Genomic DNA, 72,089 nt, shown 5'->3' on the forward strand with positions numbered 1-72,089 from the left:
TGGACCCTAGACCAATTGACTGAATATTTAAAGACTCCTTTTTGTTCACATCACGCTGTCTCCTGAAACATTTCTCCGTAGTATGACCAAGCTTACTACAATAAGTACATTTACTTTTCTGAAATCTAGAGGTGAAGCTGGTATTTACTTCCTGAGAAACATCAGCTTTATTCTCTTTCCTGTTACCTGTACTCTGAGTAGAGGCAACGTACTTACTCTCAGCTTTCCTTTTTTCTTTAGAATGTCTCTTGTGAGTGAGAACATATTCATTAGCTAAAACTGCAGCATCAGACAAATTATCTATTCTTCTCTCATCAAGATATAGGCTTACATCATTATTAATACACCTTTTGAAGTCCTCCAGCAAAATCAACTGCTTAAATTTATCAAAATCAGAATTTACATTCTTAGAATTTAACCACTGCTCTAACAGATCTTCTTTGATTTTTGCATACTCAACATGGGATTGCTTATCTTGCTTATAAGTTGTCCTAAATTTTACTCTATAGGCATCAGGAACAAGCTCATAGGCCTTAAGAATCAAGCTCTTAACTACATCATAATTATCAGATTGATCCTGAGGCAAACATGCATAAGTTACTTGAGCTTTACCGGTGAGAACAGTTTGAAGGAGTACTGGCCAATACTTTTTGGGCCAATTAAAACCTGTAGCTACCCTCTCAAACAACTGAAAATACTTTGTTAAATCAGATTTATTAAAAGGAGGGACAAGTTTAACACATTTAGCCACATCAAAATCATTAGAGCTAGATGATCCAGTTCCTCCTTGTTTCATGCGATACTCATGGTCTGCCTGAATCCTAGCAAGTTCAACTTGTGCCTGAAACTCAGCCTTCTTAGCACGAGCCTGAAATTCAACCTCCTTAGCATTTGCCTGAAACTCAGCCTCATTAGCACGAGCCTCCTGCAGGGCTAGCTGTAACTTAGCTATTTCAATCTCTGTTTGCTCATCTGGAGGAGTTACATTAAACAAGCTTTCATTAATCATGTCAACAATTTGATCTTTAGAATGATGAGATCGAACAGCAATTCCCAATTGTTAAGCAACAAGCTTAAGTTAATTCTTTGTTCTGTTTTCTACATCATACACTGTTTGCACATTTGACAAAAAATCTTTGGCTTCATCAAGCGTAGTAATAGTAGACATCATGAATAAACCACAGTCATAAAATATCAAGCAATATCCTTATGAAAATATCCTGAATATCCTGATAAGAGGTCGCCAAATTTATGTTACGGAACAGAGAGAGATAATGAACACTTCAAGTGAGAATACTAAAATCACTACTGTCCCGCAAAGTTCCAGGTTCAAAACAAAAGAGTTAGGTAAAATTACAAGTTAAAGTTTAATCTCAAACTAACAACTAAACATTCAGGACTCATAAGGATAATGTAATGGCAAAAAACAGGTTAAATATATGGTTAACTGCAATAGCCTCTATTAACACGAAATTAGCAAGAGTAAATTTATCTAAATCAGCCCTGATAAAATGAGATAACCGGATAATGCTCAGTTAATGCAAGATATATTATTACAGATACAAAATATTATTAACAATGGCTGACATCAAAAACTCCACACGAATCACAAAAACCTTACCAGGCCTACGAATCAACACCTTATGCTATACAGTACAAGAAAAAATGTAATAACACTTATACTCAAATTATACAGCAGCTGGATGGTTGGAGACTTCCTGAGCACTCACAAAAATAATAATAACTGTACAGGGGAGGACAGAGATGTGAACAAAATGAGGAGTAGATCTAAGTGGCAATTAATGCAGAGACTGAGCTCATTATATAGGGGCCGGCAGAGCTTGATACAACTTGTAAGAAGGACGCGCAAATGAAGCCATAGGGGACAAAGAGTTGACACTCCTGCTCTGACCAACAGAAGGAACGACTTACTCTACTATAAGGGGGAGAAGGGGGAAGTGAGGTAGAACACGCACTATGGAAGCCACGAGGCGAATCGTGATCAAAGATGCAGCACACTGTACGTTAGAATTATACAAAGGATGATGAAATCATAGGCTATATAACAATAGATAGATAGATAGATATCGATATATACATATAGATAGATAGATAGATAGATAGATATAGATATATACATATAGATAGATAGATAGATAGATAGATAGATAGAGATATATATATAGATATATAGATACATAGATATATATATATATATATATATATATATATATATATATATATATATATATATATATATATAGATATATAGATATACTGTCACGAATCAAATTAGCGACATTTTCGTTTTGTGAGAAATCACGAACTTTAGTGGAAAACTCACTGTGTATCGTTCAGTTAACCGTTTCTCTCTCCATTTCGATGGTATACTTTTTTCAAAACATTCGTCACTGTTTCAAAAGTGACCATTCTAATGCACGTCATTAAGTGCTCTACTGAGCGATATTATTGTTTCTTTATTGTTCGCCCCTGCTTGCCTCAACCGTTGGCCACGCCCTTCTTCCAGCTGGCCTGGGCATCCTACCCCACACATCGAATTTGAATGAGTCCTTTATATGTCGCGACGGAGTGTGGTTCTGTGTTCCAGTAGTAAGAGTGAGAGAGGTGTTCTAGCACCCAGACTCCACTAGATCTACAGTTCTCCAGGCTCCCACCCTTCCTTGGTGATACGCTACATTGGCCAGTATTTCTTTAGTTTTCTTTTCTTAGTTTTAAAATAATTATTTTAGCTAGCTTTGTGAAAGAGTGAGTTAGTGCATTCCGTTTAATATTTGAATTCATTTTGCTCTATGTAACGTAAATTTATTTATTGTAATCATTAAATTTACAGTTCTTTTCTTTGAGCTTAATTGTTATTCGTGTTTTATTTCACCACGAGCTTCTTTAGTCTGGTTATCTTAGCTTGCACAACTTACTTATTTTTCATAACTGTACTTAAAGCAGTTCTTTCATATTAATTCCGAAATCCGTTGTGCTAGCTAGGGGTTAAGCTTCAGCAAGAACCTGTCTGTTATTAATATGAAATATTGATTGTCAGGGGATAAAAACTCTCAGGGGCCTGCAGTACCGACTGTACAGCATTTGTGAGTAATTAATCTCCGCTGTGTACTGTAGAGAGAGACAGTGTTAATTCTCATCTTTTGAGAATCAGCAGTCAGCCGGAATAAAATGGCGATCTATTTGCCATAAATTTATTAATCATTAAACTTCCATTAAATTTTGGATTATACACATTCGTAAATTACAAAACCTCGTTGACAACTGGCGACCTCATTGCAGGATTTAACTCCTAGTACTATTATTAACGAAATAAAACTCTCACACTGAGCTAATTAGTTATTAGTTATAATAACTAAAGGTTATAGGCACACGCTTACTGGTGTTTATCGTTAGTTTAGCAAGTGAATTTCTGCTTTATTAATCCATAGAGTACTTAACTCTATTTAGTACTTTATTCTTGGTAACGCCAGACGATTTTATTCGCTCCTGGGAAGTCGCCGTACCCATTGCGTTAATTATTGAGTCTTCCCAGTCATTTGCATTTTTGCTTTATTCTTTGCCAGTTAACTGGATAAGACTGGTCACCACTAGCTTGTGTCTGTATTCTTTACTTGTGTTTATTAGCATTCCTTTGCGAAGCAGCAATCAGTACTCAGTTTTGGCTTGCTTACTAAATTAGCGTCATGGCTACCACCGTAATTTTACAGAAAGCCAAAGACATGGGGCTTACCGATCCACAGGAAATTAAAGAGTACATACTCTCACGGCATAATCAGGATTAGCAGCGCGAGAATGATGCCCGTGAAGCGCGTAAGATTCAGCGCGAATACGAGCGAGAACAGCGCGAACAACGTGAAAGAGAGTGTGCATATGAGCAAGAGCAGCGTGAGAAAGAGCGCGAATACGAGCGGGAACAACGTGAACATGAACGTGCCGAACTTGAGGCACGAGAAAAACATGAGCTTGAGGTTTTGAAGCTCAAGCGAGATTCCTTGGCTTCAGACACATCTGCTGCAGCCAACCCAAGCTCCACTAGCGCTCTTCCTATACATGTCCTGGCGACCCCACGCATCAAGCTTCCTTCATACAAGGAAGGCGAGCGAATCGAGCCATACATAGCTCGTTTTGAGGACATGGCAGACATGTATCAACTGGATGAGGCAGCTAAGCAGCTCCAATTTCTTAGTTTATTTGAGGGCCCTGCCCTCGATATTCTCCACAGAATTCGTGGAGACAATCTCACGTATGAGATGATGAAAGCTGCACTCATTAAGGCGTATGGTCTCACAGTAGACGACACCAAAGTTCAGTTCATGCGAGCTCGTCTCCAAGACAAGGAGACAGCTGTTCAGTTCCTCGACCGTCTCACTGCTTACTTAGGTGAGTGGATGGAAAAAGATGAGACCCCTCACACGCTAGAGGGGATAATTGACCTCATGCTGCGTACACAGCTAGAGAGGTTGTGGCCTGCTGAGCTCATAGCACAGCTTAGGATCTGCCAGGTGAAAGATGCCAGCCAAATGATGGAAAAGGCTGATGCATTCTTCACTGCTTACGGGTACCAAACTCGTAAGCAAAACACCTGGAACAGCAGAAAAGATACTGCCAAGTCTGGGAAGCTGTCTCAGACTGAATCCCAGCACCAAGGCCGTTCTCAGTGTAATGGCCAAGGTCCAAGCAAACCGCAGAAGGACCAGGGGCAAAATACACAGCAGCCTGCTTGGAAGTGGTACAACAGGTACCCTAACCAGCAGCAGTATCAGCCACGCAACCGACCGTCGGGACTGTCCTTTTCACCACCAGCTCAAGTGAATAGGAGGCAGGAGGCGAATGCAGCCTTCATTCCTCAGCAGCAGCAAGGTGGTCACGTCCCTACCAGTACGGGTACTCCTCCACAGTTCACTAGTCCCACAGTGACAGTGAACACCCCTCCACAGATGGCCAATGTTCCATCTTCACAGGCAGTGAGTACGACCCCTCAAGTATCTAGTTCACAGGGCACAATGTTTGCCGCATCATTTATTCAGCAGCCTCATGAATGGCTGGCTGCTTCCTCCAAAGGCCCTCCCACAGGTGACAGTACCTTCCTTGTTCAGCCAGGGTTTGTGGGAGGCATTCCTGTGAAGGTCCTGAGAGACAATTGGTCCTCAGGTTGCTCTGTCAAGCAGAGTCTAGTTCGGCCTGAGCAGTACACAGGTCGACAGATCCAAGCTAACCTTATAGATGGATCAGTGAGATTGTTCCCTGAGGCACGTATCCAGGTGGCATCTCCTTTCTGTACTGGTACAACAGTCGCAGTTGTCATGCCAGAACCTTTGTTTGACCTTATCATAGGCAATATTCCCGGTGCCAAGGATAGTTGCACCGAAGATGACGCTACTCAGACTTCAGCTGCAGTAACACGAGCCATGGCTGAGGCTCCAGACTGTGTCACCCCAGTGACCATTGAATTGCCGCAAGATCTGATGTGTAGCCAAATTGTTGTTTAAGAACAACATTCTGACCCAACACTTGCTGCCGTGAGAAAGAAACAAAAGGGTCGAGTGATAAAGTATTCACAGGGAGGTCGAGCCAAGTTCCTTTGTAAACAAGGACGGCTCTACCGTGAGTCATGAACACCCGAGGGCGAAGTTCGACTTCAGTTTGTCGTTCCCGCCAAGTACCGCCTATCAGTGTTAGAATGGGGTCATTGTTCAGCCTCAGGAGGTCATATGGGGAAAAGGAAGACCCAGGGCTGTATCCGAGCTGACACTTTCTGGCCAGGGATGGGACGAGACATAGATAGTTTTGTGCGTTCTTTCAGTGTGTGTCAAAGTACCACTAATCAGGGACATGTCCTTCCTGTGCCATTTGAAACCACACTCGTAATCTCTGAGTCAGTTGAGAGACATGGCAGTGGTAATGTGGGTGTAGACCTGATGTCTCACCTACTAATTGCTTACTAACTAGCAACTTTTGTATGCTGGGTTCCGTAAGATAGGCGTTCTCAGAGATTTGAGTAATCCAAGAACCAGCCTGGTTCCCACTTAAAAGTGTAAACCTGACGTCTCACCTGTTGGCCCCACAGGACACAGCATGTCCAGGGCCTGTACATACATATGTACCGTAAGTTAAGGGGAAGTTCGAGAGAGAACCCCCAGAGGCGACCCGAGGCTGTGTCTGAGGACACGCAAGCCCGAGTTTGCGTAAGGATTCTCAGCTGCCCCGATATTGTATATACATGTGTACTCTAGGCTAAAGGGGGGAAGTTTGAGGACCCGTGTGCAGTCCGAGGCTGTGTCTGCGGACACACAAGCCCGAGTTTGCAAAAGGATTCTCAGCTCCCCGATATTAATATAAGTACTGTAGGTTAAGGGGGAAGTTCGAGAGGAACCCCGCAGAGGCGACCTAAGGCTGTGTCTGAGGACACACGAGCCTGAGTTTGCATAAGGATTCTCAACTTGCCGACACTAATCATAAGTGTAGAGTTAAGTTTAACCAGTAAATTACACGAGTCCTCGAGACCAACCGCGTCCAGGGACTACATTTCCTGGTTAATAATTTACCTAATAAATTAATGGCGACCTCAAATGTATGAAGCTTAGGCTGTCACTCGTATTTTTCAGCTAGAGCGTACCTTTCGTAGCATCTACTGATTGTTAGGCAGAGAGAGTAATTGTAATGTAATAAGAATTTTTGTCTCATTGACACTTTTGATGCTCCACCTTAATTGATTTTGCAGGTACAGCGATGGGTGTAGCAGTTTTGGTGTGCGGGCCAGCTGATTGTCTGCCGCACGCTGCCGCCTCATCTCCTCCTTCGTCGTCGCCATGTTATTAATATTTTCTGTATCATTTTACATGTAGGTACAATTACACTACAACTGTCACACCTACACCGTGTATCACATACACCACGCTACACAACAATTAGTTGTAAGTGTAAATGTAGCGAACTTTCGCTCAGTTTGACCTGAGTACAGGATTTTCACCGTCGTCACAGAGTTTTTTCACTCAAGCTTGCCTCTATTAACTTGAATACAAGGTTTTTACGCTCATTGGCGATAGTGATTTTCTCCTGTAGCAGGATAGCACACACACCACACTGTGAATCTTGTGTGACTGAGTTAGGATGTGTACATATATATATATATCCACAAATTTTTTCCCATAAGGAAAAAATTTCATTTTGAAGGGGCGGAATGTCACGAATCAAATTTGCGACATTTTCCTTTTGTGAGAAACCACGAACTTTAGTGGAAAACTCACTGTGCATCGTTCAGTTAACCGTTTCTCTCTCCATTTCAATGGTATACTTTTTTCAAAACAATCGTCACTGTTTCAAAAGTGACTGTTCTAATGCACGTCATTAAGTGCTCTACTGAGCGATATTATTGTTTCTATATTGTTCGCCCCTGCTTGCCTCAACTGTTGGCCACGCCCTTCTTCCGGCTGGCCTGGGCATCCTACCCTACACATCGAATTTGAATGAGTCCTTTATATGTCGCGACGGAGTGTGGTTCTGTGTTCCAGTAGTGAGAGCGAGAGAGGTCTTCTAGCACCCAGACTCCACTAGATCTACAGTTCTCCAGGCTCTCACCCTTCCTTGGTGATACGCTACATTGACCAGTATTTCTTTAGCTTTCTTTTCTTAGTTTTAAAATAATTATTTTAGCTAACTTTGTGAAAGAGTGAGTGAGTGCATTCCGTTTAATATTTGAATTCATTTTGCTCTATGTAACGTAAATTTTTTTATTGTAATCATTAAATTTACAGTTCTTTTCTTTGAGCTTAATTGTTATTCGTGTTTTATTTCACCACGAGCTTCTTTAGTCTGCTTATCTTAGCTCGCACAACTTATTTATTTTTCATAACTGCACTTAAAGCAGTTCTTTCATATTAATTCCGAAATCCGTTGTGCTAGCTAGGGGTTAAGCTTCAGCAAGAACCTGTCTGTTATTAATATGAAATATTGATTGTCAGGGGGTAAAAACTCTCAGGGGCCTGCAGTACCGACTGTACAGCATTTGTGAGTAATTAATCTCTGCTGTGTACTGTAGAGGGAGACAGTGTTAATTCTCATCTTTTGAGAATCGGCAGTCAGCCGGAATAAAATGGCGATCTATTTGCTATAAATTTATTAATCATTAAACTTCCATTAAATTTTGGATTACACACATTCGTAAATTACAAAACCCCGTTGCCATATATATATACTCCCAAGGTGGATGGAAAGCTGATGTCAGGGAGAGCTGGAGCTCACGTTTCATCAGCCCTCAGGACTAGTTCCTGACCATCCTCCTTTGCTGAACTTTTTCAGTGTTTCAGTTACACAAAGAGCAGGCCAGCATGCTCTCCAATACCAGTTTCTTTAACTGCCTACACCAAATTACATGCACAGTACACACTACACTACCTATTCAAAATTACAGAAAAATGGCAAATAGTAACTATGCCTCGGAGTCCCGGGGGGGGGGGAACATAAATGCCCTCACCATCCGTCCCTCTCCCGATGACGACTCTACATGACTGAAACCACTGTCTGACTCACTTCTTCATTTCTGCAACATTCGCGGCCTTTTCTCTAATTTTCTCGCTGTTGAACACCACCTCTCCTCCTCTAAACCTCACCTTCTCTTCTTAACAGAGACTCAGCTGCCTGAGGCAACTGACAGCAAACCCTTTTCTGTATCCTCATACTACCTCTATACTCATTTCAAAGCCAAAGGTGGCTATTGTGTGTGTATGTATGCAACGACCTCTCTTGTTCTCTTGTTCCTGAACTTGATTCTTCTGAATTCTCTACTCTCTGGCTTTGGCTCTCCTGTCATTCTCTGACTAAATATATCTGCGTTGTTTACTTATCTCCTAATTCTACTAACTATAAAAAATTCTTTGACTATCTTACTTCTACGCTGGAACACATTCTATCCAGTTTCTCCTTTCTCTGAGATCTCCATTCTAGGAGATGTCAATATTCACCACCACCTTTGGCTCTCCTCTCCTTTCACTGATCCACCTGGTGAACAAACCTACATCTTTTCTGTCCTTAACGACCTAGAGCAGATTGTACAGCACCCTACCCATATCCCTGACCGCCTTGGAGAGAGCTCCAACATACATGACCTCTTCCTCACAACTAATCTTTCTGCATACACTGTTAATCTTTTCTCTCCGTTGGGCTCCTCCAATCATAACCTTATTACCGTAGTCTGTCCTATTGCTCCGGTATGGCCTGTGGACCCTTCAAAGAAACGTCATCTGTGACACTTTGGCGCTGCAGATTGGGAGGCCCTCAGGCAGTACTTCTTTGATTTTCCCAGGAATGATTATTGCTTCCATGGCTGGGGCCCATCTGGGTGTGCCTTGTGCATAACGGAGGTTATTCTCTCAGGCATGGAGGCATATATTCCTTTCTCATATCCTCTAACTAATGCAAGAAACCCTTGGTTTAATCACGCTTGTTCTAATGCTGTCCGCAACAAGGAGAAGGCCTATAAAAGGTACTGGAACCCACCCACCCCTGAATCACATCTTTCTCATGTTTCTGCTCGGAATCGTGCTAAGTCTGTTATTCGTTCTGCTAAAAATAATTTCATTCGTGCTACATGCTCTCAACTCTCCAACTCGAATTCTTCCTGCTCCTTCTGGCACCTTGCCAAGAACCTTTCTAACAACTTTACCTCATCATCCTTCCCTCCTCTTTTCTAGTCTGATGGCTCTGTAGCTATTTCTTCTACTCATAAAGCAGATCTCTTCACTCAGACTTTCTCCTCCAATTCCACCTTATATGATTTCGGTGCTGTTCCTCCATCACTTCCCCCCTCTGACTTCCTTATGGCTGACATTAAAATTTCTTCAGCTGATGTATTTTCTGCCATCACTGGCCTTAATACTATCAAGGCATATGGCCCTGACGGAATCCCTCCTGTTGTCCTCAAGAACCCTGCTTCTGCACTTACATCCTGCCTAGGTAAACTCTTTCGCCTTTGTCATTCAACTTATACCTTTCCTTCTTGCTGGAAGTTTGCTCTCATTCAGCCGATCCCGAAGAAGGGTGACCATTCCCAACCCTGTAACTATCGTCCAATTGCTTTAACATCCTGTGTTTCAAATGTTTTTGACAGAAAAATTTTAAAGCATCTTTCCTATCACAACCTTCTTTCTGATCGTCAGTATGGGTTCCATCTGGGACGCTCCTCTGGCAATCTTCTCACTACCTTTCAGACTCCTGGTCATCCTCCTTAAGGGACTTTGGCGAAAGCTTTGCCATTGCACTTGACATCTCAAAGGCTTTCGATCGAGTCTGGCATAAATCTTTCATTTCCAAACTGCCCTCTTAAGATTTCTATCCATCTATCTGTGCCTTCATCTATAGCTTCCTTTCTGGTCGTTTTATAGCTGCTGTTGTAGACGGCCATCGTTCTTCTCCTAGATCTATCAACAGTGGTGTTCCTCAGGGCTCTGTCCTATTACCAACTCTCTTTCTTTTGTTCATCAATGATCTTCTAAACTGTACATCTAACCCTATCCACTTGTACGCTGATGATTCCACTCTTCACCTTTCCATTCGGTTTCAGCAACGACCATCTCAGCAGTTACTTCAGCAAACAAGGGATGAGGCTATGGCACACCTAATGTCTGACTTGGTTCGTATCTCTGACTGGGGTAAATATAATCTTGTTGTTTTTAATGCATCAAAAACTCAATATTTACACCTATCAACCCATCAAAATGTTCCACAGGAGTACCCACTAATTTTTAATAATATTCAGCTTAATCCTGCATCATCTTTGAACATGCTTGGGGTTTCATTCACTCAGGACTTATCTTGGAAAGATCATATTGCATCTCTTGTAAAATCTGCTTCCAAGAGATTAAGTGTGCTAAGCCGACTCTGTGCCTTCTTTACCCCTGCACAGTTGTTGACTCTATACACGGGTATTATTCGCCCGTGTTTAGAGCACAACTCCCATGTGTGGGGAGGCTCCCAACATACAGCTCGCCTCGATAGGGTGGAGTCAAAGGCTTTTCGTCTCGTCAACTTTCCTCCTCTTACTGGCTCCCTTCAACCTCCGTCTCTTCACCACATTGTTGCCTCTTTATCTCTTTTCCATCACTACTTCAATGGTCACTGCCCCTCTGAACTGTCTGTTTTCATCCATCCACCTGTGCGACGAGTGCGGTGCACCCATCTAGCAACAAACTTTCATCCCTTCTCTCTTCAACTCTCTAGTGCAAGAGTTAACCATTACTCCCAGCTCTTCATTTATACAGCGGCTAAAAACTGGAACTGTCTCCCTTTGTCTGTATTTCCTGTTTCTTATGATCTCCAGTGTGTCAACCGCAGTGTCTCAAGGCATCTCGAAATGAACGGATCTTGAATTTGGCTCACTTTTGTATTGTTTTTGTTTTTCTTGGAAGGAACTGTTATCCGGGCTCAGCCTTTGGTTCCTTCTTCCTCACGTAAAATATTGTTCTGGTGCCAATACTGTTTCCCATGACTAGTTGTAGTTTCACACTATTGTTGCATATTACATATAAAGTTGTTTATTCATAATTAACAATGTGCAACGTAGTATGAAAGATAAACAAACAAATGCCATTTCACTGTAAAGTGTGGCTTGGGATAAGATGCGCACTCAGACACCTTCTTTTAATTAAAAGCTAGAGTAAACGGAAGGCGATAGAGAAATATGAATTGTATATATGTTTAAGTCTTGGGGGAAATATTTACCTTGTTGGTATACCTTAATGTAATCAATACTATTTTATTGAGGTGTATAATGTACATGCCATAGATATGATTCTTCTATTCATGTATAAATCCCAGTTGTCTGTGGAGATTTAGCACCTCTGATTTTGCTGACCTCGGCGCCACACCCAGTGCGTGGAAGGCGGCTAACAGCAGAACGCATTTATCATTCAAACGAGAGGGATGTACAACTCTGAGCTCTCTCTGTGTCGCAGTTGTATTTTTCCGTGACAATAAATAGAGAGCTAATCTGCTCAGTTTCTTTTCTCCTGCATACGATACCTCTACATTCCTTCAACAGGATTCTAGACCTATTCCCACCATCTCCAGTGTGTGAGAAGACGTTTTGGTGGAGTGTGTAAGCCGGAGGTGACTTAACCAGGAGCAACGTTATAATCTTGCTTGGAACTGTGAGATCACGACTCAGCTGATATATAAACTGGTGATCAGCTGTGGGGTTCCAAGCTGATATATATTAGTGACTAGTTGAGGAATTCCATAGCCGAAACGATTACAGTGGCGAGATTCCTTTGTTGCTGATACAATATATATATATATATATATATATATATATATATATATATATATATATATATATATATATATATATATATATATATATATATATATATATATATATATATTTTGTTACATAGCCTATGATTTCATCATCCTTTGTATAATTCTAATGTACAGTATGCTGCATGTTTGATCACGATTCGCCACGTGGCTTCCAGAGTGACCAGGCTTGCGTGTTCTACCTCACTCCCTCCTTCTCCCCCTTATAGTAGAGTAAGTCGTTCTTTCTATTGTTCAGAGCAGGAGTGTCAACTCTTCATCCTCTATGTCTTCATTTGCGCGTCCTTCTTACAAGTTGAATCAAGCTCTGCCGGCCCCTATATAATGAGCTCAGTCTCCGAATTAATTGCCACTTAGATCTACTCCTCATTCTGTTCACGTCTCTGTCCTCCCCTTTACAGTATATTATTATTTTTGTGAGTGCTCAGGAAGTCTCCAACCATCCAGCTGCTGTATAATTTGAGTATAAGTGTTATTACCATTTGTCTTGTACTGTATAGCATAAGGCGTTAATTCGTAAGCCTGGTAAAGTTTTTACTGTCAGCCAGTATTAGTAATATTTTGTATCTGTAATAATAATATATCTTGCGTTAACTGAGCATTATCCGGTTTTCTCATTTTATCAGGGCTGACTTAGATAAATTTGCTCTTGCTTAAATCGTTTTAATAGAGACTATTGCAGTTAACCATATAGGTAACCTGTTTTGCCATTACATTATCCTTATGAGTCCTGAATGTTTAGTTGTTAGTTTGAGCATTAAACTTTAACTTGTAATTTTACGTAAGTCTTTTGTTTTGAACGTGGAACTTTGCGGGACAGCAGTGATTTTAGTATTCTCACTTAAAGTGTTCATTATCTCTCTCTGTTCCGAACATAAATTTGGCGACCTCTTATCAGGATATTCAGGATATTATCATAAGGATATTGCTTGATATTTTGTGACTGATTTATTCATGATGTCTAATATTACTACTCTTGATGAAGCCAAAGATTTTTTGTCAAATGTGGAAACAGTGTGTGAAGTAGAAAACAGAACAAAGAATGAACTTAAGCTTGTTGCTCAACAATTAGGAATTGTTGTTCGCTCTCATCATTCTAAAGATCAAATTGTTGACATGATTAAGAAAAGCTTATTTAATGTAACTCCTCCAGATGAGCAAACGCAGATATAAATAGCTAAGTTACAGCTAGCCCAGCAGGAGGCTCGTGCTAAGGAGGCTGAGTTTCAGGCTCGTGCTAAGGAGGCTTAGTTTCAGGCACGTGCTAAGGAGGCTGAGTCTCAGGCTTGTATTCAGGAGGCACAGGCACAGGCTCAGACACAAATTGAACTTGCTAGGATTCAGGCAGACCATGAATATCGCATGAAACAAGGTGGAACTGGATCATCTAGCTCTGATGATTTTGATGTGGCTAAAAGTGTTAAACTTGTCCCTCCTTTTAATGAATCTGATTTAACAAAGTATTTTCAGTTGTTTGAGAGGGTAGCTACAAGTTTTAATTGGCCCAAAAAGTATTGGGCAGTACTCCTTCAAACTGTTCTCACCGATAAAGCTCAAGTAACTTATGGATCTTTGCCTCAAGATCAATCTGATAATTATGATGTAGTTAAGAGCTTGATTCTTCAGGCCTATGAGCTTGTTCCTGAAGCCTATAGAGTAAAATTTAGGACAACTTATAAGCAAGATAAGCAATCCCATGTTGAGTATGCAAAAATCAAAGAAGATCTGTTAGAGCAGTGGTTAAATTCTATGAATGTAAATTCTGATTTTGATAAATTTAAGCAGATGATTTTGCTGGAGGACTTCAAAAGGTGTATTAATAAAGATGTAAGCCTATATCTTGATGAGAAAAGAATAGATAATTTGTCTGATGCTGCAGTTTTAGCTAATGAATATGTTCTCACTCACAAGAGATATTCTAAAGAAAAAGGGAAAACTGAAATTAAGTACGTTGCCTCTACTCAGAGCACAGGTAACAGGAAAGAGAATAAAGATGATGTTTCTCAGGAAGTAAATACCAGCTTCACCTCTAGATTTCACAAAAGTAAAAGTACTTAGTGTAGTAAGCTTGGTCATACTACGGAGAAATGTTTCAGGAGACAGCGTGATGTGAACAAAAAGGAGTCTTTAAATATTCAGTCAATGGTCTAGTGTCCACCCTTGAGAGTTCCCAGAATTCTTTAACCGAGTTAACTGATCCTGCTTTGAGGGGTAAATTAAATTCTCATGATGAAGCTCCTCTTTTGAGCAGTAACATGGGTGACACTCTCAAGAGTTCATGTGCTAATTTCCTGTCTGATGGTTTTGTCAGTCCTCTGGACAGTAATGACAGGAAATCAGTTAAAATACATCGAGACACAGGTGCTTGCCAATCCCTTATGCTGACCAGTGTTCTAGGCTCTAATGTAAATTCCTCTGATGAAACTGTAATCTTACAAGGTGTAGGGAAAAAATATTTCTCTGTCCCTCTGTGCAGAGTGAATTTAGAGTCTGGTTTTGTTAATGGTTCCGTTATGGTTGGGTTGGTTGAGACACTCCCAATGTCAGGTGTAACTTTCTTACTTGGAAATGATATTGGTGGAAGTCAAGTGTGTCCAGCTCCTCAGTCGTCTAGTGAAACAGTGACTGCGACCCAGGATTGTGATATCCCTGATGTGTTCTCTGCATGTGCCGTCACTAGGGCTAAGTCTAAAGTTACTGGTGACTTAGAGGATAATGATGATGATGATGTTATCCTAGCTGACACTTCTCTTGCTAATTTGGACCACTCACCAGATGAGGCAGTACCCCGTAGTGTTGATAATTTGTCTCGTCAAGAGTTGGTTGAGTTGCAGGTTGCTGACCCTGAGTTGAAAGGTCTAGCTAACTCTGCTTGCAATGACGAAGAGTCAGCTGGTGCTTCTACTTGTTATTATATAAAGTCAGGAGTACTTATGAGGAAGTGGAGCCCCCAACAGCATCAGCCGACAGTGAATGGGAGGTTGTACATCAAGTTGTCATCCCTCGTGTTTGTAGGCAAGATATCATTAGAGTGGCCCATGATTCCAGTTTGGCAGGACACCTTGGAGGGAGGAAGACTGTGGCACGCATTTTGAAACACTTCTACCGGCCAGGTATCTTCAGAGATGTTTCCTGGTATTGTAAGTCTTGTCACACCTGTCAAGTTGTGGGGAAGTGTAATCAGACCGAAAAGGTTGCACCTCTAGTTCCCATTCCTCCTTTTGAGGCGCCATTCACCCGTGTGTTGGTGGATATTGTGGGCCCTCTTCCTAAGACTTCTTCAGGATTTTCTTATGTGTTGACCCTGATTAATATGGCTACTCGTTATCCTGAAGCCATTCCACTTAGAAATATCTCAGCAAAGAACGTGGTTAAGGAAATGCTAGGGTTCTTCACAAAGTTTGGTCTGCCCAAGGAGGTACAGTCAGACCGGGGAAGTAATTTTATGTCAAATGTTTTCAAGCAGTCTCTGAAAGAGTTGGGCATCACCCAGATCACGTCTTCAGCTTACCATCCCCAGACCCAAGGAGCGTTGGAGAGATATCATCAAACACTCAAATCGATGCTCAGAAAATATTGTTTGGAACATCAGAAAGACCGGGATAAAGATCTTCCGTTCGTTGTATTTGCCGCAAGAGAATCTCCAAATGAATCACTGGGCTTCTCACCCTTTGAACTACTGTTTGGCCATGAAGTAAGAGGACCCCTTAAGCTACTCAAGGAATGCTGGCTGTCGGAGGAAGATGACGTCAACCTGCTGGAGTATGTGATGAAGTTCAAAGAACGGCTGTCCACTGCTTTACAGCTAGCAAGAGAGAATTTAGGAGGTTGCTCAGGAGATGAAGACTTGGTATGATAAGAAGTCCAGGTTATGCCACTTTCAGCCAGGAGATCAGGTTTTGATTCTGCTACCGGTGCATGGGCAACCTCTTCAAGCCAAGTTTAGTGGTCCTTATTTCGTGGAGAAGAAACTCAGTGATGTCAACTATGTCATCGCCACACCAGATCGTAGAAAGAAGAAACAACTTTGTCACATCAACATGCTAAATTTATATCACAGGCAGGATGAAAATAACCCAGTCTGCACTGTAGCTGTTCCACCCGAGTCTGCAAGTGAAGCTCTCCCATGCAGCATGAGCCTGAGTGATAGTTTGGGGAAGAATTCTGATATCATGAATGATCTCCAGATTAAGCTTTCTCATTTAGCTCCCGAGGAAAGGCAGGAGTTTTCGGCATTACTGCAGGAGTACCCGCAAGTGTTCCGTGCCACTCCAGGAAGAACCACTGTGTTGATGCATGATGTCGATGTTGGAGACGCAAAGCCAATTAAACTGCCTCCTTACCGTGTGAACCCAATGAAAGTTCCTCTCATTCAGAAGAAGCTTGGCTACCTGTTGGACCACAAGATGATTGAGCCCTGTCAGAGCGAATGGAGTTCTCCTGTCACTCTAGTCCCTAAGCCAGGTGGGTCACAGCGGCGTTGCATCGACTACAGATGTGTTAATCAGATAACGAAAACAGACACTTACCCTCTCCCTCGCGTGGAAGATTGCATAGAGAAGATCGGAAAGGCTAGGTACATAAGTAAGTTTGATTTGTTAAAAGGATACTGGCAAGTACCTATGACTGAATGTGCTAGGGAGATCTCATGTTTTGTAACACTAGGAAAGACTTTCGCATGTTGTGTAATGCCATTTGGTATGAAGAATGCACCAGACACTTTTCAGAAGCTCTTGAATGTTGTAACAGAGGGTTTGGCAAGGTGTGTTGTTTATATTGATGATGTATTAATCTTCAGTGACAGCTGGAAAGATCACCATGTCAGTAAATTTCTTGAGCATTTGGTTCAGGCTAATCTTGTAGCTAATTTATCAAAGTGTGAGTTTGGTTAAGCTAAAGTTCAGTACCATGGGTACGTAATTGGTGATGGACACGTTGCACCACCAGCAGCTAAGGTTCAGGTTATAAGTGATCTTCCCAGACCTAAAAGTAGGAAAGAGCTACAAAGATTTTTGGGAATGGTAGGTTATTAAAGGAGATTTGTTCTTAACTTTTCAATTCTTCTATCACCACTTGCAGACCTACTGAAAAAGGGAGTTAAATTTGTCTGGACCGATAACTGTGAATCCTCTTTCAGCAAACTTAAAGCTATCCTATTAAGTCAGCCAGTGCTCGCTACTCCAAATTTTGCTAAGCCTTTTAAGATGGCTGTTGATGCAAGTGATACAGGAGCTGGGGCTGATTTGCTGCAAGAGGATGATCAGGGTATTGAACACCCTGTATCTTATTACAGTAAGAAGTTCACTCCACCTCAAAAGAACTACTCAGCTATTGAGAAAGAGCTTTCAGCCTTGATTTTGGGTTTACAGCATTTTTCATTTTATTTGTGTTCTGGTTTTGACCCCATAGTCATTTATACCGATCATAACCCACTGAAATTCCTTAGTAAGTTTAAAGATAAAATTTGGAGATTGACAAGATGGAGTCTACTTCTTCAGGAGTATTCATTAGACATACAACATGTTAAGGGGAAAGAAAATGTTATTGGAGATTGCTTATCTAGACTTTAGACAGATTGTTTTAGAGTAATAAGAAATTTCCTTTGTAAATTTCTTTTTCTTTGTGGGGAGGTGTTACATAGCCTATGATTTCATCATCCTTTGTATAATTCTAATGTACAGTATGCTGCATGTTTGATCACGATTCGCCACGTGGCTTCCATAGTGACCAGGCTTGCGTGTTCTACCTCACTTCCCCCTTCTCCCCCTTATAGTAGAGTAAGTCGTTCTTTCTGTTGTTAAGAGCAGGAGTGTCAACTCTTCGTCCTCTATGTCTTCATTTTCGTGTCCTTCTTACAAGTTGAATCAAGCTCTGCTGGCCCCTATATAATGAGCTCAGTCTCTGCATTAGTTGCCACTTAGTTCTACTCCTCATTCTGTTCACATCTCTGTCCTCCCCTTTACAGTATATTATTATTTTTGTGAGTGCTCAGGAAGTCTCCAACCATCTAGCTGCTGCTTAATTTGAGTATAAGTGTTATTACCATTTTTCTTGTAGTGTATAGCATAAGGCGTTAATTTGTAAGCCTGGTAAAGTTTTTTCTGTCAGCCAGTATTAGTAATATTTCGTTTGTTGTTGTTGTTGTTGATTCTCTCCTCATTCGAGGAGACCGGGCCTTGTTGTAGCCCGGTTGGTGGTGGTTGTCTTGAGTATGGTAAGGGGGAAGACAGGGCCTGGGGAATGCCCAGCACACACGCCCTGGCTCCTGGCTAAGTTGCGGTGTGTGTGAATATTTTGTATCTGTAATAATATTATATCTTGCTTTAACTGAGCATTATCCGGTTTTCTCATTTTATCAGGGCTGACTTAGATAAATTTGCTCTTGCTAAATTCGTGTTAATAGAAACTATTGCGTTAACCATATAGGTAACCCGTTTTACCATTACATTATCCTTATGAGTCCTGAATGTTTAGTTGTTAGTTTGAGCATTAAACTTTAAATTGTAATTTTACGTAAGTCTTTTGTTTTGAACCTGGAACTTTGCGGGATAGTAGTGATTTTAGTATTCTCATTTGAAGTGTTCATTATCTCTCTCTGTTCCTTAACAATATATATATATATATATATATATATATATATATATATATATATATATATATATATATATATATATATATATATGGAGTCTCAGTGTGAGAGTGTGCGTTTTCGTACACTGAAGAACGAGTGTTCGCTCCCCGCCAGGGTAATAAACTTTCTGAGCATTCTTCTGGCCACGTACTGCATTGGCGGACACAATGGATGCTGTGGCTGAATCAGTGTCTCATACTATAAAGTATGCTTGCACCCAGTCGGCATGCGTGGGCCGATTACACTTGATTCACAGACTACATACACATCTTAAGCCACTCCAACACAATAATTATACTTAGAAGCACTTCTCAACATACATACAATCTCTACTAGACAGCCTAAGCCACATGGTAGAGATACACTGGCTGTATCGTTCCCACTTCGGTAGGGATAGGCCGGTCCTGCAGTGGACACTCAAACTGCTGATGATATATATATATATATATATATATATATATATATATATATATATATATATATATATATATATATATATATATATATATATATATATATATAATCACTACTGCCAGGAATTGATCCAGTTTATGGCTGCCGTTTCAGGCCAATGTCGAGAAAAAAGATTTATTTATATTTCGTCCCAGCACAAGTTTTACATCAATTGGCCCGATATAAACAGAATATTATGGCCAGAAATCGGTCCAGTGCATGGTTGCCGTTTATAGTTCCTTTATATGCCAGTGCTGGCCCGTCATTTCAATGTTTGCTGCGGGACTATAACAGAGAAGTGAAAAAAAAATAAAAACAACGGACTAACAATAATAATAATAAAAATACGCATGAAATAATCAGCAATGTGGGAAAATAAGAAAAAACAAAAATGACAAAAAAATTTATAATAATAATAATAATAATAATAACAGCGTCTTTATTCTTTATGACAAAATAAATGAAGGAATTGGAAAAATAAAGGTAAACATAAAGATAATGAAGGAGAGAGGAGGAGGCTTGGTAGTAAAGAACGAGGGAAGTTAGAGGAAGTTTCGGAGAGAGAGAGAGAGAGAGAGAGAGAGAGAGAGAATTCCTGGCTCAATTCCCCACCTGCGCTAACTTCCGCCGTGATTAAGTTGAAGGTATTCTGAAGAGGGATGGCACTGAATAATCATATCTTCTTATAATACCCTTCCCCCTCCCCTTCCCTTCCCTATCCTCTCCCCTCCATTTCCCTCCATTCTTTACACCTCCACCCTGGTTCTCTCCCCACTCTTTCACCTCCCTCCCCCCACTCCCCAGCCACCCCCCATTACCTTCCCCCCGACTCTCTCTCTCTCTCTCTCTCTCTCTCTCTCTCTCTCTCTCTCTCTCTCCATCACTTCTTTTCCACATTAATTCCATTCCCATTCATATTCCACCTCTCTATGTCTGTCTTCTTTCTGTACTCTTTAATTTCTCTCTCTCTCTCTCTCTCTCTCTCTCTCTCTCTCTCTCTCTCTCTCTCTCTCTCTCTCTCTCTCTCTCTCTCTCTCTTCATCACTTCCTTTCCACATTAATTCCATTCCCATTCATATTCCACCTCTCTATGTCTGTCTTCTTTCTGTACTCTTTAATTTCTCTCTCTCTCTCTCTCTCTCTCTCTCTCTCTCTCTCTCTCTCTCTATCTATCTATCTATCTATCTATCTATCTATCTATCTCTCTCTCTCTGTATCAGTTCTGTCCAGAGCAAGGACTAAAGAAAAACCGATGGATTTCCTCCTCACCTAAATCTGATAACCGGCGCCAGCAGGAAAAAGTTAGAAGTCTTACTGTGCAATATGGAACAACTCGTGGGTATTGCAGAGAAGAGAGAGAAAGTTGCAATAATCTTTCCCCTCTGTCATTCTGTGCAATAAAGACAATGCTGGTTTGATTAGATAAGGACCCTGTACAAAATCAGCAAGAATGTGAGGTTAAAGAATACATGGGGTCGGTTTTGCACACATACTCTTTGCGGACCCGATTTTCCCCCGAAGATATATCATGAGAAGAGACACCGTGGATACTGAGACTACAGAAGACTGCGATGATGGTGTTGGCGGTGGTGATTGTGGAGGTGGTGGTAGTGGTGATGGGGGTGGTGGTTGTGGTGATGGGGTTGGAGGTTGTGGTGGTGGTGGTGATGATGATGAAAGATGTACTGTGCATACCACTGTAGCTCATTTCACTAAACGAGAGAGAGAAAAAAAAAACAACAACATACATACATACACCCAAACACACTGCACGAGAATAAACATACACAAACCCGGACAGTCCGTCATAGAAAACGAAGGAGAGGCTGGGTGGGAGGGGGTACTACTCTATACATATCCACAGGGCTTCATTAACACAACTGACTGGCAAAAATGAGTCATGTTATTTCCAGAGAAGATATGTTAGAGTATATTTTCTCCTTCTGGCTCACTGACACCCTCCCCTCTTTTGCCCTCTCTTCTCGTTTCTCCTTTCATCTCTCTCTGTTTTCTTTTATTTCGTCCCCTCTTCTCTGTCCTTCCTTGCCTCTTTGCTTGTTTTTTCAATCTCCTCTGTCTGTCTGTCTGTCTGTCTCTCGATAGAAGGATGAGGGAAGTGAGCGATAGGAAGAAAAGGAGAGAGAGAGAGAGAGAGAGAGAGAGAGAGAGAGAAAGGTAGAAGCAAAGAAAGAGGGAGAGGGGGAGGAGGAAAGGGGTGATGGATAATGAAGGTTTGAGGGGGGGGGAGGAAGGGGAGAAAGATTAAGGAAGGATGGAAGGAGAAACTGAGAGGGGAAGAGAGAGAGGGAGATGGAGAAGGGAGAAGAGAATGTTAGATGGAGAGGGGGAGAAGAAAGACGGAGGAAGAAGGGAAAGAGAGAGGAGAAGAGGAAGGAGGGGGAGGAAGGGGGGGAGAAGGAAAAGGGAGACTAAGATGAGGCGACGGGAAGGAGAGAGAGAGAGAGAGAGAGAGAGAGAGAGAGGAGGGGAGAGGGAGAGAGGGAGGTGAGAAGTTGAGACGGACAGGAGGAGGAGGAGGAGAAGATGGAGAGGAAGAAGGGAAGGAATTAGAGGGAGGGACGGGGGACAGGGAGAGGAAGTAAAGGGAGAGGAGAGAGAGGAAGGTGAAGAGTGGGAGGCGTAGGTGACGCGGAACTGTTATTAAAAACCAGGTTGATGAGCGTACCTGATCTTTACAGTTTACCTGACAGGTGTTAAAAATGCATGTACCGTCAATATTACACACACACACACACACACACACACACACACACACACACACACACACACACACACACACACACACACCGCTCGCTGGCGCAGTGGTAACGTTCTCGCTTGCCAACTGGTGGAAGGGAGTTCGCGCCTCGCTCAGGTTGCGAAAAGTTTCACTGACGAAGTGGGTGGTTACTGTCCCCCTTGAGCAAGGGGACGGGTGTGTACGTGTGTGAAGGTCACAGCCTTGCCCTTAGATCGGACTATATGAGCTCTCAGCTCCCTTCCGGGAGGGTAAAAGCTGACGATCACGACCATCAAGTGATCCTGACCGACCCGACCCGGTGAATTACACACACACACACACACACACACACACACACACACACACACACACACACACACACTTCTCTCACACTCCTGCCTCCCCAGTCACACGTCAGCACCCTAAAATGCGTCGCCTCATAATGATGTCCTATTTAATACGGCGTGCGAGAGGGGCAGAGAGATTTGATGTGAGGAGGAGTATTAGTAGTATTAATTTACACCTCCAGCGATCCTTCTCCTCTCAGATTAATGCAGAATGATTTTTTTTTAACTATTTATCCATCTACCTATCCATCTATCTGTCTGTCTACCTATTTATCTATCTATCTAGTATTAGAAATATTTATTTACATTTCCAGGGATCCTATCCTCTCAGATTAATCCACAAGGATGTCATTTATCTATCTATCCATCTATTTATCTTTCTAGTATTCATCATCATCATCCGTACCTCCTTTTCCACCCTAGGGCAAGGTGAGGAGTAGCAAAATCCAAACAGCCTTAGTTTGCCCAGTTCAATGGGTCACGCTTCCATTCACTCATCTTTCAAGCCCACGGAATCCTGACTCCATCAGATAGGCCAAAAAAATTTCACCACGTTCTGTAGCTTCACATATACCTATCTGACAGAGTGAATCCGTATGCTGTCACGGTGAAAAGGGGTGCCAAATCCTTCGTTATGCACTTCTCAGCACAACATTCATTCAGCCAGCTCGATCTCTTGTCAGTTCCCTAACCTCACCGACTTCCAAACCTCTCTTCCTCACACACTCATCCACCATATCCCTCCACCTTCTTGGCCTACCTTGCCTCCTCCCTCCTTTAATTTCACTCAGATATACCCTTTTCACCACTCTGTTGTTATCCATTCTCTCCACATGACCATACCATCTCAGAACACTCTTCGATTCTGGTGTCCACAAACTTCCTTCCTCAGTATCTTTCACATATCACATTCTTCGGTATCCTATCCATTCTCTGTACTCCACATACATTCTTCAGCAGCCCCATCTCCACTGCTCTTACTCCTAACTTTTCATTGTCATGCCACACCATAGTCTCACATCCATATGTTAAAGTTGGCACTAGCACTCCTTCATGCAAGCCTCGCTCAGCTGCAACACACAAGCCTCTGTTTTTTTTTTTTTTTTTTATCAAGGGCTTCATAGCACCAGCTACCTTCCTTCCTTGTGTAACTCTACTTTCAACTTCTTTTGCACATTTTCCTCTCTTTTCTGTCACTGTACCCAGGTATTTGAACTCTCCCACCAATACCAGTGTCTGTCTCCTTTCACCGTAACATCACACTGGCAGTCACCTTCTCTGTCAGTAACCATCACTTTGCTCTTTTCTACATTTACTCAGAAGGCAAGACGCTTACGGACATCTACGAAACTCTTCACTAGTCTACCATGCTCTTGTCTGATTTTTGCAAGTAGCACTGCATCATCAGCATACAAGAAGTATGAGATATTCCATCCATCACCATTCATTACCAACGCCATCCCTCTCTCCATTACTCTGGTATTAGCAATATTAATTTACATCTCCAGCCATCCTTCTCCTCTAAGAGTAATGCATAAGGATGTCTTTTATATATCTAAATATGTATGTATGTATGTATGTATGTATGTATCTATCTTATTTATCTGTCTGCTACTTTTAGATCAATGTAGGAACCTGAGGAATCACTGACCAAGCAGTATACTAGTAGGAACGTTGATGGCTATATCTAACCCCTGCTGTTAGAAATCTATCCCCTGAGCTGCATAAATCGCCTGGTTCCATGCGTCAGGAACAGAATTAGAGAGAGTATGTTGAGGAGGACGTGCAGTTCTATGGAGAGACTGACAAATGAAGAAGTGAAAAAGCGTTATGGTGTTGATGTGGATGTGAATAAGAGACTGACTAGAAGATGTTTTTGCGCTTGTGTTGAGGATGGAGAATAAGAGACTGACTAGAAGCTGGATTGGTGCATGTAGAGAGGAAAGAGAATGAGAGACTAACTGGAAGATGGTTTGTGGAGAGGATGGAGAATGAGAGACTAACTGGAAGATGGTTTGTGGAGAGGATGGAGAATGAGAGACTAACTGGAAGATGGTTTGTGGAGAGGATGGAGAATGAGAGACTGACTAGTAGCTGGATCTGAGCATGTGGAGATGATGGAGAATGAGCGACTGACTAGAAGATGGTATGTGGTGAGAGCGGAGAATGAGAGGCTGACTAGAAGATGGATTTGAGCATGTGGAGTGGATGGAGAATAAGAAACTGACTAGAAGGCTGTATGTGAGCGAGGTGGTGAGGGTAAGAAGAAGGGGAGGGAGGAGGAGGAGGAGGAGGAGAAGGAGAAGGAGAAGGAGGAGGAGGAGGAGGGGAAGACCAAGGATGAGATGAAGGAATGGAGTGAAGAGAGATATGAGAGAGTTGTGGGTGAGGGGGAGAGGAGGAGGTGAAGACCAAGGATGAGATGAAGGGATGGAGAGAGACACATATGTGTGTGTTTTGTGGGGGGGGTGCCAGTTTGGGAAAAACAAAACTTAAGAGTACAGTACTGCCTATTAACTACACGTGGAACATTAAACCAGACTATTATCTTTGCAAACACCTGATCTGCTTCAACACCCTGAGCAGTCGATGTTACAGCCATGTCCCTAATTGTTCTGTTGGGGGGAAAAAGAACCATGAAGGAAACGAACTTTGTCTTGGAGTCTGACTGGCCCAGGAATCGACCTCGGATTCTTCCAGTTGAGAGCTCAGTGTGCTAACCAATTGACCACCGGCCACCCCTCATAATTAATAGCTAGAATCTAGATGACGTCCTTTCTATAGTCGACTTTTTTTCACCCGACAGAACTGGACCACTGAGCTTTTGTTTCAAAGTAGGAATGAGTCTCCTTGGTTACTAGTCAAAACAACTTTCCCTCTAAATTCAAAACCTTGGTACATGAAATTACATGGATATTAATTATGAGGTAGGAATGAGTCTCCTTGGTTACTAGTCAAAACAACCCAATACTCTAAATACAAAATCGTGTTGCAGGAACTTTGGTGAGCCGTAATTATGAGGTAAGAACGAATCTCCTTCGTTACTATACTTTTCGACTCAAACTTAGCCCATATTTTCTTTCTTTTGTAGCTTATTTCACATAGTTCAGTGGCAGAAAAAGATAAAGATACGGTATTTTATCCTTTACATAGCACTTCTTCGTGACTAGCACCATGTTTTAGTGTTAATTTCCTGTCAAATCCAGCATTCAACAAGGAGAGATGACAATTTTAGGCCAAGTTATAGTAAGGGGAGTATAGATAAACTAGCCCTCCATTCTGACTACACCTGGCCATCACCTGAGCTGAAAGGTGTTGAGGACCTTTGTCAGGTAAGGGTATAACACGATATATTTTTCAGATATATTTGTCAGGTATGGTCATGTATATTTGTCAGGTATAATTCTCAGGTAAGGGTATAACACTGTATAATATATTCTTGACCCTACCAGACGATTTTCTTGAGCTTCAGAACTTCCTATCATACTTTAAAGATTATATTTATAGCTGCATCTAACCCCTCCAGTTCCAAAAGTCTTTTGTATGCTGAATAGAATCATCTAAAGAGAGAAGGAGTAAATATAAGTACATCAAAGAGTTCAGTGTCTTATGGGAAGGGTTCTGATTCTTGAGGTATGGATGGTTGGACGGATGGGTGCAGAGGCGTCAGCAGGATTTCTTTGTAAGGGGGGGGGGGCAAAATAAAAGAAATTATACAAATATGTGCGGTTATAGTATATCAAATTACACACACTCCAAAAAAGGCATAGGCATATACTTACATGAGTTACATGACTTACATCAAATGCATAAAGTGACAGAATGCATGAATCGACTCATATCACTCAATCATCCTTGAACATGAACTGAAGCACTTTGGAATTCCAAAAGGGGGCAACTACCCCCCCTGCCCCCCCTCCGGATGCCCATGGATGGGTGGGTGGGTGGATGGATGGATGGAGAGCAGAGAGCCACAGTCAGATTAGGGAGGGATACATGTCCAGACAGATTACTTAATACCATTTGTGCTTAGTTTTTAACAACAAGAACACACACACACACACACACACACACACACACACACACACACACACACACACACACACACACACACACACACATACATACATACATACACACCCACACAACCCCCACACTCACCCACCGTACACACACATTGACACCCTTCCATCCTTCATCTCCTAAACACCCTTCCCACACACACACGCGCCACACCCTCTCTCCCCCCAATTAGTGTGCCACATAAAACTCTCACCGTGACTAAGTCGATATAGATTAGGCAGCCTTTGAGACGGACACGAAGGACGGTATTCTAGTACGGTTAGGAAGCTTACTTAACACCTCCTCCTTACTGATTTATTTCTGTTTAAGTTTCGTTACTATATTTTTATGTGTTATTCATACCTTACTGATTTATTTCTGATTCTGCTCCGTCACTCCGTTCTTGTGTTATTCATGCAAGCTATGTCGAAACTGAAAAGAAATAAGAAGCAAACCAGGGGCTGTTCATGGGTAGCTGGGAAACCAAAGAGCTCAGGAAGAGGTGTTCGGAAGCCTCCTTATCTGACGAGAATAAGGACCGAAGTCTGGATACAGGAGGGGACACAAATGCTCGCCTATACACTTTCCACTCTAACTGGACATAGTAAAAGCTACATCTCTCCGTCACGAATGCTGAGCTGTAGGTTGGAGAGAGATGGCAGTTTTAGTTCAGGTGAGAGTAGAAATAGTATAGGGCTGATTTTCTTTAACCTGGCTTAAAATTGCCATCTGTCCATCTTGAATGCTGGTTTGTTACAATAACATTAACAATAGAACTTTTGCTTGTCACGAGGAAATGCTATGGAAAGAATGTAGAGCCGTAGTACAATATTGTGTTTTTCTGCCACTGAGCTACGTGAAGCAAGCTACAAAAGGACGAAAAATTGGCACAAGTTAAGGTGAAAGGACCATAGATTTGTGAGAGTATCATTGTTTTTAAATAAGATCTCATTAGGTCTTCAGAGTTTTGAGACAATGTAAAGCAACTATTTTACTAGTGATAATACCTGTGATTCTCTCTCTCTCTCTCTCTCTCTCTCTCTGTCTTTTTTTCTCTCTCTCTCTCAAACCTAAATCACAACTCTCCAAGCTCTGCTAAAGAACGGACGTATTTGTCCCTACTCATCGACGGCTCCTGTTCCCATGATACCCCACCTCCTTCCTTAGAGTCTCTCATCTTGTCTCTCGACCTCGTTTTCGGTCTCTCTCTCCCTCTACTCTCAATCACCTCACTCTCAACACATCTTTACAGGTGAATTATTTTCACTCATCAGGACAGGACAAATACTGTAACTTTAAGGGAGCTTGATAAGGAAGCTCCCCAACACCTCCTCCTTAGCAATTTAGTTTTGGATATGGCTTGTTAATATTCTTTTGTATATTATTATTTGCAAACTTTGGCGACCTTGGAAGGATTTATGTAACAGAAGAGGAGAGTAGAGTGTAACAAAATAAATCGCTGAGGAAAAGGATTTAGGGAACTTCCTCAGCCAGATCGACCCTCCAGTCTGACTGCACCTGATCACCGAAAAGGGGGTTATGGATCATCGTTAGGTTTGAATAAATCGCTCTGTAAAAAGTGTTTGGGGATGGGACGGTTATAATGTAGCATTATCAGTTCGTTCGTACAGAGAGAGAGAGAGAGAGAGAGAGAGAGAGAGAGAGCATCCTCCCAATTCTGAACGAATACATGAGACAAATCGAAATCATCTGAAACACGCACTAGTAAGACATAGGGTTTTCACAATATTTCGCCAGTTTTAAATAATATTCGGACGGCATTGGAAAGCATCGTTTTTCTACTTCTACCTTCTGCCAAAACACTATCTTTAATCTACTGACTTTAAATTTGGAACTAGTGAACGAATCATTTAAAAATATATTCTGTGTTCATTACGAAACTATTGATCAGCTGAGTAAAGACATTTTTTTTTCTCTTTGATCGAGTGTGCAGTTGGCAGCATATGCGCTTGGTACAGCATCAGTGTGTAGGCAGAGGTCTACACACACACACACACACACACACACACACACACACACACACACACACACACACACACAATTCTCTAGGGCCGTAGGACTTACTAAAAAAAGAAAACTAAAATTTTAATTCTCTAATACATGCACTAAATAGATAGAGAGATCAGCGATTTTCAGCCAATGTGCCGCGGCCATTAGGGTGTCTTGAAACATCCGTAGGTGTGGCGCGGGAGTTTAAACAGTATTTGGCTAGCATTAAAAAAAAAAAAAAAGTTTGGGCACGTTTTGACAGTACTGGTACTTTTATGGAGCGCATTAAACTCTTTTTTTTTTTTCAGTAGTGCAATAAATAAATAAATGTGTTGTTCCTTAAAAGCCCAAATGGCAGTTTTAAATTCTCTCCTGAAATCCGTAGTGTAGAACAGCAAATATGCACAAAACTTTCAAATTCTCTTGAAAACCACGATCAACTATATACTTTTGGCAATAAAATCAATGTTATTTTTTTTTAAATATTTATGAACACATTCTTATCATTCATTTTCTTTTAAGTGATCAAACCTATTCTTAGATACTGGTGATGCGCCTCGATCATTTTAGTGCCTGGTTCACTGTGCCGTGAGATAAAATGGTTGAAAATCGATGAGATAGATTAACCCTCCATATTTTTTGTCCTTTACTGATTATTTTTCTTGATCAATATTTACAATGCGTTCAAGGGCTTGCTGTGGAGTCCATTATTTAACTATTTCAGACTAAAAACGTCTATCTGTACCTGTCTGTTTCTCTCTCTCTATCTGTTTATTTATCAATCAATCAATCAGTCAATCTACATATATGATTAGTAACACAACTAGTTTTATTTGAACCGAGAAATCAACATTTCAAACATATCTAGGCCATCTTATAAATATTGTAAGGCCCCGTTCTTAAATTAATCTATGTAGATAACTATAAATAATAATTTGGAGGGGGCAATCTTACCATTAAAATATCGTAAGCCTTATAATAAAAATAATTTAAAATGTGACATGATATAATGAATGCACTCGAACGACCAATCAGCTGCCAGTTTACAAAAGCTTATGGCTCGTCTATTCTCAGATGAAAGCGAATAGGCTATAGCGCAGTAGATGCCTGGCCTTTGGTTCCTTCTTTCTTGCATAATAAGGGACTGAACAGCATCCAAACACCTCACGCAGCCTAAGCCAGAAGCCGCGAATCCATAGACTTAAAAGACAGGGATTAGGATGAGGTGGAGGCACTGGGCGCCTGAGGGGGATATCTTTACTTACACAGGATGCATCTTGACTGAAGGCGAGCATATGCATTTGTCCTTTATATCTGACGGAGAGAGAGAGAGAGAGAGAGAGAAGCTCCAGTCTCTCAGTAATTTTCTTACGACATACAATCTTGCTCAAGGAAAGAAAATCAAGAAAAAATCAAGATGTCTTCAGAAAATCGTAAGAACTTTCAATATAGCGGTGACTGGAGAGAGAACGTGAGAAAATCTATCCTGTGTGTGTGTGTGTGTGTGTGTGTGTGTGTGTGTGTGTGTGTGTGTGTGTGTGTGTTTATCGATTGGTGAGTGGTGATAAAGGGGGTAGGGGGAGGAAAATGAAAGCTAAGGAGAAGAGCGGGTGAAGAGAAGGGAGGGAAGGGAGGGAGGGAGGGAGAGAAGGAACGATGGAGGGGGGAGGGAGGGAGGGATGGGGGGGAAGGAGGGAGGGAAATCAAAGGGCAGGAGAGGAGGAGATGAAGGGAAGAGAAGGAGGAGGAGGAGGGAAGGAAGGAAATGAAAGGGAGGGAGAAGTGGGGATGAAGAGGAGAGAGAGAGGAGATAAAAGGGAGGGAGAGGGATAGAAAATAGGAGAGGGGTGGGGAAGGGGGGAAATGAAGACGAGGAGAGAGGGGGCGAAGAGAAGAGAGAGGGGAAAGGTGAAAGGGAGGGAGGAGGAAAGGTTCTGAAGGGGGGGAGAGTGGAAGTGGGGAAGTAAAGTAGAGAGTGAGGAGGAGTGGGAGGGTGGAGAGTGGAGAGGGGAGAGATGGAGGGGGAGATATGGAAAGGGAAAGAGAGGAGAAGGAGTAAAGTAGAGAGAGAAAGAATGGGGAGAGAAAGAGAGGAAGAAGAATAGGGAAAAGGAGTGTACGAGGGAAGAATGAGAGAAGGGAAGAGCAGAGGGGGAGGTGAGAGGGGGAGGGATGCAATGTAACAAGAGGGATAGAAATGAGAGAGAGAGAGAGAGAGAGAGAGAGAGAGAGAGAGAGACTGAATATGAGAATGAAGGGAAAAATATAATGAAAGATAGACAGAAAAAATGCGAGAAGTGAGCAAGGAAAAAAAAGAAAGATAATGAAAATTAGATAAAGTACTGTAAGAGAAAATAAAGTGAAAGATTGAGGAACAGAAAATGAAAGATAAGAGAAATTTTTGAGAAAATGAAAAAGAGAGAAAGTAGACGTGTGCGCTAAAGGAGTGAGTAAGTGAGTAAGAGCGCAGTGTTGTAAATGAGAGAGAGAGTGAGAGAGAGGGGAGTGCTTTGAGGAGAGAAAGGGAGAGGGAGTGGGAGAGGGAGGGAGGAAAGGAAGGAACGGTGTATATACTACAAAAAAGTGAGGGGAGAGAGAGAGAGAGAGAGAGAGAGAGAGAGAAGGTCTGAAAGGAGAGTGAAACTGGACGCTATCAGAAGGGATATAGGAGGAGGCGAGAGAGAGAGAGAGAGAGAGAGAGAGAGAGAGAGAGAGAGAAGGTCTGAAAGGAGAGTGAAATTGGACGCTATCAGAAGGGATATAGGAGGAGGCGAGAGAGAGAGAGAGAGAGAGAGACAGACAGACAGACAGACAGACAGACAGACAGACAGACAGAGACAGAGACAGAGACAGACAGACAGACAGACAGACGGACATAAAGATAGATGGACGGACAGACAGACAGATAGACTGTCAGACAGAAGACTTAAATTAATACCTCGAATACACGTGGGGCTTTACGTGAAAATAAAATAAAATCAGTTCATTCTAAGTCCAAATCTTTCAATAAAATATGGCCTGCAAATGTTGATGTCATATGCGGGTCCCAAATGTATTGCTGGGTGAATGGGGTAAGGGGAAGCAAACTTTGTCCTAGAGTCTGACCGGCACAAGAATCGAACCCAAGATCCTCGGTGGCAAAGGTCATAGGGGTCGAGATGGGTGAGACTGGAGGGCAAGGGGGTGGGGTGGGGTGAGTGGGGAGGAAGAGGGATTAGGAGGGATGAGGGTGAAGGGGTGGTAAGGGATGGGGGTGGGGTGATTGGGGTGGGGGTTGGGTGAGGGGGGGGAGGGGGGAAGGTGAAAGGACTGGAAGGGGTGAGGGTGAATGAAAGGTGGGGAGAAGGACAGGCGGGGAGGGGGGTGAGGGGAGAAGAGATAGGGAGCGTATAATGAAGGGAAAGGTAAGGGGGGAGGAAAGAATAAGGCAGAAGAAAGAGGAAAAGCGTACAATGTACTAAGCACAATGGAGTACAAAGTACAAAGGAAAGCAAACAGCAACAAACCTTACGGTCCTCTCGAGGCTGTTTGTTACAGAGTAGACTATGACTACGAGATCTAACTCTACATGCTGAAGGATAAGGACAGTAAAGCAAGAAGGCTACCCCCGCCTCCTAACCCTCCAGTTAAAACTAACAAGAAAAAGTGAGAAAAACCACCATGCAGCATGGAAAAACTGACATGGAGATTTCATAGGAAAGACCGAAAAGGAAAAGCTACATTCTATAATACATTATCTATAAGCTACCAGTATGAATAACCTGAAAGAGAAAGTAGCAAAGTAAAATAAATAATCGAAAAAACAAATACCTAACGCTGTCACTATGTAAGGGTACGTTGAGTTAACGGGGCTTCTGCGGACAAAGTGTGGACATTGAGCAGTGTACAGTGTGGATGTTCATGGGCGGTATGGCAGCCTTGCCTGGCGCTATTACGGTAGGCAGCAGTCAATCAGGCCCCAGCTCCGTTCATTCCACTGAGACTAGGAACTTTCCCATGTGGGACAAGCACACAAGTCACCTCCTGAAGCAGTGACCCCTGGTACATTTAAAAAAAAAAAAAATCCCAATGGTGGTCAGCTGACTCACAGGGACCCTCAGTGATCCCTAGCCCATCACAGGTCGAAAGTATGAGTAGTGACCATTAAGTCTAGCCTTTGGTTCCTTCTTCCTCGCATAAGAATAAAATCTGTGCATATCCTAGTCTGTGCATATACCATATTTGTGTCACGAATTCGCGCAAGCGTATTTATAAATTCGTGACATTTTTCGTCAGTGGGAAAACCACAAATTCTGGTGGAGTTCCCACTGCGTATCGCTCAGTTCAACCGTCCTCGTGATCACTCGGTTGAGGCGGTTTTCAGAACATTTTTCACTGTTTCATAAATGATCATCCTTGGGCGGGACATTAGCGCCTTCACTGAGTGATTTATTGTGAGCGTATATCGCTCACTTTCTTTCCGCTGACTGTTGAAGTTCACACGGCCATCCCTCGCCTTCTTTCATAATTTGAAGTCAGTCAGTCTTTGATCGTCATGAGAGCAGGTTCGCTGTGCCCAGCGTGGAGCAGCGCCGCTGTTGTACAATGAGTTCCTGAAATCTCCACCTAGACGGTGAATTGGCGAAGAGGTTTAGCGTACCGCAGCGTCCGTTCTATACCGGCGCCCAGTTCCTTCCTCTTGTCCCCCTCTACTGACCAGTATTTCTTTTTGTTTTCCTAGGTTTAAGTGTTAGCGTTTGAATGAGCAAGTGAGTGTATTTCCCTTGTTATTTTGAAATCATTTTGAGACTCATGTAACGTAAAATTAATTCATTGCAATAAATAAAAAATTTACAGTTCTTTTTTCTTTGAGATCAGTGTAGTTAAACTCTTGTTTTATTTCTCCACACTAAGCTTATTTTAGTTGCTGCTCCTAGTTTGCACAATGCTTTACATTATTCATAACTGGTACTTAGGCCAGTCCTTTTGTATTAAGCTTAAATCCGTTGTGCCAGCCGGAAGTTAATGCACCGGCAAGAACCTGTTTATCACTAATAGCATTAGTTATTGATTGTCAGGGGTGGAGTCACTTTCTCTAGAGGCTAACAGTACTAACAAATAGCACGCGTGAGTAACTAGTCTCTGCTGTGTACTGTTGAGAAAGTTTATAAATTCTCATCCTTAGAGAATCGGCGAAGTAAGCCGGCATAAAGTAAAACTTACTGCTTGATTTCAGAAGTCAATTCCTTGTCTCTATTTTCAAGCAACTTTTAAAGCATTTTTAGTTCTTAAATTCACATCCCTCCGTGACAATTTGCATTTAATAAATTGATACAGGCTCTTAAAAAAGAATAATAAAAAAATAAAATATAAAATTATACATACACAAGTGTTTTATTCAAGAGTAAACATATTAAGCTGGGGGTTAGACGACAAATATTTACCCAGGCGGCCTTTCAAGGTTAGTCCCGTATTTCAATTTATTAACACTGGAGGACAATTTATTCCATATATTTACAGCTTTATTGAGGAAGAAATGCTTAGCTCCATGCGACTGGAATAGTTTGCCAATTATTTTATGCCCATTGTCTCTAGAAGGACACAAGTCAAGAGTGCGAGCAGTGGAAATGAGTTATTTAAGAGGAGCCTGTGGAGTCACATGGAGAGACAGGCTGACGAATGAGGATATAAAGAAGCGTTGTGGTGTGGATGTGGATGTGATAGGAAGAGTTATGAGGAACACACTGAGGTGGTTTGGCCATGTGGAGAGGATGGAGGGTGAAAGACTGACGAAAAGAGTGTATGTGAGTGTGGTGGAGGGGGGAAGAGGAAGGGGGAGGCCGAGGATGAGATGGAGAGATGGGGTGGAGAGGTATATGAGAGGGGGGAGTGAGTTGGGAGCAGGGCAGTGAAATGGCGGGGGACAGGGCGACTTGGAGGCGATTTGTTTGTGGCCACCCCAAACGGGATTGAGGCGTTTGGCAATAGATAGATAGATAGTCTCTAGTATAACTCGAGTGAACATCTGTGAAGGATTTATCGACAGCCATGTTATCATATTCTTTGAATATTTTGAATACTTGAATTAAATCTCCACGTATCCTCCGTTTTGTTAGGGTAAAGAGATTCAGGGCTTCGAAACCTTCCTCGTACGGTTTATTTCTAAGTCTAGGTATCATCTTTGTCATCCTTCGCTGCACTCTTTCAAGCTTTTCCATATCCTTTTTATAATACGGTGACCAAAACTGAACGCAATACTCCAAGTGCGGGCGTACTAAGGAATTATACAAAGTGAGGACGATTTTATCGGATATATATTCATATGCTCTGCCTATGAATCCAATCAGTTTATTGGCTTCTTTCACAGCTTCCGTACATTGTTTGCTTGGTTTCAGATCGTTTGTTATTACAACTCCTAAGTCTTTTTCATGGTTTACCCTATCAAGTTGGACATTATTCATACTATAACTTGCCTTACTGTATATTTTTACTGCCAGTGTTTAGCACTTATCATTTATTAATATTGAAATCCATTTGCCAGATTTGGGCCCAGTTAAACAGTTGATCAAGATCTCTGTTGAAGGAGGAGAGTGAAGGGGGGGAGGTAAAGTAGGGAGGGAGGAGAGTGGTGAGGAAGAGGTAATGTAGAGAGGGAGGGGGAGTGAGAGGGTAAAGAGTGGAGAGGGGAGAGATGGAGGGGGAGATATGGAAAGGGAAAAAGAGGAGAGGGAATAAAGTAGACAGTGAAAGAATGGGATGAGAAAGAGGGGAAGAAGAATGGGGAAAAGGAGTGTACGAGGGAAGAATGAGAGAAGGGAAAGAAGGGGAGGTGAGGGGGGAGGGATGAAATGGAACAAGACGGATAAACATGAGGGAGAAAGGGAGTGGGAAGGGGAAATAAAATGATGGGAAAGGGGAGGGGGGGTGTCGACAAAGAAAGAAAATGGGGATGGGGATGGGAATGAAAATGGGTATGGGGATGGGGACGGGGATGGGGATGGGAATGAAAATGGGTATGGGGATGGGGACGGGGATGGGGATGGGAATGAAAATGGGTATGGGGATGGGGACGGGGATGGGGATGGGAATGAAAATGGGTATGGGGATGGGGACGGGGATGGGGATGGGAATGAAAATGGGTATGGGGATGGGGACGGGGATGGGGATGGGAAGGGGAGAGAGGTGTGATGAGTGACGAGAGGGGGGGATAAAGCAGAATGAGGGGAGAGGGAAAGAGGAGTGAGACTGAATATAATGGAAGAAGGGGGAGGGAAGAGGAGGGAAGGGGAGAGGAGGGAAGGGAAGAGGAGGGAGGGAGAGGTGAGAGGAGGGAAGGGGCAATGGGGAGGGGAAGGTGGAGGAGGAAGAGAGAGAGAGAGAGAAAGGTTAAAGTGAAACGAGGAGGGGTGGAAATGGTTGAAGGAAGATAAATTAAGTGGAGATGAAGGAGAGGGGAAGGAGAAGTGAAAAAAAAAAAAAAAAAGAGGGGAAAGTGAGGGAAGAGGAAGGAGAGGGAAATAGAGTGGAGAGGGGTGGAGAAAAATTGAGAGAAAGAGGGGGAGGAAGGGGACAGGAAGGAGGGGAGAGGTGTTATGAGGTGGAAAAAAATCAAGGAATTAGAGAGAGAGAGAGAGAGAAAGAGGTCAATTTACTACTGCATTAGACAACAAGACAGTCAGTAATGCTAGGACAGGATGGAACAGGCTAAACCAACAGACCGTAGGGAAAGACAGAGACCATTATATCCTGCAGTGGACTTTTTTATGCTGCTGCTGCTGATGAATAATTTACCCCAGCTTTTAGCACTAAGAGGCTGTGTTTATTTACTGGGTCCTTATCTAAGACGCCGCCAGCTTTCTTAAGAGGGGGTCGCAAAACTTACAAGACACTTATATAAAGGAAATTATTTTATCTGGACATTTACAAGGGAAGTTTCTGTTTGTGATCCTGGTTCTTTATTGAGAGAGAGAGAGAGAGAGAGAGAGAGAGAGAGAGAGAGAGAGAGAATACTGACAGAGCCGAGTGGATAAAAGGGAAGGTGGGAGGAGGAACAGGACGAGGAGGGAGCAGGGGGAGAAGGGAGGAGGGAAAGAGGGAGGGGAGAGGGGAACGAAGAGGGAAAGAGGGGATTTGGGCGATGAAGGAGGGGAAAAGGGGGAGAGGGGAAGCAGGGGAAGAGGGACTAGGAGAAGAGGGAAGTGGGGAAGAAGGGGAGAGGAAAGGAGGGGTAGGAAGAAGGGAGAAGGGAGGAGAGGAAGGAGGAGGAGAAAGGGGAAAAGAGAAGGGAGGAAGGGAAGGAGGGGAGGGGAAGAAGGAGGGGAGGAGGGAGGAAGGGAAGAAGGAGAAGAAGAAGGGATATAGGGGATGGGGGTAGAGGACGAGAGGAAGGACGAAGGGAGAAGGGAGGAGGGGAAGGAGAAAGGAATAGGGGAAGTAGGATGAGAGAAAGGAGGAGGGGAAGGAGGACGGATTCAGCAAGGGAGGAAAAGTGGAAAGGGAGAACGGAGAGGAAAAGGAAGGAAAAGAGGAGAGGAGAAAAGAAAAGGAAATGGAAGAGAAGGGGAAGAAATGGAAGACAAGAAGAGGAAATAGGAGAGAAGATGAGGAAATGAAAGAGAAAAGGGAAGGGAAATAGGAAGGGTGAAAGAGAGGGAATGAGGAAGGTGGTCTGGACAAGAGGAATTTTGGGGAGAGAGAGAGAAAGAAAGAGAGAGAGAGAGAGAGAGAGAGAGAGAGAGAGACAGACAGACAGACAGACAGACAGACAGACAGACAGAGCTGGAGGCAAGAGAGGGAAGGAGGGGAGGGATTCGGAAGGAGAGGGGAAGCGAGGAAAGATATAGGAAAGAGGGGAGATGAAGGGGGAGGAAGGCAAAAAGAATAAGTAGAAAGCTCGAACAATTATATCGAATAAGGAGAGAGAGAGAGAGAGAGAGAGAGAGAGAGAGAGAGAGAAAAACAAACTGTCACTATAACCATTACCCAACCCTGCATCTAGTGAGTGGTACCCTGGGGTAAAATTAGAAAAGCATAAAAAATCGTATCCCCCAAGCATTTTCCGACCCAACTAAGTTAGGACCCTTTTTTTTTTTTTTTTTTTTGTCTATCGTCCATTGGGTCCAAAGCCCCTGGTCATCAAGGAATATATATATATATATATATATATATATATATATATATATATATATATATATATATATATACATACATATATATATATATATATATATATATATATATATATATATATATATATATATATATATATATTCATTCATTCATTCATTCATTGCCAGACGCCTTAAACCCACAAGGGGTGGCCAAGGACTTTGAGTTATTTGTTTTACAGGGAGGGGCACTAATCCTCCACCAACCCACTTGACACGTAGGGAGCATGTATGGTTTCAATATGGATACCACCCAGCATTGTAAATGGTTTCTTGGCTTAGAGGAAGGACAAGCAGGCGAATCCTGTTGTCACAGGCGGTTGAGTAAGAATTTCCACCCATCCCTCTGCCAGAAACTGAGTGGTTTGCTTTACAGGGAGGGGCACTAATCCTCCACCAACCCATTTGGCATGTAGGGAGCACGTATGGTTTGGATATATGGATATCACCCAGCGTTGTAAATGGTTTCTTGGCTTAGAGGAAGGACAAGCAGGCTCTGACGATCGATTTGCATGTCAGAATCGCTCCGGACCTCCACCAGAGTTTCCTCTGGCTTCATCCTGGCCAGGCATAGTTCATCTATATATATATATATATATATATATATATATATATATATATATATATATATATATATATTTTGCCAGACGCCTCAATCCCGTTTGGGGTGGCCACAAACAAATCGCCTCCAAGTCGCCCTGTCCCCCGCCATTTCGCTGCCCTGCTCCCAACTCGCACACCCCTCTCTCATATACCTCTCCACCCCATCCCTCCATCTCATCCTCGGCCTCCCCTCCCTCTTCCCCCCTCCACCTCACTCACATACACTCTCTTCATCAGTCTTTCACCCTCCATCCTCTCCACATGGCCAAACCACCTCAGTGTGTTCCTCATAACGCTTCCTATCACATCCACATCCACACCACAACGCTCCTTTATATCCTCATTCGTCAGCCTGTCTCTCCATGTGACTCCACAGGCTCCTCTTAAATAACTCATTTCCACTGCTCCCACTCTTGACTTGTGTCCTTCCAACAACGTCCAAGCTTCACTTCCATACGTTAGAGTTGGTATCACAATACTGTCATGTAGTAACTTTTTCACTTCCATGCTCACTTCCCTGTTTCTTATCACTGCTTTCAAAGAACCAGCAACCTTTCTTCCCTGCTGTACCCTTTCAAGCACTTCACCCTCCAAACCTCCATCCTTACTCATCACACTACCCAAGTACTTAAATGTACTCACATTTTCCAATTCCCCACCATCCAACCTCGCTGTACATTCACTGACTTCACCTCTCTCAAAGACCATCACTTTACTCTTCCCTACATTCACCATTAGATTCCGTTTCTTACACACTCTCCCAAACTCATCCACCAAGCCTTGCAGCTCCCCTTCGTCTTCACTCAACAACACAGTATCATCTGCAAACAACAGTACAGGGAGTTTCCAAACACCATCCTCTCTCACCAGGGCCACTCCAACATCCACTACCCTACCTTGTACCTATTTTATTACCCCATCCATGTACAGACTGAACAACCATGGAGACATGACACATCCCTGTTTCAAACCAACTTTCAAAGAGAAAAATTCACTTAGTTCACCATCCACACGCACTGCAGCCTTCGCACCAACGTACATACTTTTCACAGCATTCAGCAACTTCCCATCTACTCCATATATTCTTAACACTTTCCACAATCCTTGTCTATCCACCCTGTCATAGGCTTTCTCCAAATCCATGAAAGCCGCATACAACTTCTTTCCCTTCTCTAGAAACTTTTCCACTAAAGCTCTAAGAATGAATATCTGATCTACACAACCTCTTCCCTTCCTAAAGCCTCCCTGTTCTTCTCCAACTAATTTCTCTGTTCTTTCTCTAACTCTATCAATAAGTATCCTACAGTACACGTTTCCTATTATACTAAGAAGACAATTGCCCCTATGGTTACCACACACTTCTTTTTCCCCTTTTCCTTTGTACAAGGGAATAATTATACCTGACTTCCAATCCTCCGGGACTCTACCTTCCTCCCAGGCCAATCTGCACATCTTCCACATCCATTCTACTACTATCACTCCCCCATGCTTCAGCATTTCACCACACACTCCATCAATTCCTGGGGCTTTCCCCGATTTAACTTTCTTCATTGCTTCCACAACTTCTATCCTACTGATTTCTCCCTGTCTTCTCACCTCCCTCCTTCTCCCAGCCATTCCCCAGCCACTTATACTCGCATTACTTCCATCCTCTATGTTCAACAATTCCTTAACATGTTTTCTCCATCTGCTCACTTTTTCTCGCTTCTCCACTAGTAATCTACCATTTTTATCTTTCACTCCCCTGCTAACTTCACTTCCACCCTGTCTTACTATTTTCACCTCTTTCCAGATCATTTTCTTACAGTCCCTCCTCTTTACACTCAAATTCCTTCCAAATTCCTCATCCACTCTCTTCTTACTCTCTCTTACTAATCTTTTCACCTCTCTCTTTCTTTCTACATATAACTCTCTCTTCTGCCTCTCAACTTCTTCCACGCCCCTATTTCTCATCCATTCATTGTATGCTTTCTTCTTTTGTGCCACAGCCTGTCTCACCTCTTTAGTCTACCACGCTGTTCCTTGCACCCCCCTCCGTCTTCTCTCCCTTCCACACACCACATCACATGCTGCACATATTTCTTCTGTAAATATCCTACACACGCCTTCCACGTCTCCCATCTGCGCCAATTCATATATGCCCAATCGTTCCTCCACTTCTCTCTTATACTCTACCTTTTTCTCATCCTCTTGTAACCTTTCCACTCTCCTTGCAACTACTCCTTCCTCTCGTCTTTCCCTTATTCTATTCCTCCATCTTTCTTGAATCCTAATTCTAGCCACCACCAAGTAATGGTCAGAAAGTCCACTCCCCCAGCCTCTATAAGCTCTTGCATCCATTACACATCTTCGCATCCTTTCATCCACACACACATAATCAATCATTGCCTTCCCTTCATTCAGTTCATCACCCACCCTTCTCATCACTCGCCATGTATACCTATGGATCATTTTATGCCTGAAGAGGGTAGTGGCTATCACCAACCCCCTCCCAGCACAAATGTCCACTAACGCACTCCCATTCTCATCTATCTGAGCAGGCACACCCCACTCACCAACTATTCCATCCACCTTCACATTCCCAACTTTACCATTCATATCACCGATCAAAAACACTCTCTCATTCCTTCCAAACTTTTCCATGCACACTTCTACATTTGTCCAGAACTCTTCTCTCACTCTTCTAGCACGATCTTGCGTTGGCGCATTCACACACACAGTCGCCCACATTTGTATTCCAATTTTCAACTTTACCCACACAATCCTAGACCCAACTGATCCATACTGTCTTATGCTCTTCTTCCATCTTTTACTCACAACTATACATACTCCTTCCTTTGCCCTCTCATTCTCACCTACTCCTGCACATATACCCCATCCATACTCCCATTCTCTCACACTTTCTCCTCTCCATTTTGTTTCAGTAATTCCACATACATCCACTTTCGCACCCTCCAACACCTGGGCAATCTCTCTCTCTTTCACCTCATCATTCGCTCCTCTTACATTCCACGTTCCGATTACCAAGTCCTTTGTCCGGTCCTGGGTCGTCATCTTTTGGTCAGTCATTGTCCGAGGCTTCTTGTTTGTTTTTTTTAGTTAGTTGTTTTCCGGGGAGGGGCACTAACCCTCCGCCAACCCTTTTAGTCGCCTTTTACGACAAGCAGGAATACTGGGGGAGTATTCTTGAAAAACCTCCCTACATATATATATATATATATATATATATATATATATATATATATATATATATATATATATATATATATATATATATATATATTTTTATTTATTTGTTTGTAAATATTTAGGGTCACATGTTGCTGTGGATGGAAGAATAGATGTGGAAGTGAAGTTTAGAATGAATGAAGTAGGTAAGGTGCTGGGAGGAATGAAAAAAGTGTTTAGATGTCGTTCACTTAGAATGGATGTAAAGAGAAGGCTGTATAAAGGTGTTGTGGTACCGACTGCGTTATATGGGGCTGAAACATGGAATATGGGTGTAGCAGAGAGGAAAAGTTTGAATGTAAAGGAGATGAGGTGTCTGAGGAGTACGTGTGGAGTGACGCGTATGGATCGAGTGCGAAATGATGAAGTGTGAAGGAGAACTGGAATTGTTCGGGAGATGGCTGGTAGAGTTGAGCAGAGGGTGTTGCGATGGTTTGGGCATATGGAGAGAATGGATAATGAGCGATTGGTGAAAAAGATAACTTGATCTGATGTGAGAGGTGTAAGGCTGAGAGGGAGACCACGAATAGGATGGATGGACAGTGTGAAGAGAGCGCTGGATGCGAGAGGGATGTCTGTTGAGCATGGAAGAGTGGCTGTGCGTGACAGAAATAAATGGAGAGAAACTGTGAATGAATAAATGATGACGCAGCCCTGAGGGGATATTTTCCCGCATTTGGTCTGATCAGCTAGTCAGGTCAGGTGCGGGTAAGGGGATGGGTCTATTATGATGTGGCAGGGGTAAACCAGCTCTGTTGCCGGGCCCTGCTGCGGATGTCACTGATTGCATTGCACAGTTGACCCTTGTGCGGTGTGATGCGGTGAGGATCCGTCCCTTCTCCCCTTTGGGGCTAAGATGCGAATGAATGGGTTTGAATGGATGAGTAAATGAGGAGTGTGTCGTCCTGTCTCGGCTACCTCCCTTTCCTTGGGGGAAGCAGCTTAGGTATATAGATAGATAGATTTGTTTGTTATTATTTACCCTTTTCATATATTACATTATTTATTTGAAAAAATAAACTAATCTAAAAACTCTAAAACTAATGAACCTAGGAGACAAATCGCTAACGTATACGAAAGCCTAGAGATACAAATAGCTAAACCTACACATATGGCAAAAATACCTCGACCAAGAGAAAACCATCGACTGCAGATAAGTAATGCCTTTCTACATTACATACTTGCATTCATCACCTGTGAGCCGAAAGAGAAAATAATACAGGGGACATCAATATATTAGAACCTGAGGAATCAGGAACTATTTCATATACGGTAGCTGTCGACCCTAATTAAGATAACTTATACAAGACGATGGAATGCATCTGCTTATGTACAGAAAGTGAAGTACCTCTCGGAACAGAGTAAGGACCCTTTTCCCCTCAGTCTACAGGGTGTTTGGAAACGATACCTTCAATATTTCATGGTGTATAGAGGAAAAAGAGTTAAGACAAAAGTGCCATGTAACGTATGTCCTATGTTGCTTCATTAACGAAACACAAACCTGAATAGGTATGTAGCAGGAACAGGGGTGTAATACGAGCATAAAATGACAATCATAACAAATGATGCATTACATAATGAGAATATATTTTATCACCACACTTATTTCATGAACCATCATTACACAATATTAAACCCCATCAAAAATAGAAAACATCTTAGAGTCATTAAAAACAGCAACACCATGGATAAATGTAGCAGTCTCATTGCAACACATATGCTACGTAATTGGCAACGCTTTTTACACAGCGATAAAGAAAGCCAAAGTCTGTGTCTTATGACCGGTCATCACACCCTTACATCCTCACGGTGTTTCTTTCCTCTTTACTGTGTGTGATCCTTTGTTCTCTGCATTATCAATGGACACTTCTTAATGACACTGGAGAGCCATTAGATCACTTTTCTAAATAAAATGCTACTGTTTCTTTGTTTATGTTAAAGTACGTAAGCCACTGGTGCTCGAGGCATTTGTTTGAGATGCGAAACAGAATGCCAAATCTTTTACTTTGCTTTGCTAGGTGAGCGACATGATGAAATTCTTTATAAATTTAATGTGTATCATACTTACTCCAGCTCTGCCTCAGATGCCATGCTGGTCTCTCTCTCTCTCTCTCTCTCTCTCTCTCTCTCTCTCTCTCTCTCTCTCTCTCTCTCTCTCCTAAATCATATTATTAAATATAGCCTAAAACCATTTACATAATACCGTATGAGTCCTATGAGCCTTAGGAAACACAGTATAAATCTCAAATGAATATTTCTGCAAGCTTACTCCTTTCAGTACAGGAGACGTCCTCTTCATAATGTTTTGACCACTGTTAGACGACTTACTCAATTTAGAAACGACCTGTAGCAATTATTAGGCTACAAACTATCTCAGTTTACCTTTTTAACTCCCACAGATCATTCATAAGCTGAATAAAACCGTCTGAATGTAGCCAGAATAAATACAACATACATCACCGCATTGAGAGCCAAATTATATCGTGTTTTAATGTTTTCCCTACACAGGCTGGCTGGCACCATGCAGAGGTACACATACCAGGAGATGACCGATATGCACATGGCTTACGGTGCTGCATATGGTAACAGCAGAGAAGCTAGGCACATCTACGAACAAATATATCCTCAGCGTCATCACCCCTACTTCTCCACATCTTATGACATAGATAGGAGACTGAGAGAATCTGGTGAAGTATGTGTATGATTGACTGATACAGGACGGGGTCGGACTGTCCGAACAGTGGATTTTGAAGAACAACAAGTGCTGGAGGCTGTTGGAGAGAACCCTAAGACAAGCACACGGAACATAGCCTAGGACTTTAGGAGCAAACCATTCCAAAGTATGGCAGGTTCTACATGAGCAACTCTTACATCCATTCCACATACAAAGGGTTCAGGCTTTAACTCCAAAAGACTATCCAGCTCATCAGCAGTTTTGTGAGTGGTTCCTAGGCAAAATAAGACAGGATGACGTTTTCTCACAAAAGGTTATGTACACTGGTGAGTCAAGCTTCACTAGGACTGGGATATTCAACAATCACAATATGCATGTGTGAAATGATGTAAATCCACACATTACTGAGTCAAGGGGGCATCAATGGAGATTTTCTCTCAATGTGTGGTGTGGAATATTAGATTATGTAATAGGCCCCTATGTTTTAGCAGGTTAGGAATATCTATCTTTTTCGGAGAATGACCTGCCATTGATTCTTGAGGACGTACCTTTGTCGTCAAGAAAAGGAATGTGGTACATGCACGAAGGAGCACCTGCCCACACAAGCAACATCGTCCGCGATTTTTTAAACACAATTACCGTGACAGGTTTAATGGTCAGCACGGTCACCAGACCTGAACCCTCTTGATCATTTTCTGTGGGGTCACTTGAAACAGCTCGTGTATGAAACGCCAGTTGACAGACTCGACGACTTGCTTCCCCGCATCCAAGGTGCCTGTGGGACTCTGTGCAGCCCCTCTCGCGTGCTAAATCGCGTGAGGCAGTCCATGGTCAGACGATGTAATCTGTGCGTTGAAGCTGGGGGAAGGCATTTCGAATATTTATTGTAAATTACCCTGTATGTACCATGACTCTGTTCACATCAGAAAAAATTACACGTATTGTATAAGGGTGGAGAAAAATAAAGATTTTCTTAACCTAATATCAGGATGCATGAGTAGTTTCAGAGATGACGTGCATTATAAAAGTTGATAATTCATAATGGTAAAGATTATGCTGGTGATAATGATACAGTAATAAAAGGCTACGATATTACCACAACTAATAAAACAACAACAGCAGCAATAATAATATTAATAGCAATATTCATGTGTGTGTGTGTGTGTGTGTGTGTGTGTGTGTGTGTGTGTGTGTCGGGGCGGGGAATGAGGGGGGGGAGGTGGAGGAGGAGAGACGTGTGTCTGTGTTCGGACCATGGTATTAAGTAGGGGAGGTCAGCCAGACAGCACGCCGCGTGACCCGCATGACGTCACATTAGCCCTCTGGCAAGAGGGTTTAGCTTGTCCCATTCCGTGCTCTCTCCTTGCTGTTGTGAGCAGATTATGGAAATTACATTGATCTCTTCATTTATCCGTCTAAGAGCCACCATAAACGTTGCTCGTGTTATTATACAATAGAGAGAGAGAGAGAGACAGAGAGACAGAGAGATGCGTAGATAGATGAGTGTGAATGTGATTGAATGTGTATTTGTGTGTGGAGGTTTTTGTTATTTTGTTATTTTCTTTTCCTTAGTCGTATCGCTACCCCACCTTGGTGGGAAGGTGCGATTAAGTATAAAATAAAAAATATAGGAAGAGAGGGAGAAGAAGCATAAATTAAGTCCTGCTGTGTAATGTTATAGGCAGACGATAATGTAATTTATTGACGTATTGACTATAGTTATGGTAAATGGTTATAAAGACATAAAATATACTGTAAGAGAGATGAAGCTATGAATGAAGCAGTGTGGTCGAATCTCAGATAGCGCATCCAGGCCGACGCCAGCCAGCCAGCCTTGAGAGCAAGGTTTGGGGAGGCAGTGGGGCGCGTGTGACGTCATGCAGGTGGGGATTCCCCGCTGTCTGGCTGATCTCTCATGCTTAGATCATGGTTCGGACAAGTGCCACCTATTTCCGTCCATGGTCTTGGCTTGGAATCAGTTACATTTTAATACTGCCTTTATCTCCTTAGTGGTACGTACTAGGACATTGGTTATTTATGTATATGACTCCAGAAAACACACCCGGCGAAGGCCGACTTGTGACGTACGCGGCCCTGAACCTCAGTTGATTCGAGACCTTGACTGAGTGAACGCGTTTCTCCCATCAGTGGTCTCCTTTTATGGTCTCTTATGTACGGTGTCGCTTTCTTTAGAATAAGGACTTAAGAGAAATATGAATGCATTAAAGAAGAAAAAAAAATAGCATCATGACACTCACTGAATAATATTATGTAGTTATAATGCTACAGACACACATTTGTTCTAATGAATGATGATGTTTCGTCAATAACTGGAATGAAATGTTCACTTCATTATTTGTTTTATTACCGAGCGTATAAATAAATGTCTGGGAAGGCAAGGAAACTGTGAGGAAAGGTATGGACACTGTGAGGAAGGGTATGGATACTGTGAGAAAAGGTATGGACACTGTGAGGAAGGGTATGGATACTGTGAGAAAAGGTATGGACACTGTGAGGAAGGGTATGGATACTGTGAGAAAAGATATGGACACTGTGAGGAAGGGTATGGATACTGTGATGAAAGGTATGGATACTGTGAGGAAAGATATGGATACTGTAAGGAAGGGTATGGATACCGTGAGAAAAGGTATGGATACTGTGAGGAAAAGTATGGATACTGTGAGGAAAAGTATGGATACTGTGAGGAAAAGTATGGATACTGTGAGAAAAGGTATGGATACTGTGAGAAAAGGTGTGGATACTGTGAGGAAAAGTATGGATACTGTGAGAAAAGGTATGGATACTGTGAGAAAAGGTGTGGATACTGTGAGGAAAAGTATGGATACTGTGAGAAAAGGTGTGGATACTGTGAGGCAAAGAATGGATAGTGTGAGAAAAGGTGTGGTTGCTGTGACGAAAGGTATGGATACTCTGACGAAAGGTATGGATACTGTGAGGAAAGATTTTCACTAGCCTTGTACCGACACTTTATTTTTTTTTTAATATCTTTTTTCAGGGTCATTGACGTAGCATACAGGCTCCACCCACATGCGTGTGTCTACTTGTTATGTATAGACTTAGCTTTTCCCAGTCCATTCCTACGAATCAACACCAGCACTTAAAACGAAGTGCATAACTGTAATATGGAAAGGGAGGGGAATCCATACAAACCAAAACAAACTTATTATAAGCGAGACACGTCCCCGGACACAGACACCCAAACACTCGTGCGTGCTTGCACACACACACACACACACACACACACACACACACACACACACACACACACACACACACACACACACACACAAAACAGATAAATAGATGGCTTTACACATACACACACACACACACACACACACACACACACACATATATATATATATATATATATATATATATATATATATATAAATGTATATATACTGTAGAGAGAGAGAGAGAGAGAGAGAGAGAGAGAGAAAGCACATAATTATAGCACATGTGAGGGCCTGAACGCCATTTGCTAGTGACAGTGAGGAGTACTGGGCCTTAGGGAACGGGTCGATTAGCCTACACCCATGGAGATAAGGGTATATTAAGATTCTCGTACATGGGAGAAAACGTAATAAAAAAAAAGGGGGGGGGGGCATCTTTCTAATCGGCGTAAATGGACCTCAAGGAAAGGGTTGACTATAGTAGAACTCGCCTAAGTTTGCGGCTGTGGTGTGGGCCGCATCTGTGTACAGTGTTGCCACGTTTTCTATACCGTTCTCTCTCTCTCTCTCTCTCTCTCTCTCTCTCTCTCTCTCTCTCTCCTGGCGGGAGATGTGAGCCACCCTGAGTACTTTTGATTCTAAGTTGTTTATAATTGTGCTTTCATTTGTTAATTTGGTTTTGTTATATTTAGTGATATTTATCATCCCTAGCAACACCTGTACAAGCTATGCTTGGGTCTATGGAGGTACTATTGGCCACATAAGTTTCGTTCCTCTCATTCTGGGCGATTTGATGCATGTGGCAATGTTGCATTCTCCCCCTCTACACCCCCTCCCTCCACCCGTCTCCCCAGATAGCTTCTGAGGTTTATGAACCGCGTTGTGAAGCACCTGAACGTCCGAGTTTACTGCATGTTACTCGATATGATGGGCATGATATATTATGCCTGTTGCTAATGAAAATTTGCGTGTTTCGTGACTGTATTCATTTTTGCAGGAGTTATTAGAATGTATAAATGTATCATGCCATTTGTACCAAATCACAGTAGTACTACCAAATACTAAAGCATCTGGCGTTACTTCCGACATTCTTCCAGTGTTATTAATGACTACACTCTTATAATCTGCTTAGGCCGACCAGTGCTACGAACAAGTTAAGGAAATCTTTTTTTTTTTTTTTCCTCATCTATTCATTCATTTATGAATTCATTAATATCGAAAGAGTGAGAGCAACAGATTTAAAATAGAAATTAATAATACACACAAGTCTGTCAAAGTGATAAACACATTAGAAACTGGCAACATCCAAGGGTGAACATACTAGATGAAGTAATATTGTAATAAAAATTAAAGAAGATTACCCGACAGAACACTGACAACCAGATAATTAGATTGTGTCGATAATATAGGTGATATGACAGCCCTATCACAATCTAGGGCTCAGCCATAAAATCCCTCGTTACAACAGTAAAATCGGTGTAATCTTTTACCTTTCTTCCATCTTGCGTTTCTCTGTAATACCAGTATCCACTAGAATAAGACCACTGATGAGGAGGGATCCAGTAATGAAGACATTATGTGAACGGATGTGTCAGTCAGAACGCATGTATGAAAAATAAAGAAACGGCATCAGAAGTGTGACTGTAAAAAAGCATAATAATACGGCGCCGTCTAACAGGGGTGGAGGATGAAAAGGCTCACATAGGAAATGATGAAAGGCAAATAAAAAGTGAACACTGATGAGTATGAAATACTCTACAGACAAAAGAAGAGACTGAGCGACGACAATAACATGTCGAAGGACAAGGATAGACGTGGAAAGGCAAGGTGAGAAGGCGAAGGATAGGAAGACTGAAACCAAGTATATAAATGATATATGAGTAATTATTTGTCGGTAGTAATAGTCATTTGTAATCTATATATTACTGTATGCAGTTTTACAAAAGGAAAGGCAAGGTGAGAAGGCGATGGATAGGGAGACGGAAACCAAGTATATAAATGATCTATGGGTAAGTATTTGTCCGTAGTAATAGTCAGTATATTTGTAACATATATTACTGTATGCAGTTTTACAAAAGGAAAGGCAAGGTGAGAAGGCGATGGATAGGAAGACGGAAACCAAGTATATAAATGATCTATGGGTAAGTATTTGTCCGTAGTAATAGTCAGTATATTTGTAACATATATTACTGTATGCAGTTTTACAAAAGGAAAGGCAAGGTGAGAAGGCGATGGATAGGAAGACGGAAACCAGGTATATAAAATAATGATATATTGGGAAGTATCATCAAGTAAGTAAACATCGTTAACTCTGAATTATTTCTTCATATTTATATATTTTTCCCTAGTAGTATCATTATATCTATAACATATATTACTGTATACTGTTTAAAAAAATAATACACACCATTAAGCATTATATATAGATAAATAAATAAATAAATATATATATATATATATATATATATATATATATATATATATATATATATATATATATATAGAGAGAGAGAGAGAGAGAGAGAGAGAGAGAGAGGGGGGGGTGGAAGAGTTCAAATTGTAAAGTGCGAATTCTCCGAACCATCTGTGTGGGAGGCGTTTATCCACCCTCTTCCTCCCCTCCCCTCCCTCCAGGATTTACTCCTCAGAATCCGAGGTGTTCTGATTTCTCATGGCACGGTTTTGTTCTCATAACCCGTTGCACCACCGCCAGGAAATGACAACCTTAAGCAATGGATCCACCTCAAGACAAGTTAGCAAAGCGAGGCCAAATTATTGGCATGAAGGAAGCAGGCCACACTGTAGCAGAGATAGCAGCACACCTCGGTTTATCTAAGCCAACTGTGCGACGGTGGATTCAAAGATGGGAGGAATCTGCCTGTCTACTAGATCGCCCTAGGTGTGGAGCACCGAGAAAAACCACCCCTCAAGAGGACAGACAAATAATTAGCGAAGTTGAAAACGATCCTTTCACCAACGCAGTTGCTATCCAGGAAAGGCTGCATATGAATGTGTCTGCAGAAACTGTTAGGAGGCGACTTCACGAAACAGGACATCATCACCGAACTCCCGCAGTGAAAGGGCTACTTGACGATAGACATCGTGAGGCCAGGCTTCGCTTTGCTCACCAGCATGTTGACAAAGATTTATCATTCTGGGGCCGAGTTATCTTCTCAAATGAGAAGTCATTTTCTTCGTCAACCCATGGCCGACTTCACTGTTGGAGGGTAAACGGCACTAGGTATAACAGGCGCAACATCTACGAGGTGGCCAGAAGTGGTCATGTGACGGGCAATGTGTGGGGTTGGATACACCTCTATGGAATTGGAGAAATGGCAGAAATAGACGGGAGGTTCAACTCTGAAAAATACATAGAGATCCTGGAAGAGGTAATGCTGCCTAGTGTGCGAAGTTTTGCCCTGCCTTATCCTGAGCAGATCATCTATATGCAGGTGTGTGTGTTTGTTATTTATAGTAAATATATATGCCATATACTATTAGTCACTTTTACAATTAAACACTTTTTCATGATTAAAAATAAGTGCATCGGGGTCCTATTCATATGAACTGTCTCATCGTAATTTCAAGACCAGTTTGGCAACCATTTGGGTATTTAATGGCTCTTACTAAATTCATTATACTAAACGATAGATGATTTTTTACTGGAATTAGTCTTAATCATTGCCTACAAGCAGTAGGAATGAACTTTACCGGTCACGTGTGAACACTGTAAGACAATCGTTAACCTGTCCTGTTTTCTCTCCATTCCTAGGATAATTCGCCCATCCACACAGCGAGAATTGTCAGATGCTGGTTTGAGGAGCAACGACATCTAGAGCTTCTGGAATGGCCTAGCAGGGGATGTGACCTCAACCCTATAGAAAATGTATGGAGAGGCATTGTTAATTCATGGGTGCCTGGCCAGGAGAGAACCTCCCGCCAGTTACTGGATCACAGCAGGGCTGAGTGGGAGACATTCAGACGCAATGCACACATCATAATATAATGGTGTTTCATCTATGCCACAGCGATTGCAAGAGGTAATAGAATGCGATGGAGGGTGGACTAAATATTAGATTTAATTTTGAACAGGTTGAAACTTTTATTGTAACCATGTTTGGTTACCTGACTGTATCAATATCATTTAAGTTTATTTATTTACCGGGTGGGAGAAGTTAAGGATTGTCCTGTGAATATATGAAATGAAATGCATGACCTTTTACACATGTATGGACGTGCGTAAATAACCAAAGGTATCAGGTCAAAATTGGAAACAATATATATATGTTTTCTTTTAAGGTTCTCCTTGCAGGGAAAATGTCACTTCATGTTGTAATAACTATAAAATAAACACTATGTATTACATATTTTTCCTTATTACATTGACATGTAGCTTAGTGACGATGATTCACTGGTTTTCATGCACGATGCGTGCCATATTATGTTAACTGTAATACATAACTGAATAATCTTCCTTAATACAGTATATTTGGGAAAATAAAATGTTTATCTACATTTGTTTCATAAACATAGTCATTTGTCATGAGCTGCCTCTGACTTGGTTACCGGATAATTTTATAGTTTCTCTCTATCATTGTTTCTCTCGGTAATTTGTTTTTCTTCTTCCACCACCCCCCTTCTCTCTCTCTCTCTCTCTCTCTCTCTCTCTCTCTCTCTCTCTCTCTCTCTCTCTCTCTCTCTCTCTCTCTCTCTCTCTCTATATATATATATATATATATATATATATATATATATATATATGCATAATGGTTACCTTTTTAAAAAAACACAATACAGTAATGTTATAGATACAATGATACTACTACGGACAAATATGTAAATATGATGAAATAATTCAGAGTAAATGTTTACTAATTTGATTATATTACCCTATATATATATATATATATATATATATATATATATATATATATATATATATATATATATATATATATATATATATATATATATATATATATATATATATATATATATATATATATATATATATATATATATATATATATATATATATATATATATATATATATATATATATATATATATATATAATTTCAGTCTGCCAATCCTTCCCCTTCTCACTTTCTTTCCTCGTTTATTTTTATCAAACCGTTTACAGTAATATAGGTTATAGGTAGATACGCTGACTACTACTATGGACAAATATACGGATGCGAAGAAATAATGCAGAGTAAATGATGCTTAGTTATTTCATTATAGTTTACCCATATATCTTTTTAACTATATACAGTAATATGTTACAAATATTATGACCATTAGTACGGACAATATCCATTTATCTTTTATATACATGGCTTCAGTCTAACTATCCTTCGCCTTCTCACCTTGCCTTTCCTTTTGTCAAACTGTATACAGTAATATATGTTACAAATATACTGACTATTACTACGGACAAATACTTACTCATAGATCATTTATATACTTGGTTTCCGTCTCCCTATCCATCGCCTTCTCACCTTGCCTTTCCTTTTGTAAAACTGCATACAGTAATATATAGATTACAAATAGAATAACTATTACTACCGACAAATATTTACTCATATATCATTTATATACTTGGTTTCAGTCTTCCTATCCTTCGCCTTCTCACCTTGCCTTTCCACGTCTATCCTTGTCCTTCGACATGTTATTGTCGTCGCTCAGTCTCTTCTTTTGTCTGTAGAGTATTTCATACTCATCAGTGTTCACTTTTTATTTGCCTTTCATCATTTCCTATGTGAGCCTTTTCATCCTCCACCCCTGTTAGACGGCGCCGTATTATTATGCTTTTTTACAGTCACACTTCTGATGCCGTTTCTTTATTTTTCATACATGCGTTCTGACTGACACATCCGTTCACATAATGTCTTCATTACTGGATCCCTCCTCATCAGTGGTCTTATTCTAGTGGATACTGGTATTACAGAGAAACGCAAGATGGAAGAAAGGTAAATGATTACACCGATTTTACTGTCGTAACGAGGGATTTTATGGCTGAGCCCTAGATTGTGATAGGGCTGTCATATCACCTATATTATCGACACAATCTAATTATCTGGTTGTCAGTGTTCTGTTGGGTAATCTTCTTTAATTTTTATTACAATATTACTTCATCTAGTATGTTCACCCTTGGATGTTGCCAGTTTCTAATGTGTTTATCACTTTGACAGACTTGTGTGTATTATTAATTTCTATATTAAATCTGTTGCTCTCACTCTTTCGATATTAATGAATTCATAAATGAATGAATATATGGGGAAAAAAAAAAAAAGATTTCCTTAACTTGTTCGTAGCACTGGTCGGCCTAAGCAGATTATAAGAGTGTAGTCATTAATAACACTGGAAGAATGTCGGAAGTAACGCCAGATGCTTTAGTATTTGGTAGTACTACTGTGATTTGGTACAAATGGCATGATACATTTATACATTCTAATAACTCCTGCAAAAATGAATACAGTCACGAAACACGCAAATTTTCATTAGCAACAGGCATAATATATCATGCCCATCATATCGAGTAACATGCAGTAAACTCGGACGTTCAGGTGCTTCACAACGCGGTTCATAAACCTCAGAAGCTATCTGGGGAGACGGGTGGAGGGAGAGGGTGTAGTGGGGGAGAATGCAACGTGGCCACATTCATCAAATCGCCCACAATGAGAGGAACGAAACTTATGTGGCCAATAGTACGTACTTTACTGTAGGCCAGACTGGGTGTGTCAGTATTGCCATTCACAAGAATTATATGAATTATTTCTTTTACTTTGGATATTGGCATATTTCTTCTTTTTTCAGGCTCATTCTCTTATATAAATAACTGTAATATTATTACCCACCCTAAAACTACGCTGAAAAACATTAAAAGTGACTACAATTTCTTTTAGCAACACTGTACAATATGTATGCCATGTTTCTGTGTTACTGTATAAATATTTTATGCATAATAAGATTACTGTTGATTCATCCATCAAAATACATAAGTGTAAATTTTATTCATCTGAATTTATCGTATTTGTGTTGCCTTGTACATAAATAGCTTCCGTTTCACATCGCAAGTTGGGGAAACGTGGCACCATTGTACACAGGTTCGGACCACACCACAGCCGCAAACTTAGGCGAGTCCTACTATAGTTCATGCTTAGGGTAGGATCCACGAATATATTCATCCTTCGACAAATAACCCACTTCTTGAACAGGGTTAAGGAATTTATTATTAGTGCTCGCTGTGATAGATCAAGGCCCATATTCTCGTCGGCTAAGGAAGCTCCCTTGGAACTTTTCTTAAGCAATTTATTTTGTTTATCGCAATTTACTCCCCTCTACTGTGTTACACACATCCTCCGCATATCACCATACTCTGCTTAAATAATGCGCAAAACGATGTCACCAAGCTATGTACAAAATGAAATAACTAAGGAAGAGGTGTTAGGGAGCTTCCTTACGCTACGAGAATACGAACCCAAGTCACAGGTTATTAGGAGGAGGGAAGGACTGACACACGGCAGAGACAGTAAAAACAGATGACGGTTGAAGTAGACAGTATGCTGCAGGTCTTTCTGTTTTCTTTCTTTCTTTTTTTTTTCTTTTTTTTGACCCAGGTAGACGAAGTCAATGGTCATTATTTTTGCACGAAATGTATCTGTGTGTGTCTGTGTCGAAAACTCAAATCTCAGAAAGTACTTATCTTGGGGGAAAAAAAAAAAAGTTATTAATAAAAGTTGTTTGAAGTCACAACTAGAGTTCACATGTCACTCAACCAGCACTGAGAGTCATCCAGGATGGATACATAATAGTCAAGTTTTCATCTAACAGTATTATTAGTCTACCTGGCCCACAGATGACGGGTAGTCTTTTTTTTTCTTTTTAATTGCTGCATACAGGCGTTAGTTTGTGAAAGTCCACCTCACCAATACAGTGGCAGTCGGTGGGGCTGGAACCCACCACTCACAGCGTCCTTCAAATATGGGGCCATCATTAAACCGACCGATACTACTACTACTGCTACTATAAAAAACTACTACTACTAATTATCCATCCATCCATCCATCATCTATTCCTTCGTTGCCCCATGAGGAGCGTAGGAACCCGGGGCTAGGCAAGTTGACCCTGACATTTAAGATGAGACTGACCAGCCTCAATCATCCCTGAGTGGCATTAGAGTGCGTCCACACGTGCTCTCGAACATTTGTTGACAACACGGTTGGCAACATGCTTGGGTATATGTATGCAGCAGTATTTGGACAGACGTATGCAATCATGTTTCATTGCAGCTTTGAACACTGGCAGCAGAGACAATGGGATGTGAGTGTCCATACCAGGCAGCTGAGACTCCATCATGATATTGCCAACATGATCTGGACTCTGCTGTTTCCAACATGTTTGTAGCGTGTTCGTTACTGTGTTGCAAACATGTTGCCAGCACTTGTTCGAACACACGTGTGGACGCGCCCTTACGTGAGCAATAACCCCAACCACACCCTGGATATAAACCTTCACAGGCTTAATCCGATTGGAGCGCCGCAATTACCCACTAAACCACCATGCGCCATAATTTGGTTAAATGGTTACCACCCAGCATAGTAAACGGTTTTCTGGTGTACAGCAAACCATTCGGCTTGTCACTCAGTGTAGTCACCCATTGGCTGAAAGAACAGGAAAGAATGAAGGAAAGAAAGACTGTCACGGGGGAATGTGTGAATTTGTGAATTAAGAATGCTAGATGTTACTTGAAAATAGAGACAAGGAATTGACTTGTGAAAATCAACCAGTAAGTTTTACTTTATGCCGGCTTACTTTGCCAATTCTCTAAAGACGAGAATTTATAAACTTTCTCAACAGTACACAATAGAGACTAATTACTCACTCGTGCTGTTTGTAGTACTGTTAGCCTCTCGAGAAAGTAACTCCACCCCTGACAATCAATAACTAATGCTAATAATAATAAACAGGTTCTAGCTGATGCAAACTCCTGGCTGGCACAACGGATTTAAGTTTGATACAAAAGAGCTGGCCTAAGTACCAGTTAAGGATAATGTAAAGAGTTTGTGCAAACTAGGTGCGGCAACTAAAATAAGCTTAATGTGGAGAAATAAAACATGATTCTAATTACATTAAGCTCAAAGAAAAGAACTATAAATTTATTGATTACAATAAAATAAATTTACGTTATATGAATATCAAAAATGAATTCAAAATAACAAGGAGAATACACTCACTCGCTCATTCAAAAGCTAAACACACTTAAGCCTAGAAAAACAACAGAAATACTGGTCAGTGGAGAGGAGCCGAACGAGTAGTCTGGGCACCTGTGATGAACATCAAACGCTGCTATTTGCTATGCCCATTTCGCCAATTCACTGTCTAGGTGGAGATTCAGGAACTCGCTGTACAACGGAGGCACTGCTCTACGCTGGGCACAAACGGTCCTACCCTTGAGGCGACTGAAAGCTGACTAAATTCAAACTATGAAAGGGGGCGAGAAATGGCCGTGTTCGCCGGAAGTAGGGCGTGGCCTAACTTCAACGATCAACGGAAAGTGAGTGATATAGGCTCACAATAAATCACTCAGTGAAAGCACTAATGTTGTGGATAAGAATGATCACTTGTGAAACTGAGAAATGTTCTGAAAACCATCCGATCGGAGTGAATACGAGGACGGTTGAACTGAGTGATGCCCAGTGGGAATTCCACTAGAATTCTTGGTTTTCTCACTAAAATACAATGTCACGAATTTATAAATACGCTCGTGCGAATTCGTGACAAAGACAAAAGAGGGAGTGTAAAGTCACCCGTAGGCAGAAGGACGAGGAAAGAATCAAGTAAAGAAAGAGTGAAGAGGAAGGAAGGAAAGGAGGGAGAAGAGGAAAGGGCAGACACCCAAGAGCAGCATTACATCGACTGAGTGGATGGTGAGCGCCCCAACTAACAAAGAATAATAATAATAATAATGATAAAAATAATAATAGTAATAATAATAATAATAATAATAATAATAATAATAATAATCTATCTATCTATCCTCCAATCCTACGTTGCCCTATGAGGAGCGTAGAAGCCCGGGGCTAGGTAAGTTGGTCCTGACATTTAAGATGAGTGACCAGCCTCACTCATCCCTGTGTGGTATTGCGTGAGCAATAACCCCAACCATCCCTTGGATACACACCTTCTCCGGCTCAATCCGATTGGTAATGATAACAAATGCATCTGGAAGTATTTACCTTTACAAAAATTGCACCAAATTTGAAAGGGAATGATGAAGAAATAAAGGAAAAACAAACTTCAAGATGTTTAGAAGAAAGGAAGGAATAAAAGAAGAAGGAAGCAGAAAAATTCAGTAGCGTCTTGTGCGGTTAGGAAGCTCACTAACACTTCTTCCTGAGCGATTTGTTTCTGATTCTGCTCCATTACTATATTCTTGTGTTGTTCATGCAATCTATGTCGACATTTAAAATAGTTAATAAGCAAAAAAAAAAAAAAAATAGTAATGGGTAGTTTGGAATATCGCTAAGGAAGAGGTGATAGGAAGTAGAAATATAACTATTGGGAAGCACAGAAGAGACTAAGTTGATACAGTTCACTCACGTTAACTTGGCCCAAATATTAATCCTTTTGCAGCTTATTTCACGTAACTCTGTGGCAGAAAAAAGACAATACTGTGGCTCTACATACAGTCTGTAGCACTTCTTCGTGACTGGCATCCAATTCCAATGTTAAATTTCCTGTTACAACCCAGCATTCAAGATGGAGGCATGGCAGTTTTAGCTCAAGTTAGAGTGTGTATCTGCATATAGTTACGGTGTGGAATATATGTTGAGTATGGAGACAGACAGACAGACAGATAGACAGATAGATAGATAGATAGACAGATAGGCAGAGACTGACAGTGAGACAGGCAGACAGACAGACACACAAAAAGATAGATAAATAGATAGATAGATAGACAGATAGATAGACAAACATATAGATAGACATAGATAAAAATAGATAAATAGAGACAGACGGAGGAGGCCGTAGCACGGGCCGAACAGGGTAGTACTCCCGAGGGGAATGGGAATGCTGGTGATAGGGAGAGCTGGAGCTCCTGTTTCACTAGCTATCTAACCATCCCCCTTTGCTGACCTTTTCAGTGTGACAGTAACATGGAGAGTAGACCAGCATACTCTCCCAAACATTTCCTCTAACTATCTATGCACTACACCACATGCACTTTACATTTCACACAATTTATCCCACTACATTACAGGGGTTGGCGCCAGCAAGGGCATGCGGCCAGAAAACTTTGCCCCTGCTACCTAGTGGCGGACTTCTGGGGGGAGGTGTGTCGGGGGTTCCGCCGGCATAGATCATGGGTCCAGGGCGAGATGGGGCTCGTGCCTGTGCTAGAGAGTACAGGGCATTGCGGTTCCCAGGCTGCCGCTTCCGCCCAATAGAGAGGGGCCCGAACCTGGGAGTAGCACCCCAGGAGGCTGCCCTATCAGTGGGTGTATAATGGCGGGATAGTTGCAGTGCCAAGACGCGCTTGGAGGGTGTCCCTGCAGCTGTCCTGGCAGGGTGCCCCGAGGCCACTACCACAGCCACTGGTAAGCTGGTGGGCTAGGTGTCCCAGATCCATTGCCTGGACCTGGGATTGTGCAGTGAGTGGGACCTGTGCTGTGTCTGTCCCCATTTATTAATACTGAAGATGACAAAACAAAAAAGGTTTCAAAGCAAGCATGAGGACAGTAAATCACCCATGGGGATGAGGGTGGGTTCATGGAATGTGGGAAGTTTGAGGGGAAGAGCAGGGGAAGTCGTTGAGGCATTCAGTAGGAGGTGGGTGGATGTGGCGTGTTTGCAGGAAGTCCGGTACAGGGGTGGATCAGCCAGAAAGATTGTTGGGAAGGACTGTTGCTATAAGTTGTTTTGGCGGGGGGGGACAGACGGATATGGAGGTGTTGGTGTGATGGTTGCGGAGAAATGGGTGGAATATGTTATGAATGTTTTGAGAGTAAGCGATAGGATATTGGTAGTGAAAATTCTGTTGGGAAGAAAGATAGCTGTGATTATATCGGCATATGCTCCACAGGCAGGATTGGATGAATCAGGGAAAGATAGATTTTGGGATGATTTAATACGTGTAGTGGGTGGTATGCGGGATGATGAGATAGTGATTTTGGGAGGGGACTTAAATGGTCATGTAGGTGAAGCAGCACAAGGTTATGAAGGAGTGCATGGGGGATGTGCATATGGTCTAAGGAATGCAGAAGGGGAAAGGATACTCGAGTTTGGGGAGGCAACGGACATGATTGTGTGCAACACATATTTTAGGAAAAGAGACAGTAGGTTAATTACGTATGAGTCTGGGGGAAATAGCAGTCAGATAGATTATTTTCTGGTTAGGAGGGCCGATAGGAGGTTAGTGAGGGATGTTAAAGTTATAGGAAGTGAGGAGTGTGTGCAGCAGCACAAACTATTGATTTGTGATATGGTGCTTAAAGAACAAGTGATGAAAAAGAGGACTTATGTACCTAGGAGGAAAATATGGAAGCTGAAAAACCAAGTAGTAAGTGATGCCTTCTATAGCGAGTTGAGGAGAGTGGTGGCTGAACAGGGAGCTGTAGACAGAGGCGTTAATGAACAGTACAGAGCCCTCAAGAACAATTTCTTGAGAGTTACTGATGTAACATGCGGCTGGACAAGAGGACCACCAAGACATAAAGTAACTTGGTGGTGGGATGAGGGTGTAGTAGCTGCAATTAAGGAGAAAAGAAGGCTTTTCAGGGAATGGAAGAAGGGTGGTAGCAAAGAGGAATATTTGGCTGCCAAGCGTAGGGCTAGGAGAGAGGTATACAGGGCAAAGTCTGAGTCACAGAGACAATTACTTGAAAACCTAAATCATGGGGAAAGGAAAAATATATTTAGGGTGGCAGGTCAGGTGAAGAGGGATAATCGGGATATCATAGGTGAGCAGTGTGTGAAGAATGATGAAGGAAGGGTAGTGGTGAACAGTGAGGATATTAAAGATGCATGGAGAGAGCATTATAACCGGTTGTTGAACGAGGAGTTTGACTGGGACAGGGAAGGTTTGAAGCCAGCAGATCCAGTGTCTGGCCCTTGGCCTTTGATTGATACTGCTGCTGTGAGTGAGGCAATAGGCAGGATGAGGGTGGGGAAAGCAGCAGGTGTGTCAGGGTTGACTGCCGAAATGTTGAAGGCCTCAGGCGATATAGGGGTGAGTTTAGTCACTGACCTGATAAATAGGATTATTTATGAGTGTGTTGTCCCAGATGATGGGCTGAAGAGTGTAATTGTAAATGTGTATAAAGGGAAGGGTGATGCCCTGGAAAGAGGAAATTATAGAGGTATAAAGCGTTTAGATCAGATAATGAAGGTAATGGAGAGAGTTTTAGAAGGTATGATTAGAGAAAGAGTGAATATTGATGAGATGCAGATTGGGTTTATGCCAGGTAGGGGGACCACTGATGCCATATTCATTGTTCGGCAGCTTCAGGAAAAATATATTGGTAGGAGAAGGGATCTTTATTTTGTTTTTGTTGATTTGGAAAAGGCCTTTGACAGAGTCCCTAGAGAGGTGGTGAAGTGGGCAATGAGAAAGCTTGGCTTGGAGGAGTGGCTGGTTAGGGTGGTTATGGCCATGTATGTGGGTGCTCACACCCAGGTGAGAGTGAATGGAGATTTGAGTGATGAGTTTTCCGTGAATGTTGGTGTGCATCAGGGGTCAGTCTTGAGTCCCATGTTGTTTATCATGGTACTTGAAGCCCTTTCACGTGACTTAAGAAACGGACTCCCGTGGGAGTTGTTGTATGCTGATGATTTGGTTTTGATTGCAGAGAATGAAAGGGAGGCGGAGGAAAGGTTTAGGAAGTGAAGAGATGGTATGGGGCACAAGGGTTTAAGGGTAAATGCAGAAAAAACAAAAGTGATGATATCTAGGGTTGGTGGCGGTACTGTCAAAGACGAGGGAGAGTGGCCATGTGCAGTTTGCCACAAGGGCGTGGGAAGTAATTCCATCTTGTGCGGTGTGTGTGATATATGGGTGCATAAGAGATGTAGTGGTATCAGAGGTAGACTGCGAGATAACGCTGATTTTATGTGTACGGCGTGCCGGGGTGAGCAGGTGGAGATCGTCAGACGTGAAAGGATTGAACTTGCTGGTGAATCTCTTGAGTGTGTGGAAGAGTTGGGAGACATGTTGTATGCTGGAGGTGGGGCTGGAGCTAGCTCTGTGGCTAGGGTGAGAAGTGGTTGGAAGAAGTTCAGGGAGCTCTTGCCTCTCCTGACATTGAGAGGGCTCTCCCTACGTGCTAAGGGGTCTTTGTATGCAGCATGTGTTAGGAGTGTAATGCTGTATGGCAGTGAGACCTGGGCAGTGAAGGAGGAAGACATTCGCCGGCTCAGACGTACAGAAATGACAATGATTAGGTGGATGTGCAGTGCGTCCCTGCATCCAAGGCCTGGAGGGGCTGAGTTTACAATGAAAGAGTTGAGAGGTAGGATGGGACTGGAGTGTATTGGTGCTGTGATGAGGAGAGGTAGATTGAGGTGGTTTGGACATGTGGAGAGGATGGGGGATGATAATTGGGTGAGGAAGGTGAGAAGTGTTAATTTTGGGGGTGGGGTTATGAGGGGTAGACCGAGAAAGACATGGGACGAGGTTATTAAGTGTGACCTTACGGTTAAGGGACTGAACAGGGAGGCTGCAATGGATCGTGCAGCGTGGAGAGCCGCCATTAGGTGACCAAGGCCGACACATGCAAGCATGTTGGAGCCTTTAAAAACGAAAACGAAAACGAACGGAGAGAGAGAGATAGAGATAGATAGATAGATAGATAGATAGATAGAGAGAGAGAGAGAGAGAGAGAGAGAGACAGACAGACAGACAGACAGACAGACAGCAGACAGACAGACAGAAACACAGATAGACAGATAGATAGATAGATAGATAGACAGATAAAAAGGTGGATAGATACATAGACAGACAAATACAGATACACAGATACAGATAAACAGACAGACAAAGAAATAGGTAGGGAGACGAATAGACTGATAGACTGACAGAAAACTCAAATTAATATCTCGAATACACGTGGGTCTTTAAGCAAAAAAAAAATAATAATAATTCCAAATCTTCCCTTAAAATACGACCTGCAGCCGTTGATGTTATATCCAGATCCCTAATTGTACAGCTGGGTGAATAGGAAAAAAAAGGGAAACAAACTTTGTCCTAGAGTCTGACTGGCACAAGAATCAATCACAAGGTCCTCAGTGGGAAAGGTCGAGAGGGGTGAGGCTGGACGGTGGGATGGGGGGAGAGGGGGTAGAGAGATTGAGGGGAGGAGGGTCAAGGGGTGTGGGTAAGGGGGGGTGAAGGATATGGTGTGTGGGATGGGGTGGGGTGAGGGTGAGGTAAAAGGACAGGAGGGGGTGAGGGTGAATGAAAGGTGGGGAGAAGGACAGACGGGGTGGGTGAGGGGATGGGAGAAGAGGTGAGCAGCGTATGATGGAGAAAAGAGTGAAACAGAGTAAAGAATAAGGTAAACGAAAAAGGAAGGGGAGGCCATGAGGATGAAGGAAAGAGTAATGGGGTGGAAAGATTAAAGTGGAGGGAAGAAAGATATAGGGAAAAGAGGAAGAGGGGTAAATGAGGATGTAGGCAAGAGTAAGGGAGAGGAGTGACAGAGAAGGTAAAGAGGGGTGGAAGGTGATATAGATTAAGGGTGAATGATGCATGAGGTTGGAGCGAGGGGAGGGAAGGGGGAAGGGGGGAGTAGATAGAATGAAAAATCATGAAATCAACACCACAACACCTCAGTCTTACCTTACTTAATGGGTAAAGTTTTTGTTTAGCTTCGAATTTCTTCACTAAACACAAACAAAACACACACACACACACACACACACACACACACACACAAAACCACTTCTCTTCCTACCAACAACCCTAATAAAAAGAAGAAATAAAAGAAAATATATAGTCAGTAAATGAGAAAAATATAATGAAATAAACAGCGACTTAGTGACTATTTCAGCTGACAAACATCCGTCGATAATATTAATAATAACTAAAAGACAGAAATTGCATTTACCGGTAGCAGTTTCAGTAACTCACCACATGACAAGGTCATCCAGTTTCTTCCTCAGTTCGACTCCAGAGGCCGATTTAATCCCCAGTGTTCCAACATGTTGCTGTAGCTGGACATTGTGATTTCAACACCCTTCATATAGTGAGCATTTCGAAATGAGGAGTAGTGAACCCTACAAGAGGAGTGTGAAACACGCTGGGTGAAGATGAAAATAAAATCCTCGCAGAGCAAAAATGGCGGAGACCAAACTACTTTCCATTTCAGAAACTACTGGCCCAAATGGGCCCATAGTCATTTCAGAACTGCTCCCCGACCTTGGCTATGTCCCACAAAAATTTCAAGTCTGTACCTTTAGTGCTTTCTGAGAATCTGAGAATAGACTATTTTTATAGGTTTTTGGATGTAACTGGAAAACCAGTACTGGAAATTGGATGATACCGAGTCATATGAAGCCGCCAGCTGGGGGACTCTGATGGCCAAGTATGATGGCAGTAGCTTTGAAACTGGAGTGAATATGAAAACGTTACTTCTCCTTAAGAAAGAATGAAAATAATAATAAGAATAACTAGATAATGGAAATTACCATTAGCAATTTCAATAACTCACTACATGACAAGGTCATCTGTTTTGTGTATGCGAACCCAGTACATGAAAAATAAGCAATTTTTGAACTTTGGCCTTGGCTGTCACCTTAAGTTTTTGGGTCAAGGTCATCATACTTCGTAGCCATGCATATTATATAAAGTTTGAAAAATGTACCTAATTTGGTGATTGTAGCTCAGTTCTATTTGTTTTTTAAATTGTGCAACTGAACTTTGACCTTGGCTGTGACCTTGAGCTTTGGGTCAAGGGCATTTATACTTGATAGCCAGCAATTCACCACAGGAGAAGGTCGTCCAATTTTTTCCTCAGTTCGACTTTGGGAGCTGAGTTATTCCCCAGTGCCTATCAGTGGACTTGGTAATTTAAACGGGTTTTGTATCGTGTTCCATTATAAATAAGCAAATTTTGTAATTTGACATTGACTGTGACCTTGAGTTTTTGGTAAAGATCATTCCAACTTTTGTAGCCATGCATGGCATATCAAGTTCAATAAATGTACCAAGTTTGGCGACCTAAGCTCAATTCTATCTTGTTTTTGTAAAGTGAGCACTCAATCACCCCAAACTACATTTCACTGACCCGCATGGGTGATCTCAGAAACTACCGTCCAGATGGGCCCATACTCATTTCAGTCCTTCTCCCTAATGTTGGCTATGTCCCACAAATATTTCAAGCCTGTATCTTTAGCGTTTTTTGAGAATCCACGAATAAACTATTTTTATAGGTTTTTGGATGTAACTTGAAAATCAGTACCGGGAACTGGATGATACTGGGTCATATGAAGCCGCCAGCTGGGAGACTCAAATAGCCAAGAATGATGGCTGTAGCTTTTTAAATGAGTGAATACGAGCATTTTACCTCTTCATAAGAAGGATTAATAATAATAATAATAATAATAATGATAATAATAATAACTAGGGAATGGAAACTGCCATTAGTAATTTCAGTAACTTACTACATGACAAGGTCATCCATCTTGTGCATGTGACCTCTATACATAGAAAAAAGGCTAATTTTGAACTTTGACCTTGGCTATGACCTTGAGTTTTGGGTCAAAGTATTCCATACTTGGTAGTCATGCATAGCATATCATGCTCTATAACTGTCCCAAGTTTGGTGATAATTCTATATTGTTTTTTTTTATATTGTGAACTCTGTGACTCCAAGCTACTTTCCATCAACCCCTGGGCGATCTCAGAAACTACTGTCCCAAATGGGCCCATAGCCATTTCAGACCTGATCCCCAACGTTGGCTATGTCCTACAAACATTTCAAGTCTGTACCTTTGGCGGTTGCTGAGAATCCGCAAATAAACTATTTTTACAGGTTTTTGGATGTAACTGGAAAACCAGTACTGGGAATTGGATGATACTGGATCATATGAAGCCGCCAGCTGGGATACCTCGATGGCCTAGTATGATGGCCATAGCTTTGATTTTCAACAGATACAAGCAGTTTCCTTTTCGTAAGGAACAATAACAACAACAACAACAACAGCAACAATGACAACAATAATAAAATAATAATAATAATAATAATAATAATAATAACAACAATCTATATCTATAATATGATCCAATTTCTGTATGTTTGTTACCGTAACACAGCAATAACTGGCACATGTAGAGCAATTTTACGTAGTGCAAAGTACAATTAAAATGCTTTAACTTGAAGAATAAGACAAATTCCAATCCATTCGGGCCACTGGTTCCTGAGTTACAGCTCATTTCTGACTGCAGGTAGGAAGTGATTTTAATCGAGCAGTGGCCACCGTAGGCAGCCTTTAAGTGAGTTATAATGATCTAATTTCTGTATGTATGTTTGTTTGTTACTATAACACAGCTAAATCCGGCACATGTAGTGCAATTTTTGTCAAAGGTACAGTACCATAAAAATGCTCTAACTGGAAGAATATAATTTCCTGTCCAATTGGGTCACCAGTTCCCAAGTTATAATTCATTTCTGACTGAAGATAGGAAGTGACAATACTAAGCAGAGGCCAACTAAGGCAGCCTTTAAGTGAGTAACAATAATATTGAAACGAACAATATAACACAACACTGGTGTGGTGAATTATAATAATAATGATAACGAGAAAATGGAAATTTCTATTAACAAATTCAATAACTCACCACACGACAAGCTATCCCTGGACCTAGTGATTTCAACACCCTTCATATAGTGAGCACTTCTAAGTGAAGAGCTGGTGTGGTAGGGTTCTCCTACTGTAGAAGAGTGTCAGACACGGGCAAAAGTGAAAGCAACAGAATCCTCGCAGGGCAAAAATGGCAGAGCCCAAATAACTTTCCATTGACCCTTGGAGGATCTCGGAAACTGTTGGTCCAAATGGGCCAATGGTCTTTTGTGACCTGCTCCCCGACCTTGGCTATGTCCCACAAGACTTCCAAGTCAGTACCCTTAGCGGTTTCTGAGTATCTGTGAATAGAAGGTTTTTGGATGTAACAGAAAAACCAGTACTTGGAACTGGATGATACTGGGTCATATGAAGCCGTCAGCTGGGGGACTCAGATGGGCAATTATGCTGGCCGTAGCTATGAAATTGAGCAAATACGAACAATTTACTTCTTCGTAAGAAATAATAATTAATAATAATAATAATAATAATAATAATAGTAATAATAATTAATAATAATAATAATGTTGCCAAGAACATTATAACACACCACTGGTGTGGTGAGTTATGATTATTATAATGATACTGAAAAGAACAATATAACTCACCACAGGTGTGGTGATTAATAATAATAATAATAATAGTAGTAGTAGTAGTAGTAGTAGAAGAAGAAGAAGAAGTAGTAGTAGTAGTAGTAGTAGTAGTAATATTAATAATAATAATACCGGTATTATTATAAACTAGAAAACGGAAATTACCATTTACCAGTTCAATAACTCACCAATGACAAGCTCATCCATCTTGTGTATGTGACCTTAGCACATAAAATTAAGCATATTTTGAACTCTGACCTTGGTTGTGACCGTGAGTTTTGGGTCAAGGTCATTCATATTTGGTAGCCATGCATCGGGTATGATGTTCTATGAACGTTCTAGGTTTGCTGATTGAAGCTCAGTTCAATCTTCTTTTTGTATCCCCCGCCTTCAGAAGGCAGATCGATAATGTTTATGCCCGCCTTTGTGTGTGTGTGTGTGTGTGTTTCCATAATATCTCATGAACGGCTTGAGTTATCAACATGAAACCTTCAGGGTATCAAGACATGGCGAAAATCTCGGACGAGTTCGAAAATGGGCACTTGAAGTCAAGGTCACAAAAATGGCTGCCAAAGGTCAACTAGTTTTTGTCCGCCGCCTTTAGTTCCATCATATCTCATCAACGGTTTGAGCTATCAACATGAATCCTTCAGGGTATCAAGATATGGCCTAAATCTTGGACTTGGCCAACAGCATATTCTAGTGAGCGATTAGCATTCGGCTATCGAATGCTTTTCTTTCATTTAATTGTGCAATTGCTCTTTGACCTTGGCTTTGACCATGAGTTTTGTATCAAGGGCATTAGGAAGTTCAGTAACTCACCACATGACAAGGTCATCCAATTTTTTCCACAGTTCTACTGCAGGGGCCGATTTGTTCCCCAGTACCTAACTCTGGAGCTTGTGTTTTGAACAGGCTTCATATAGTGTTCCCTTCAAAGTTAAGGTACAGTAATTTGGCCCCCGACCAAGAGTGTCAAATACGTTGGGCGAAAATGATGGCAACAAATTCCTCGCAGAGGAAAATGGTGGAGCCCAAGACTACTTTCCATTGATCCCTGGGGATCTCAGATACTACTGGGCAATATGGGCCCATAGTAATTTCAGACCTGCTCCCTGACCTTGGATGTCTCACAAAAATTTCAAGTCTGTACCTTTAGCGGTTTCTGAGTATCGGTGAATAAACTATTTTTATAAGTTTTTGGATGTAACTGGAAAACCAGTACTGGGAACTGGATGATACTGGGTCACATGAAGGCGCCAGCTGGGGGACTCAGATGGCCATATATGATGGCAGTAGCTTTGATATTAATTCTTCGTTAATAATAATAATTATAATAACAAAAATGACAGGAACAATATATTTCACCGTGATGTGGTGAGCTATCATAATAATAATAATAATAATAATAATAATAATAATAATAATGATAATAATAATAATAATAATAATAATAATAATAATAATAATAATAATAATAATAATAATAACAATAATGACAAGAACAATATAACTCACCACACCAGTGGTAAGTTATAATAAAAAGCCCAAACCCTGCTGTCTTCTACGGCACCACCATTTTCCGTTTGATTATCTGTGCCTTGTCTCAGAAATTATCATGATCATCATAAGCAGCCAAAGAGGGTCCATTACAGGACAGAAACCTTTCTTAGCATCTTTCCACTCTGGCCTATTGGCTGTTAGCAAGTTCCATCCAATCCTAGCAGACCTCTGTATGTCATCTTCATCTTATTCTTTGTCTGCCTCTTCCTCTCACTCCGTCTACCCTTATTCTCTGTCTGCCTCTTCCTCTCATTCCATCTCTCCTTATTCTCTGTCAGCTTCTTTCTCTCGCTCCATTTCTCATTCTTATTGCCTGTCTGCCTCTTCCACTCTATCTCTGGGCAGCCACTCAGTTACCCTGGTTGTCCATCTGTTGTGTTCTAATGATACTGCCTGCCATTACATATCCTGTATCACCGTTTATGTCTTGATTTATCCTACTCCCTCCTCACTCTCTAACTGCCTTACTCTTTTTATGATCCGTGGGGCTGAATGAAGTGGAAAGGGAGGAAAGAAGTGAAGTGGAGGGGGAAGATGAGAAGTGGAGGGGGAAGATGTGAGGTGAAGGAGGAAGAAGCAAAGTGGAGGGGAAAGCTGTGAAGTGGAACTGGGGGAGTGTGAAGAGAATGGAGTGTAACAGACAGTCAGTGCCTCCCTGATACCCCCTCCTTACACCCCCTTACACCCCCTCCCTACTCCCCCATTATACCTCCTCCCTACCCCCCTTATCCCCTCCCTCCCCTGTCTTGATAACCTCCACCGTACTTCCTCTTACACCCCCTCCCAGGAGCGTCCGCAGGATTTTTTGTAATTGGGGACGGGCAAAATAAAAGAAATTATACATATATGTGCGGTTATATCAAAATACACACACCCCAAATAGGCATAGGCATATACTTACATGAATTACATAACTTACATCAAATGCATAAAGTGACAGTATGCATGAATCGACTCAAATCACTCAATCATCCTTGAACAAGAAATGGTGAATTTTTTCTATCTCTATATACCTAGGCTGCTTCCCCCAAGGAAAGGGAGGTAGCCGAGACGACGACACACTCCCCATTTACTCATCCATTCAAACACAGTCATTCGCATCTTAGCCCCAAGGGGAGAACGGACAGATCCTCACCGCACCACACCGCACAAGGGTCAACTGGGCAATGCAATCAGTGACATCCGCAGCAGGGCCCGACAGCAGAGCTGGTTTACCCCTGCCACATCATAACAAACCCATCCCCTTACCCGCACCTGACCTGAATTTAATGGTCATATAATTCACTATACAGTATAGTATCAAAATGTATTTAAATCGCAGTCGAAAAGTATTACTATACTGATATGCTATAAGTCAAAGGAACGAAAATATACGTGACGACCGGGAATTTTCCAGACACACTTTGGAATTCCAATGGGGGGCAACTGCCCCCCTTGCCCCCCCTCCGGACGCCCATGCCCCCTCCCAACCCCCTCCCTTACATCCCCAATCACTTCTCGTAGGGTCATAGAGATCGAGAGGGGGAGATGGAAGGGGAGGGGCGAAAGGAGGAAGGCAAGGAGGGTAGGGGTGGTAAATGAGAGGAGGTGGAGGGGATAGGATGAAGGGAAAATGTAGAGGACTAGGGAAAGGAAAGGAGAGAGGGTGAGGGTGGGGGGACTCTGAGTGAATGGAGAAATGGAGGGAAAACAGGAGGTGGACGGGGTGAGAGGGGGAAAAGGATGGAGAAGAAGGGGGTAGGGATAGGGAGGGGGGGGAGGATGGAGGAAAGAAGGGAGAAGGGGGTGACAAGACGCAGGACAAGAGAGGTAGGAGGGAAAGACATGGGACAGGATGGAGGAAAGAATGTGTGGGGAGGAGAGGGGGGGGAGGGGGAGTATCATTTTATCCTCCTCTTCTCCTAACACCCATCGCTCCTACGAGACTAAAGGAAAGAGTTAAGGAGATGAGGAGAGGAAGGAAAGATTAGATGGAAGAGGTAAAAATTTGACAGGGAGGAGACGAGAAGGGGAGGAGAGAGAAGAATGAGGGAGAAGACAGATGAGACGGAGGTTGATGAGGGGCCTGAGGGAGAGACTAGGAGTGAGGGAAGATATCTGTGGGGAGAGATAATAGACATAATGAGAGGGGGGGTGAGAGAGAAAGGAAGTGATGATAAAGAAAATTGAGGGGGTAACGATGTGGGAGGAAGAGGGGAGTGACGCGACGTGGGAAAGAGGGGAAAAAGTGGGTGAGGGTGAGGGTGTGAGTGAGGGTGAGTGTGAGCGTGAGGGTGAGTGTGAGGGTGAGGGTAAGAGTGAGTGGGGGTGAAGGTGAGGGTTAGGGTGAATGAGGGTGAGGGTAAAGGCAAGGATGAGGGTGAGTGAGGGTGAGGGTAAGGGTGAGGGTGTGTGAGGGTGAAGGTGAGGGTGAGGGCAAGGATGAGGGTGAGTGAGGGTGCGGGTGAGTGAGGGTGAGGGTGAGTGAGGGTGAGGGTAAGGTTGAGGGTGAATGAGGGTGAGGGTAAGGGTGAAGGTGAGTGAGGGTGAGGGTAAGAGTGAGGGTGAGTGAGGGTGAGGGTAAGAGTGAGGGTGAGTGAGGGTGAGGGTGAGTGAGGGCAAGGGTGAGTGTGAGTGTGAGGGTGAATGAGAGTGAAGGTGAGGGTGAGGGTGAATAAGGGTGAGGGTTAAGGTAAGGGTGAAGATGGGTGCGGGTTAGGGTGAGGGTGGGTGAGGGTGAGTGAGGGTAAAGGAGAGGGTGGGGTGAGAGTGAGAGTGGGAGTGAGTTTGAGGGTGAGAGTGAGTGAGAGTGAAGGTGGGTGAGGGTGAGGGTGAGGGTGAGTGAGGATGAGGGTGAGTAAGGGTGAGGGTGAGGGTGAGTGAGGGTGAGGGTGAGGGTGCGGGTGAAGGTGGGTGAGGGTGAGGGTGAGGGTGAGTGAGGATGAGGGTGAGTAAGGGTGAGGGTTAGGGTGAGTGAGGGTGAGGGTGAGTGACGGTGAGGGTGAGTAAGGGTGAGAGTGAGGATGAGTGATGGTGAGGGTGAGGGTGCGGGTGAAGGTGGGTGAGGGTGAGGGTGAGGTTGAGGGTGAGTGGGGGTGAGGGGGAATGAGGGTGAGGGTGAGTGAGGGTGAGGGGAAATGAGGGTGAGGGTGAGTGAGGGTGAAGGTGAAGGTGAGGATGACGGTGAGGAAGGGTGTGAGGGTGAAGTGTAGGGTGAGGGTGAGGGTGAGGGTTAAGGAGAGTGAGGGTGAGAGTGAGGGTGAGGGTGAGTGAGAGTGAGGGTGAGTGAGGGTGAGTGAGGGTGATGGTGAGGGTGAAGGTAAGGGTGGGGGTGAGGGTGAGGGAGAGATGGTGAAGGTGAGGGTGAGTGAGGGTAAGGGTGAGGGAAAGAGTTGAGTAGTCACACTCCCCACCTCCTACACACACACACCTCGTATTCAAAGTTTTGGTGTTGGAAGTGATCATTAGTCTCAGTGTGTGTGTGTGTGTGTGTGTGTGTGTGTGTGTGTGTGTGTGTGTGTGTGTGTGTGTGTGTGTGTGTGTGTGCTCTTACCTAATTGTTGTTGTTGTTGTTGTGTAACCCCGGTCTGTCTGATCGAGCAGACCCATCAACCACAGACAAACTACCACCCCTGCAGGGCCGTCCTGTGCTGTGAACTGATGTTTCCTTGCGGCAGAGAGCGCATC

Source organism: Coenobita brevimanus, chromosome 116, assembly GCF_032717465.1.
Source record: "Coenobita brevimanus isolate Jiangsu-jjx chromosome 116, ASM3271746v2, whole genome shotgun sequence".
Taxonomy (NCBI): domain Eukaryota; kingdom Metazoa; phylum Arthropoda; class Malacostraca; order Decapoda; family Coenobitidae; genus Coenobita; species Coenobita brevimanus.